Source organism: Sinohyriopsis cumingii, chromosome 2 (genome assembly GCF_028554795.1).
Source record: "Sinohyriopsis cumingii isolate HCF-2022 chromosome 2, ASM2855479v2, whole genome shotgun sequence".
In the NCBI taxonomy this organism is placed as follows: domain Eukaryota; kingdom Metazoa; phylum Mollusca; class Bivalvia; order Unionida; family Unionidae; genus Sinohyriopsis; species Sinohyriopsis cumingii.
The window spans coordinates 10657825-10729913 of record NC_142962.1 but is presented as its reverse complement, the minus strand read 5'-3'; the positions used below and the strand labels follow the sequence as shown (position 1 = coordinate 10729913).

General features: G+C 37.0%; 2 protein-coding genes across 4 annotated transcripts; both read left to right on the top strand.

Moving 5' to 3' along the window:
* Positions 1–36: 36 nt before the first annotated feature.
* Positions 37–8353, top strand: LOC149804333 (uncharacterized). The gene is made up of 5 exons (XM_089932536.1): positions 37–104; positions 887–936; positions 3992–4134; positions 4428–4579; positions 7034–8353. The coding sequence occupies exons 4-5, from the start codon at positions 4516–4518 to the stop codon at positions 7426–7428; spliced, it is 459 nt and encodes a 152-aa protein (XP_089788662.1). The 5' UTR covers positions 37–104; positions 887–936; positions 3992–4134; positions 4428–4515; the 3' UTR covers positions 7429–8353.
* A 37599-nt stretch (positions 8354–45952) lies between these two features.
* LOC149804332 (uncharacterized) lies at positions 45953–71064 on the top strand. 3 transcript variants are annotated; one of them, XM_089938955.1, is made up of 7 exons: positions 45953–46217; positions 64394–64516; positions 66095–66163; positions 67698–67747; positions 68158–68303; positions 68641–68786; positions 69990–71064. In XM_089938955.1, exons 1-7 carry the CDS (start codon positions 46109–46111, stop codon positions 70403–70405), a joined length of 1059 nt encoding a protein of 352 aa, XP_089795081.1. In that variant the 5' UTR covers positions 45953–46108; the 3' UTR covers positions 70406–71064. The 3 variants fall into 3 exon arrangements, with proteins under 3 accessions (XP_089795081.1, XP_089795098.1, XP_089795090.1); XM_089938972.1 differs by lacking the exon at positions 45953–46217 and adding an exon at positions 47028–47610; XM_089938964.1 differs by lacking the exon at positions 45953–46217 and adding an exon at positions 63050–63143.
* The last annotated feature ends 1025 nt before the right edge of the window (positions 71065–72089 follow it).

Genomic DNA, 72089 nt, shown 5'->3' with positions numbered 1-72089 from the left:
GATAGTAATTTAAATTCACGAATCTTTACTTACAGCTGTGAAGAAGCCATACAGTTTCGGTTTAGAGCTATGTTGCAAAGAAGGCATCAGAAAGAACATACCAGGTAAGTTGCATGCTTTAGGACTATTTCACTTGAACATACTAGAGCAGATATGCAAATTAACTACAGCCGTTCGAGGCCATATTTTGTAGTTTATACATATTTTAGTTTAGAAATATTTTAGTTTAGAAATATTATAAACTCTCCAGTTTTACGATTGAGACTCGAACAAACGTGCACAATCATATATGGGCAAATTGGGTACAGTATAGTTCTCAGGGCAATGAATAAACGAAACTAAAAGTAATAATAAATTGCCGGTCCTAACAGCAAAATTAGTTTTTCCTCAAAAGAGCATAGTTTGTATGCTTTCACTCATTTTAACATTCATCAAAAAAAAATATACTGTCCGGACAAAGTTAACATGGGGAAATTAGTGTTGGCCATGTGTTAAAGAAACTGTCCGGACTGTTAAAGATATTGTCCGGACAAAGTTAACATGGGGAAATTAGTGTTGGCCATGTGTTAAAGAAACTGTCCGGACAAAGTTAACATGGGGAAATTAGTGCTGGCCATGTGTTAAAGATACTGTCCGAACAAAGTTAACATGGGGAAATTAGTTTTGGCCATGTGTTAAAGAAACTCCTCCAACTCAAATTCAGACTGTGATTCATTAGATAACATCACACATTCTTTTTTTTCATCAAATTGCTTGTGATACTTAAAAACATTCTTTAGCTTACTAAAATAATTTACAAATCTAATGCATTTTAATGAGTTTGTTATTAATAGAGTGTCAAATTATTATTACTATTATTATTGTTATTATTATTATTATTATTCAGGTATCCATTCCGATGCAGTATGCAATGGATACACAGATGACATTTCCGGGGTAAATATTATTACATCGCATTAAATAAATCAAATAATCTTCCTTAATCCAATTTTCCTGCCAATTTGTTTTACGTTATGTTAAATTATTCAGTGTACATGACAACTTCTCGATATTGTTGAAATGATATTCAACATTAATATTGTTATTGAAATCTAAATGAAACGTAATTAATTGACTGACAACGAAAATATTGGACACAGATCTATTGCAGTTGTTTTAGCATTCACGTAATGTTCAACTAACATTTTATAAAAACAACAAATGACAAAATTTCAATACATAATTCAATATAGCGGCCAGGAAGATGCCGCCTGTCAGAAGAAACATGGTGAAATTTTCCTGTTTTGCGAATCACCCATTCCATCATTATTTCCTCCTCTGTGAGGTTAATAACATAAAGAATTGGTACAGACACGAGAATGACAAGGACTAGTCCTACATGTCAAGGACGAGTTCAGATAGTCACGTGATATCAGTAATAAACCATTTCTAATGTTGCTGCAGGAAAACAAATCGAACACATAATTGAAAGTCACGTAATATTTATCGAAAAATGAAAGAACACAAACTTCTACAAATATTTATTCTGAAAACAACGACCATAAATCTGTAAATGTTGCAGCAATTTAGAAACAAACGAATTCATAACTTTGTAGCGATATCGACAGGTGTCTGTTATATATGTTGAGAATTAAGTGTGCATTATATTTATGTACAAACATTACGTGACTTTGAATTAATATTTTAGCGTTCTATGTACAACGACTTTGGAAATGATTTATTTTTTGTTGATATCACGTGACTATTGGACCTCTGATGTCATTAACATGTTCATTGCGAGATTTGTGTAGTCATGTTACTCGGAATGCAAATGACGAGTTTCAGAGCAAATTTCATAACGCTGTAGTTTCATCTCGTCTGTCAGCGGATTATAGACATAAAGAATGCTCTACTCGCAATTTCTGAGAAAATAAATCATATTCCCATAAATTTCATGCAGGTATATCTCGATTAAAGGTTATTAAAGTTTGCTAGGCTGGCTAGTAATCAGCTATCCTATGCCGACACCAAATGGTGTCGGCGAATTCCAACTTTTCGATAAGCAGTGGACTCGGACCCCACACCTCAACATAAATGTCCAAATATCAAACATAGGGTGGCAAGGGTCAGACGAAACTCGGACAAGACGTACTCTTACATATATTAATCACAAACGTGTACATATAATCATGCAATCACACATAGAATGTACATAATCATACATCTACAAATAGGAATATATTTTGCATGCGGAATTCTGATATAGTTTTCTACCAATAAAATGGATCATTTTTATATTCTCTGACTCAGCATAATATATTAGGTACACAATACAATTATGAAATTTGAGAACTAGCAGAGATGTTACATCAACGTGTGTGAGCAGTTATATACCGACGTAATCAAAGCTGTGCAGTCAAGTTATCCGTGAGGTATCCCAGCGGGATAATTTTGAGTTAATTCATCCATTTGTCGTTGTTTTGTTAGTTAGCCATAAAAACTAACAAGCAAACAAACATTGCTATTAGTTAAAAAATTATTGTACGCTTCCTGCAGAAAATATAGCAGCTGACACAAAAATAATTTCTCTCGAGTTCGGGGTCATTATGTCCACGGGTGAATGTGAATTCCCTTCCAAGTAAGTGCTGAACAAATTCTTTGTCAGTTATACTACAAAGCTTGATATTATGCGACCGAAATAGATCCCTCATTCTTTGAGTTTTTAAACACGAGATAAACATATGAGTAATACCTTCAGTGTACGCAGTATTGCAGTGTTATCAGTGTACGCAGTATTGCAGTGTTATCAGTGTACGCAGTATTGAAGTGTTATCAGTGTACGCAGTATTGCAGTGTTATCAGTGTACGCAGTATTGCAGTGTTGGCAATTTTGAAGTGTCATACTGTATGGAGTTACCAGAAACCTGGCCAAAACTTTTGACCAGTTTAAGCTCCTTTTTTAACCTGAGTATTTGTCACAAAATGGCGGGTTTAATGGAATGCTGTATATTAAAGCGATTATTCTCATAGTTATTTATGGTGTTCCATACAATATACTTGCATTCCTTCTGTGCCGGAAATGTCTTATTTTGTACACGTCTTTAACGTCTTTCGATCCAATCTTTGACCAAACCTCACAATCATAAAGCGCTGTTGGAATAACAATTTTATAATAAAGACTTGCAGTGGTTAAGGGGCTTTCCCAATCCCAATAAGGAAATGTAGTTATTTTCTTCTGTTTGTAAATACTTTTTCCACTTTTGCTATGCAGCTCATGTCAGTGCTCATAGGGATACCTACTTGGTCGGTAGTTTGGGAAATCAGAATAAAGTTTGGGCCAATTTTGCACTTAAAATTGCCATCTCCCTTCTGTCTGTTTCGCTTGAAGATGGCAATTGTTTTCATTTATTTTAAAATTCCAGTTTACCGAGTACAAGTGAGCGATATCAAACATTGCTTACGAATGAACAAGGGTTGTCGTTATAAGGGTGATATTATTAGCTAACGCAAGGTTTCCAAACCAAATTAATCTTACGGTTATTCCTAATTTGGAGTCTTCTAATAACTTTAACAAATCATTGACATATGCCAGATATAGAAGCGTAGAAAGAACTCCACCTTGGCGGACACCTTGTCTTCTTGTTATTGGTTCAGATTTAATACCATTTATAGTTACATTGCTATATATATTAGAGTATGATTCCTTAATTGCATTGAGGAGTTTGTCAGACATTCCCAAAAGGGCAAGCTTTTTGAAAAGATCCTCGTGCCATAGAGTGTAAAACACCTTCTTTAATTCCAAAAATGCGGCATATACGTTTGATCCTAATTCCAGGTTAGCGGAGATAGCTTCATGTAAGTTCCGTCATGCAGCTCAATCCCTTCTGGTAGCCCTGCTGTTGAGTATTAGGAAAATTTAGCATTGTTTAGCAATTTTGTTTTGTCATGTCTAACGAACATTTTGAACTATAAAAAAACACAAATGACAGAATTTCAATAAATAATTCAACAGACTGACGAAGAGGACGCTCACTGTCAGAAGAAATATGGTCAGCATTTCCTGTTTTGCGAATCAACCGGAATTTGTTATGATCCAAAGGAGAACACATGTTGTCCACAGTCTCGGCTGCATGGCACACCTTCCAGTAAAGGGATGTATGTGCGAATATCTCTCTCTCTCTCTCTCTCTCTCTCTCTCTCTCGTAGGGTTGTGAGAGCTTGACTCATCCTTCAAACACCATAGATACTTTATCAAAACTATTTTGTATCATTATTTGAGCATTTTTTCTTCTACTTCTTTTCATTCTTGTTCTGGTTCTTGTTCTACTTCTTGTTTTCGTTGTTGTTGTTCTCCTTCTACTTAATTCTTCTTCGTATTATTATTATAATTATTATTATTATTATTATTATTATTATTATTATTATTATTATTATTACTACTACTACAGATGTTGCGGACAAAAAATATTCAACTTGAAAGATGATTTTCCTTGCCGCTCTCCAAAACAGAACTACATATTTTGCCGACCCAAACTCATGATACAACATAATAACAAAAAAAGGAGAAAGCAGTTAGACAAAATCTGCAAAAGTACTCACTGTAAGCGGAGTTTTAAAAATACTTTTATCTACTGTTTGCGTGAAACTCTAGTACATAAGATACTTCGGGAAGTGTCAGTTGTTTGATTCTCATGCAGAAATATTTAAAAGAATAAACGTCTTAATGCTATCTATAATTTTATTGGTATTTATTGAATTCGTCCAATCATATCTTGTATTTATTGAATTCGTCTACTCATATCTTGCATTTATTGAATTCGTCCAATCATATCTTGTATTTATTAAATTCGTCGAATCATATGTTGTATTTATTTAATTCGTCCTATCATATATTGTATTTATTGAACTTGTCCAATCATATATTGTCGATTTACTACGTCGTATCATACATCTGATTACAACATGCCATACGTTTAGACAAAGAAAGAAAACCATAGAAGGGCTATATTTGATTTCGAGTGGATGCTGGTAGCGTATGTCATCGTGTATATGTAGAAAGGAGCTTAGACAAGAACATTTTTCATTTATGATCACTGCACAGTTTTATGACCAAAGAGACCGTAGAGACTCGGCGATCGAGAGACCGTCATGGCTCGGCTTGGTGATCGAAACAAACGTTAATACATCATCAGTATTCCGATTTTATTTTCTTCTGTCCATTGACAAGCTTTGTATATCCCTGCCCACCAATCCCACCCCCCACCCCCCGACTAACATCACACCATCGGAGATTTGTGGGGGAACATTCACAATGGCCCATTTTAATCATCTTTGGTGTGTTTAAAAATGAAAAAATAGTAAAAATCTATCATTGCAAAACATATTTCCCTGCGATTACGTATTTTGAGCCTCTTGGTCAAATTCTAGAATGAAGGAGGGACCTAGGATCCAATGTAAGCAGGGACCTAGGATCCTATGTAAGCAGGGACCTAGAATCCAATGTAAGCAGGGACCTAGGATCCAATGTAAGCTGGGACCTAGGATCCAATGTAAGCTGGGACCTAGGATCCAATGTAAGCAGGGACCTAGGATGCAATGTAAGCAGGGACCTAGGATGCAATGTAAGCAGGGACCTAGGATCCTACGTAAGCAGGGACCTAGGATCCTATGTAAGCAGGGACCTAGGATCCAATGTAAGCAGGGACCTAGGATCCAATGTAAGCAGGGACCTAGGATCCAATGTAAGCAGGGACCTAGGATCCAATGTAAGCAGGGACCTAGAATCCAATGTTGCATTTCCACATTAGTCTTATCATGCCTACTAACCATATCTAAGTAGATTCCAGTCCCAGGGCCAGTGTCAGTTATATATATATATATATATATATATATATATATATATATATATATATATATATATATATATATATATATATATATATATATATAAGTCAGGGGTTTCATTCTGAATTTTGGGTCATGGATGACACATGTCAGTTCTCTAATATTTGGGATAAACAACTCAAGGATTTTCTTGGTTCTCCCACTACTCCACCCCACGTTCAATTCAAAATCCCTATAAGGTTGTCACAATCTGCACCCATATGACTATAACTGACTTAAGTTTCAAGTGTCCAAATTTTAACGGTGTAGGGAGAGTTTAAGGTATATGCCCACGTATGGAGGAACATACTATTTCGCAATTTCGCCCGTGTTTTCAAGGCGGCCTACTTAATAAAACAAAATGTTTTTTTTTTATTAAAAAAAACAACTATATAGTCATTATCCTTCAACGTATCTCGCATCCATTTTCGACTTAACATTTAGTTTTGTTATGACCATCCTATGAGGATAAAACAGGTTTCCTAATTTAACTGGGATACCGCTACAATGACTATGTGGCCATCTTGATGAAATTTCATGGAATACGTTTAAAATTGACTTCATGGTGGATACGCTGAGATTTCTAATAGCTTTGATGATCTTGACCAAATAGCTATCTTAAAGTGTGGTCTTAACTTGCACACAGAATATGTAGCTATCTTAAAGTGTGGTCTTAACTTGCACACAGAATATGTAGCTATCTTAACGTGTGGTCTTAACTTGCACACAGAATATGTAGCTATCTTAAAGTGTGGTCTTAACTTGCACACAGACTATGTAGCTATCTTAAAGTGTGGTCTTAACTTGCACACAGAATATATAGCTATCTTAAAGTGTGGTCTTAACTTGCACACAGACTATGTAGCTATCTTAAAGTGTGGTCTTAACTTGCACACAGAATATGTAGCTATCTTAAAGTGTGGTCTTAACTTGCACACAGAATATGTAGCTATCTTAAAGTGTGGTCTTAACTTGCACATAGAATATGTAGCTAAACGTTTTGGGAAAAGCGTCGATATTTGGAATCCCTTCAAAACATACTCTTTTGTAATGAGAGAGAGAGAGAGAGGGGGGTGGGGTGGGGGTGGAGGATGAGGACGTTTTTTATTCGAAAAACATGTCACTTATACGGATTCTCTCCACAGTTGTATTTTATCTTCTATAATTCCAGCCTACATGATAGAGATTGACAAAATGGAATTCAAGAGGAAAAGAAATCTGCACTATACGGCCAGTGTGAGTCAACTGGTTGACCAAGGATTCCAACAGAGCATAGGAAATACCACGAGGCACTCCATTGTCTTTGACATTTGGATGCCTTCTAAATGCAAATCTATGCTCGAACGTTCCACTTTCCTTGTACTCTCCATGACACCCCCAGAAAGATTTCTACAGGATGTCTTGTACATATACGAGAAAACAGATACTATTTACAAGAAATACACAACCAGTCAATGCAGTCTAGACATGATCTTCCATGACTTGCGAGAGATAAAAGAAAGATGCATAGTGCAAAGAAGAAAAAGTGCTCATTCGGAAAGAAGAATGGGAGGAGATAGCTCATGAGAAACAAAAGATGACATATTCTAAGGACGACAGTATGAATTAGGAAAAGGTGTATGATCGTAATTTAAAACTCTCATTGTTGGTGTTGGTTCTTTTCCTTTCCAGTGGAATGGTCAAGATTGTCATGAAATGACATTGTATATATAATATTTCATATTTAATCTAGTGTGGTATTTAAGAAAAAACTCTTGGGGAACCTGTTTGCAATCAGCGTCTCTTTAGATGTTAGTCATTCTGTCCCATTAGGATAGTGTGGTAAAGCTTACAGTTCCATGTTAAACATGGTTTTGTTTAGGAATGTAGACAAGGCCAGTATTTACAAAAGTCAACGATGATCCTTATATATTTCCATGTTAAACATGGTTTTGTTTGGGAATGTAGACAAGGCCTGTATTTACAAAGGTCAACGATAATCCTTATATATTTCAGTGTTAAACATGGTTTTGTTTGGGAATGTAGACAAGGCCTCTGTTTACAAAGGTCAACGATGTTCCTTATTCAGCAGTATTAGCATGTAATGCAAGGTTGATAGATAAAAGATGATATTATATTTCATATTTGCATCTAAATGAGTCATTTGTGTTGATTGACATGCATCAAAATACACCATTTAATTTATTATAGTAATAATATTGTGTTAAATGTATTGTACTTCTGTGTGTTTGTGTTTTCAATTTTATGAGTTGTGTCCTGTAATGATGAATGTAATATTTGATTAATGTCCACAAAATGTCATATGTTTTTGTACTGTATGTGTTTTTGTATTGTATGTGTCTTTTTCACTGCATGTGTTTTTGTACTGTATTGGTGCAATATCAACTGCTACTTTTTTTATAATTCTGCACGAGAGAGAGAGAGAGAGAGAGAGAGAGACAGAGACAGAGGGAGAGGGAGAGAATACTCTCTTGAAAACCACGAGCGAATAAAATGTTGTAAAACAAATAATTGCTATATCATTTTCTTTCATATTTTTGTTGTCTCCAGTGGCTATTGCATGATGTGCGGAGTTTATTCTGATTTTACACACACACACGCACACACACATGCATACATACATACATGCATACATACATACATACATACATACATACATACAGTCATACATACATACATACATACATACATACATACATACATACATGCATGTACACAAACCTATATATATATATACACGTGGAACAACATGAAACCATCCCCATATGAACAAAGAGAACAAGAGATGACAATCTGTGGTAATAATTATACTGCATGAGCCAGAGAGCTTTTACATCTCTGTGAGCTGTTGTCATACAACACAATTTGCGGACTTTTACAACAAGACGTTGGCATATTTCTTTTCATTTGAAGATAATTTGCTGCTTATTATGGATGTTATGTTAGGACACGTTGATTGATAGTTGGGTATGTATTGTATTGTAGAATGAAGCTATACTGATTGTCGTCACCACCATGTTGATTGGTAGTAGGGTATGTATTGTATTGTAGAATGAAGCTATACTGATTGTCGTCACCACCATGTTGATTGTATGCAGAGTATGGATTGTATTGTAGAATGAAGCTATACTGATTGTCGTCACCACCATGTTGATTGGTAGTAGAGTATGGATTGTATTGTAGAATGAAGCTATACCGATTGTCGTCACCACCATGTTGATTGGTAGTAGGGTATGCATTGTATTGTAGAATGAAGCTATACTGATTGTCGTCACCACCATGAGTCTATCCCATACATCATCATCTATAGAAGACATGCAGTCTACCCTGCTTCCAAGAAGTGTCTTCTTGACTGAATAAGTTAATCCCGTCTCTAAAGTGTCAACTCACTCTCTCAATGAAAAGGTTTCGTTCTACAAGTAGCATTTCGCAACCTAAAATAAGATGTTTAGCTCTGTCGTCTTTTCCAGAGTTTGCATATCATAACTTTACCAACAGGAATGATATATAGTTTCACTATTTCAGAGATAGGTCATAACATCGATGGACATTTACGTTCAAGAAACCATGTACTACTTGGTTTAAGTCCAAATGAATGTTTCTGAAGTGAATTAAATCACCCCATAGTTCCATATTTGCTCTCCATGTAGTTTCTCTATGATTTTAAATAATATCAAAAATATGCCGATTCCAAACAATTTTGCCTTCTGCTTGTACTCTTACTGCGTAGTCTAAAAAAGCGCTTCTCAGACCATATTTCTTAGTTATTCTGCCAGTTTCTCGTTTAAACCCCGTCTGTTTTAACGGCTTTAACAGATACTGACATAAACACATAATGAAAATCTTCAGATAAACGTCCACTCGCCCCTACACAGCCGGTTGAAAAAGAGCAATTTCATCCTATCTATGTATGCTTCCACTGACCAGAGTCCTAAGGTACAACGCGTTGTCTCTAGGCGAATATTTATCGAAAGCTTGCATATGCCGAGCGGCATATCTCTGACAAAACTCAAGTTCTTCTATATTGGAGTTTGTGGTACATGACCATAGTTCACATCCATATAGTTCTTTTCCAATGATTGGACTTGTTAAAGGGTTAATTCATCCGTCACTGATACCAATAACATAAAAAGAGTTTAACAATGTTTGCCTTTATCGCATACTTCTTTTATCGCGTCGTTTGGTTTTAAGTTGTATGTTAGAAGTAAGCCGGCATACTTCTTACTTTTGACTACTGGAATTGGAGATTTGCCAAACAGGAAAGAAGAGATAACAGTCGTACTTTGTTAGTAAACAAGATAGTGCAACTTTTATATGTGTTATAACCTAGTCTCCATCTTTTCGCATAGTCAGAATTTGTATCAAGGAGAGGTTGCATTGATCGATGCGAATTATACATTGCAGTTGTGTCATCTACTAATAAGACACAAGGCAGGTGGAGATCGGCAAGTTTTAGACCACGCAAAGTGTGATTCAATCAAGTGATCAAATCATCTATCATTACAAGAAAGAAACAATTTGACAAGATAGGGCCCTGACCTATGCCCTGATTAATATCGAAGCGTTTGCCCGCAAACAGAACAGAACTTGTCACGATTTCAAACGATTCTTTCGTGATGCGCCAGGTCTTCATTTGTCTGTACAACTTGTAGAATAACCCATTGTGCCAAACTGTGTTGAAGGCTTTAGCATTATCAAGAAATGTAGCATAGACAGGAGTATCTTTATCCAAATAGTAGCATATAGATTCTTTAATACAGAACGCTGCAGTGATACTACCGAAATTATTTCTAAAACCCTGTTGTAAAGGAACTGGAAGCATACTCATGCTTGACTTTTGTCTCGACGCAAGGCTTTTCACTTCAGATATGTTGTTATACCCTGCTAAGAAATGGCATAGAATAAATATATCCTCAGCCAATCTTTCCTATAGAGGCGCACTATCACATCTTACTGTCTTCTCAACTATACAAGTCACAGGATAATTGGCATTTTCCAGTTTAGCCAGGTCGTGTAGTGATAGTCTTATATCTTTTAAATTCTGCACATCCAATTCCAAACACATCTTCTTTTTAAATTCCTCTCTGTCCAGAGTTCCAAATTTAGAATCGATTTGAAGGTATATATTTTTCACATTCTGAGCTGCTATCAAGTTTTATTCTCAGTCAAACTTTTCATCACCTCTGTACCACTCATCTGTCTCAAGCTCGTCATCCGTGTCAATCATCACCACTGTACCACTCATCTGTTTCAAGCTCGTCATCCATGTCAATCATCACCACTGTACCACTCATCTGTTTCAAGCTCGTCATCCATGTCAATCATCACCACTGTACCACTCATCTGTTTAAAGCTCGTCATCCATGTCAATCATCACCACTGTACCACTCATCTGTTTAAAGCTCGTCATCCATGTCAATCATCACCACTGTACCACTCATCTGTTTCAAGCTCGTCATCCATGTCAATCATCACCACTGTACCACTCATCTGTTTAAAGCTCGTCATCCATGTCAATCATCACCACTGTACCACTCATCTGTTTAAAGCTCGTCATCCATGTCAATCATCACCACTGTACCACTCATCTGTTTCAAGCTCGTCATCCATGTCAGCGGTTAACAGCAATGTCCGTTTAAAGTTACTAAATTAGTTAAAAGCCTGTTATAGATCGCTCGCACTTGCACTAACGAATGGGAGTCCTCTTCTGCTGGAACAGATGTGTAACCGTTGTTTGCTCTGTTACCTCTCGTGGCATCACCAAGCTGTAACCGTTCTGACCGTTTTAACAAGACATGCTACCTGGTGTAACTCAGAATTACCGCACTGTAACGGAACCATGTCTAACGCGTCTACATATATAATTTTGTCAACTCATAAATATGCGATTTGTTCACTATCTACTCACTCAACACATAATACATAATAAATTAAATCATAAAACTACTGACACTAAGACTGAGTAGACCTTAACAAGGATGTGATGTAACGTGATCAACAGCTTACAAAAACAGCTCACAAAATACATATGATTTGTAACTATTTAACCACGACACTTAATGTGACTGACATATCTGCTCATCACGTTTTTCACATCTTGATCCGAATACTCAAATGTGAATTCAGTTCTTAACTCGAACCTGACTGTAAATCGCATGCCTACATATTTAGTACATATGAACACAAAATCAGATAAGGTACGTTCACGCAGCTCCATTCATTGTAATAACAATCACATATCACATATCATGTATTGTTGTTGTTGGGTTTAACGCCATTTTCAGCACAAGATAGGCTATACATGGCAGCCAGTATAACTGGTGGAGGAGTAACCCTGGAAAACCCCGGGATGAACCACCGACCCACAAAAAGCTACTGGCAAGCTTTCTCATATACCCACATTAGCCGAGCCTTATATATATATATATATATATATATATATATATATATATATATATATATATATATATATATATATATATATATATATATATATATATATCAGTGTTTTATAACGTCATATATTTCACATGAAAACTATAATAGTTTCATCCTTTTGCACATTGCTGACGACCGAAATAGGTGTGTATTTATTTAGGAGGAGCAGAAAAGAGGCGGATGTTGTTCAAGTACACTCTGTGGGACGTAATCTGGATCACCTGCTTTGTACACTCGTCAACGATAAAAAGTTGGAATAGAAAAATAGCATTTTCTACTTGACGATTTTAATAGCGCTTAAGCGGCATAATCCTGTTGAAGGATCTGTTCTGCGCGTTTCCTCGCATAAGCTGATCAAACCCTACACCAACTGGTCAGGATGTTCGTGTCGACGGTCAGGATGTTCGTCTCGACGGTCAGGATGTTCGTGTCGACTGTCAGGATGTTCGTGTCGACGGTCAGGATGTTCGTGTCGACGGTCAGGATGCTTGCGTCGACGGTTAGGATGTTCGTGTCGACGGTCAGGATGCTCGTGTCGACGGTTAGGATGTTCGTGTCGACGGTTAGGATGTTCGTGTCGACGGTTAGGATGTTCGTGTCGACGGTCAGGATGCTCGTGTCGACGGTTAGGATGTTCGTGTCGACGGTTAGGATGTTCGTGTCGACGGTTAGGATGTTCGTGTCGACGGTTAGGATGTTCGTGTCGACGGTTAGGATGTTCGTGTCGACTGTCAGGATGTTCGTGTCGACTGTCAGGAAGTTCGTGTCGACGGTCAGGATGTTCTCCACGGTCAGGATGTTCGTGTCGACGGTCAGGATGTTCGTACAGCTGTCGCAATGCTATGCTATTCGATTCGTCGTGCATAACCGTGCTTGTTCTGCAGGTGCTATGAATAGTATTTACCTTGCTAGTCTTATTTATAAATTTATTTATAAATGGATGCTACACTGCTGCTGTTATCTCGAAATGAATACTCCAGTCTAACAGGTATATACGCTACGGGTCGTATCTCTAAACGAATCACCGAATGTAATAAGTTTGTACCTCTCTAGTCTTATCTCTAAATTAGTACTCCAGTCTAATAGATATGTACCTTACTAGTCTTATCTCTAAATGAATACTTCAGTCTAACAGGTATATACGCTAGGAGTCTTATCTTTAAATGAATACTCCAATCTAACAGGTATATACGCTACGAGTCTTTTCTCTAAATGACTACTCCAGTCTAACAGGTATATACGCTACGATTCTTATCTCTAAATGAATACTCCAGTCTAACAGGTGTATACGCTACGAGTCTTATCTTTAAATGAATACTCCAGTCTAACAGGTATATACGCTATGATTCTTATCTCAAAATGAATACTCCAGTATAACAGGTATATAGGCTACGAGTCTTATCTTTAAATGAATACTCCAGGTATATACGCTACGAGTCTTATCTCTAAATGAATACTCAGTCTAACAGGTATATACGCTACGAGTCTTATCTCTAAATGAATACTCAGTCTAACAGGTATATACGCTACGAGTCTTATCTCTAAATGAATAATCGAATGTAATACGTTTGTACCTCTCTAGTCTTATCTCTAAATGAATAATCCAGTCTAACAGGTATATACGCTCCGATTCTTATCTCTAAATGAATACTCCAGTCTAACAGGTATATACGCCATGAGTCTTATCTATAAATGAATACTTCAGTCTCATATGTACTGTAAGGGTCCAAAACTTTGTAGAATATTTAACAATAAATTTTTTCGTGGTCCACGTGACACGTAAACATTAAAAATGACATATGGGCTGGCCTGCCGATAAACTTGGTAGCGAGGGACAATTTACATCTTATGCTTGGGACATGAATTTTAATTAGAGCTCACTTGGGACATGGATTTTAATTAGGGCTCACTTGGCTAACGGTTAGAGCCTGACAAGAGTAATTAGGGCTCACTTGGCTAACGGTTAGAGCCAGACAAGAGTAATTAGGGCTCACTTGGCTAACGGTTAGAGCCTGACAAGAGTAATTAGGGCTCACTTGGCTAACGGTTAGAGCCTGACAAGAGTAATTAGGGCTCACTTGGCTAACGGTTAGAGCCAGATAAGGGTGCAATGTTAACTCGAGGTCATAGCAGTAAAATATCCAGAGATGATATGAACCAGGGAAAATTGTTGCAAGTTGTGGCTCATTTTATAAGGCGTCATTAAATGATATTTTCCAGAATAGTTACTAGGATAGGCGGACTGGATATAACTTTTCTGACTTCTAGGGGAGGGTTAAAAATGTTGGTGGCTAAAATAATGATCCTGATTGGCTAAGCTAAAAAAAGAGGGTGCTTGTTCTTAGACGGAATCAGGGTTTTACAAATGCTCCCCTCGTAAAATTGGTTTGTCTAAGTTTCTGTGGGACGCTTAGAAGTTGACTCCGAGGAATAAAAGCAAGTACTTTAGGTTTTTGTTCAAGTATTATCCAAAGGACGGATAGCGAGGGATACGGGGGGGGGGGGGGAGAGAGAGAAAGTAAAAAAGAAAAGAAAGAGAGATTCAGCTGCATGGGGGAAGGAGGGTGCGAATCTTTATTAGAACACAAGGTTAGTCTCAACTGCAGACAGTGTATGCTAATTTATGTAGGTCTGTAGAGTTACTGTTGAATTTATTCGTTCTAAAATTCTTACATTAATTTGTCCTTGAGTTCAGAACATAATCGTGCATGTTATATGATTCATGTATGACAATAATATGATACAATATTTCGTTGAAATGAATGAGTTTTGGTTTTTATACGTATGTAACAGAAATAATGTATTGTAAGTTTTCATTAATTTCTTATAACACAAATTGTGTAAATGTGTAAGTTATTTGTCTTAAATTATTTCTATCATTTTTGCTGATGATTGCATTTTCTGTGTCTGAAAATGTACGTCAATGAATCGCTAATTAGCACAAGTATCGTAGTTAGGACAGTGATTGAAGTCCATTAATTCGTGTGCAATTAGTTAAGTTGTGAATTCTTTCCAACTGAAAATTGACCGCTCCGGTGGCCTAGTGGTTAGAGCGTCCGCCTCGGATGCGGGAGGTCGTGGGTTCGATCCCCGGCCGAGTCATACCAGAGACTTAAAAAATGGTACTAACAGCTGCCTCGCTTGGCATTCAGCATTAAGAGGTTAGTGTTAGGACTGGTCGGCCTGGTGTCAGGATAATGTGACTGGGTGGAACATCATGCTACATGTCTGCGGCATGATGCCCCAGTGCTAGACATCACTATAAACTGCAACATTGCAGACATCGTAGCGATATGACTGAAAAATTGTTAAAGCTACGTTAAAAATCAAAATCACATCACATCACATCACATCACTGAAAATTGATTGCGTAGCATTTAGAACGTGTTGCGCCTGATAGGTCAGCTGGTACATTTATGGCCACAGCGGGGAATAAATATATCAGAGAGTTAGGGTTAGTTATTTCATGGATCTCAGTTAAGAATGCAGTTGCCTCTAACAAGACATGTGTATCAATATTAGGCTGCGAATAGCCATAGCTAGTTCTGTTGAACGATATCTGACGCAAGAGAGTTAGAAACCTGACATGTGATTAGGCTGGGTACTATATTGTTAGTTTTGAAGGAAATACAATAGCGCTACACACACACACCCTTACAGTGTGCAGTGGTGAAAAAGAAAGAGTAGTCTGCAACCAAAAGGTTGATGACCTGAAGAGAAGAGATAGAAAGCGAGGCCGACCGATCATTAGCAGTGATTTAGGAAAGACCGGAAGCACCACGGGATTCTGTCATGTCGCCAATCTGAATACGAACAGTCACTTGAACATATGATCAAATTTGTTCCATCAGTATAACAGAACGACTAATTGAATCTCGCATAAATTTTTTTAACTCTATTTCTGAGAGAAAATTAATCATTTACATGTCATGTTCGATTTCATATTGTTTATGTAATTGATTAAATTGTTGTATTTTGCATATGGGGCTCATGTTACTCTGTTATATACATCTGTTCAGATCTCTGTTATTCCATCCATCAATTTCATATTTTATGTTATTAAATACTCGATCCGCGGCAATAACACCGTGGTCGATCATTTCCTCCATAACGATAACCAAAACCCATAATGAGTGGGGGAGATCACACATCTTCACCACCTCCTGACAGGTACGCACTTTTTGAACTTTATCTCTAAATGAACACTCCGGTCTAATTAGTATGTACCTTGCTAGTCGTATCTCTGTATGAACACTCCAGTCCGATAGGTATGACCATTATGAGTTGTGTCTTTAAACGAATACTCCAGTCCGATAGGTATGACCAGTATGAGTGGTATCTTTAAACGAATACTCCAGTCCGATAGGTATGACCATTATGAGTTGTGTCTTTAAACGAATACTCCAGTCCGATAGGTATGACCATTATGAGTGGTGTCTTTAAACGAATACACCAGTCCGATAGGTATGACCATTATGAGTTGTGTCTTTAAACGAATACTCCAGTCCGATAGGTATGACCATTATGACTTGTCTCTTTAAACGAATACTCCAGTCCGATAGGTATGACAAGTATGAGTGGTATCTTTAAACGAATGCTCCAGTCCGATAGGTATGACCATTATGACTTGTGTCTTTAAACGAATACTCCAGTCCGATAGGTATGACCATTATGAGTGGTGTCTTTAAACGAATACTCCAGTCTGATAGGTATGACAAGCATGAGTGGTATCTTTAAACGAATGCTCCAGTCCGATAGGTATGACCATTATGACTTGTGTCTTTAAACGAATACTCCAGTCCGATAGGTATGATCATTATGAGTTGTGTCTTTAAACGAATACTCCAGTCCGATAGGTATGATCATTATGAGTTGTGTCTTTAAACGAATATTCCAGTCCGATAGGTATGACCATTATTGGTTGTGTCTTTAAACGAATATTCCAGTCTAATAAGTGTATACATTATGAGTCTTATCTTTAAATGAATACTCATACTTCCATCAGTTATCGTCATGCAAACCCAAACTACCGTCTGGCTCATATTTTCTGCATACACTAGCTTATGCCTCTAACTGTCAGCGCCACATAGACAACAGCGCGTGATTCCGGAGTTATTACCCTTTCCACACAAACGATATGGTGTAGGCAAGCCTCCCCATTCTTTGTTTTTGTAGATAAATTTTACATTGACCACTGTAACTTAATTTTGTCCAAGCAGCCATCAACAATTTGCAGCCAGTATTACTTTTCATTTTGATTAAGCAAGTCTATGGCTAAACCTTTCTTAAAGTAAAACATAAAAGTATGGACACTATAGAGAATCGGGCCAGCGATGGTTGGCAGGTCGTCCCTTTGGTCTCTCCAAAGATAAGCGCTTTTTAAGGCATGCCCAACTTTTATTTTTCTTCGGAGAGCCGCGGATGGGCGGTTTAAAAACCGGAGACTCACTGTTCTTGGTTCTATTTTATAGAGCCGGGAAAGGTAGGCTGGCTTGTCCCCAACTATCTGATCTGTTCGATTTACCTGCTGCTGCGTCTCCTGAATGGATAGTCATGTTGGTTTTCACCAGAAATCGTCTAATGATGGCTCGTTGATCGTAAATGAAGACTTGTGCCGCCCGGACATCCAGTAATGCCGTCATGGCGGCAATCTGCAACATTTTATTATCCCTACACCTAAATGGATGGTCATATCAACGTGTAGTTTTCATGAAAAGACTTTTTCTAATGCTTATTTGGTTTTAGATGAAAATGGCATCGGTCTGGTCAAAAATAGATATCTTGAAAATCTTCATATCGTTATTTCTCTTGCACGAAAAGTCATATCCAGATGGGATTTTCTCCAGATGACTTCTTATGATTTCTGATTGATCCTGTACCACTCCGGTGGCCTAGTGGTTAGAGCGTCCGCCACTAATGCGGGAGGTCGTGGGTTCGATCCCCGGCCGAGTCATACCAAAGACTTACAAAAATGGTACTAACAGCTGCCTCGCTTGGCGCTCAGCATTAAGAGGTCAGTATTAGGACTGGTCGGCCTGGTGTCAGGATAATGTGACTGGGTGGGACATCATGCTACATGTCTGCGGCATGATGCCCCAGTGCTAGAAATCACTATAAACTGCTACACTGCAGACATCTTAGCGATATGACTGAAAAATTGTTACGTTAAAAATCCAAATCACACTGATTGATCCTGTATTTGAACGGTGCTATTTGAGCATCCAACTTGACTTCAATCTTGGAAATATTGTTATTGCTACTTCTTCTGAACGGACAAGGGGTTTCAGCTAAAGACCTCATATGATGTCTATTTGTCTAAACTAAAAATGATGCCGATATCTCGCCACAGTGGTCAGCTTGTTGTCGCTATTACACCAGGATGGATGGTATGTCGGAATTATGTTTCATCAAAAAACTTCTTTTTTTGTGATGTCTGCTTGGCCTGAAATGAAACTAATGAGGATTTAACGTCTATAAAAGGCTATCGTAGCTGAGGTCTTGAAAATCTTGTGAGGCTACTATTCCAAAGGAAAGTCATATCGACATGGGATTTTTATGAGAAGGTATCTTATAACGTCTATCTGATTTTACAAAAACGGTGCCGATCTGATGCCCAATATGAAAATGGAATGTCCTATCCATATGGGGTTTTCACTAGGAATATTTTTGTACTGTCATGTTGGGGGTGAGGGAAATGGTATAGACTTGACAGTTAATTTGGTTACCATGATAGCCATCCCGAAAATCTAGTTATTGCTACTCTTCCTGTGCTACTTTCAATATGGTCTTGACAGCGGTTAATATTAAAAAATCTTGTTATTGTTCAAAATTATAAAAGATGGTTTCAACACTCAGCATCTAAAAAGAAGAAATGGTCTTATATTGTATTTCAGGAAATTACTGTGAAAGTTTTTTTACGCAAATGATGAATGTACCAACAATCTTTGCTGTGCAAATGATGAATGTACCAACAATCTTTGCTGTGCAAATGCATGCTGTATTCTCATGAGGATATGAAGATAAAACAAATTATTTTGATTGGGTTAAGAAGGAATTTCCTGAATTGTAATACAATAGGTACAATAGGTACAATACCCACATATTGATAGGAACATTAGCAAAATATCTTCTCTCAAATAAATAATAACCGAAACTCCACGTTCATATTATATTCAATACTTTTGTTCTAACACATTATCGGTAAGACAAAAACGTAATATTAGCAATTTAATTTGTAGGACATATCAGCCAAAGCATTCTTAAAATTGTGCAAAACAAAGTTACATGTCCTGTTCACAAGCCCATCCTTTACAGTAATATAATGCTAGTTTATGTAAAGAATAAGATAATGAAAACCTTGAACTTACACCAGGTAACCTATAATACTTTGAGAGACGATCACAGACTTGGGTCTCTTCAATATTACCCAAATTAAGAAGGCCAAAGTATTTGCACACCTTTTATGTCATTTTTTAATACATTGCTAACCCTTAAAAATGAAATAAAGTTGCCTAAGCATGGCGAGACAAGGGTCATGCTGAGTACCGTAAGCTCCTTGGCTAGATATGTAGTGTTTTGGTATATAGTAAGCCTATCACAAAGGGCAATAAGTTCGTTCTTTTTTCGATCTGGCAATCGTTAGTACAATTAGGTCCACAGTTTTTGATGGCTTCCCACGAAACTTGGTGAATATTAAAGTCATCACCCGAAGATGCGCATATCGACAAATAACTTTGTCCCGCAATTTGTATCGGATTGTTCGCCATTGTTTGTATTGTAGTTTAATACAGTGTTTGACACAACTTGTCATTGCAGCTAGCAAGCTATGATGGATTGCAATGTTTCAATGCGTATATCAACAAATCACTCTGCTCCCACAATTAATTTTAGTTATTGCCCGTTTGTCGTGTAACTTAATGCGGTATATGGCGTAACAACGCAGCAAATGTCATAGGTTTTTTGTTGCTGGTATCGATATCTGTGGAACCTAGTACATACTATGGTCATTATAGCTAGATGCACGTACTTGAAAAATATTTGTGCTTCCATTATTTGGTTTTAAGAAAAGAGTTACTGCTCTTTGTGATATATAGCTAGATGCGAGTTATAACCGAATTGTGTGAATGCGGCTTCTACATCCGTATGTATTGGATTGCTGTGAAACTGAGTACATAATAATGTGATCATCAGAATACATGCATGTTGACGAATCACTATTTCAGAAGAGTTGTGCCTTTTTAATAAAAAAAAACCTAACGACTCATCTGTATGGGATGGGAAGATCCAAACTCAGATGTATATTTACTAGAGCAAATTGCTCACGACTTCACTTGTTTGATTTGCTTTTGTTTAGTTGCTTTTTTCGTCGTTTTATTGTTTTTCTACCATTTATAACATTAAAATGCTAACCCTAACCCGAAACCGTTCTCTGTTTTATTGTTTCTCTCCTAGTCTATTTGGATAAAACAACCAACGAGAGAGAGAGAGAGAGAGAGAGAGAGAGAGAGAGAGAGAGGGAGAGAGAGAGAGAGAGATGTATTAACGCTGTTAGTATTCAATCTTACAATTATACCAGACATATTCATCAATACATTTTCTGTTGTTATTCACCCCTCTTGGTAGCAAACACGGTGTACACTAGTTTCTCTAAGGCTAGGCCTTGACATATTCAAAAGGTCTTCTTAACAGTTTTTAAGATCAAAATAAAAATAAGAAAACCAAAGAATAATTAAATCGTACGTTTTTCATTTCATTATTATCGGAAACTCTGACATTATTGTGATCTGTCTGTTACTAATAAAAGTTCGTGTCCAGGTGATCTTTGGAATTTTCGATCCATTTATTTTCAATAACCTATTAGACATAGCGTTGTAAAAAAAAGTATAGCATTGATTCATCGGCAGTAACGTTACGTCCCTGCATTACCTTTATCACATGTAGAAAAAATGTTAACTCTGATATTTCATTGGCGAATCAAGAGGTCAGCATCACACTCCCATCAAATTTACGCATTATAAGCAGACTTTGATTTTAAGATTGTAGATATCCTTTCTAGATATGAAATAATGTGCTTATCATTAAAGACACCTTTGTGGTCGGTCAGTAAAAAAAGAGAAAAAGGTCGTGAGAATGATTTATCTTGTAGATGAACTACTGTAATCAACCATATCTCTTAAATAAATCTCGATTTAAGTATATTTTGTCTAGTAAATCAGCATTCATTAAGTAATCCTGATACCACATCAAATGATGGACTAATTAGCCCTGACACCACATCAAATGATGGACTAATTAGTCCTGATACCACATTAGACTAATTAGTCCTGATACCACATCAAATGATGGACTAATTAGTCCTGATACCACATCAGATGATGGAATAATTAGTCCTGATACCACATCAAAATGATGGACCAATTAGTCCTGATACCACATCAAATGATGGACTAATTAGTTATGATACCACATCAGATGATGGACAAATTAGTCCTGATACCACATCAAATGATGGACTAATTAGTCCTGATACCACATCAAATGATGAACTAATTAGTCCTGATACCACATCAGATGATGGAATAATTAGTCCTGATACCACATCTAAATGATGAACTAATTAGTCCTGATACCACATCAGATGATGGACTAATTAGTCCTGATACCCCATCAAAATGATGGACTAATTAGTCCTGATACCACATCAGATGATGGACTAATTAGTCCTGATGCCACATCAAATGATGGACTAATTAGTTATGATACCACATCAGATGATGGACAAATTAGTCCTGATACCACATTAAATGATGGACTAATTAGTTCTGAGAACTTATTAGTCGGCATTTATTAACCCCGAGACTGCATCTTTTGAAGATTCATTTGATGGCTACTTGGACAGGGCTGATTTGTAATGCATACTGACACGTGATCAAGACAACAGTCAAGTCATCTTTTCCAATAATTGCATCGGATAATTTAACGTTCATGGTTTTAACAGTGTAACCCATTTTTTCTCGACTAAGTCAACTATCACCCTGCAAGACCATAAGCTTTATGATGTGAAATCAATTAAAAGGTTTTTGATGATGTGCCGTCAGATAAAATATTGGACTTTAAAAAGAATACGGTCTATATACAATGCTTTACCTTATATTTAATTTTGTGTGCATTTAAAAATTGTAACATTCTGATATCTTATCTCGAATTTTGTAGAAGAACATGTTTCCATTCTTCGGTGGTGGGAGAGACAATAGTTCTATCTTTACATTTTTATATCATATATTTTAATCAATTCATACAGCCCACTATAAAGCCTAAATTGTGCTGGTGTGCCGTTTATATCTATACATATATGTACACACACACACACACACACACACACACGCTTGTACGTAATGACACTATTGATATGAACAGGTTTATTACAATATTGGCGAAACGAGAGACGAATACCTTTCTACTGCATGTGGAAAGTTAGAATTTTTAAACTTAAGAATTTTTCAAAGTGTACAGGTGAAAGCTGTCTTTTCTATTCAGCAAAAATGGTTAGAAAATAGCTATTTTCGTAAAATTATGTTACAAAATTCTTTCCTCGTTTATTTAATATCTTAATTTTTTTTAACAATATCGTATTTCTTTCCAATGTCAGTTTCGTTGCATCTAAAACAAAGGTAGCGTAATATGTTGGTCGATTTAGGATTTTGTTCCTGTTCAACGATTCTGCTGCAATTTGTATGGGAGATAAGCATAACTGCATAATCATACTTTTGCGGAAAAGCTATCAAATTTCATTAGTATATCTCCTTTGCAGGTTGGCAAAATGCTTGGATTGTTTTGTCATTGCACACATACACATGTCATTTTAGCATGGAATTGTCATGCTCATATTTTAAATAATAAACAGAGCCACCACCAAGTTCTCTTGGCCCCAATTGTACATCCAAATAACATAAAAGTCTGAATGTACACGATTTTAATTTTTCTTTTCTTTTTTAATAACTCACAATTTCAATTAGATATCCGTCCGTCAGTCTTTCAAACAAGCAGTCAATGAAATACACACAAACACACTCTCTCTCCCTCCATCCCTCCACACAAACACACTCTCTCTCCCTCCCTCCCTCCCCCCCCCCCCTCTCTCTCTCTCTCTTCACATTACACTATCTGTGTTTTTTCTTTCAAAAGTCAGTCATGTATGTTTTCAAAGAGATAATAATATCTTGGCAGGCGAAAAGCGCCGAAACAACCTCTCCTTGCTGAATCATAAAATCTCGAGCCTTCAACACTAACTGGAACAGTGTGTATGGTATCTGTCTGTCTGTCTCTTTCTCTGTCTGTCTGTATGTCTGTCTCTCTAGGCACTCAGCTTTACCTCAAAAATTCAAATCAGACACACACACACACACACATACACGCCTCATCCCCACTCACAAAAACTGGCTTTAAGTCTAGAAATGAAATACAGTGTACACTGAATAACTTGCAGAAAGATACGATGGGAGTGTTCCGAGTGAAAAAATGGATAGAGTGAAAAAAAAAAATTGTGACCACTCATATGCATGTACACCCAAACCACATTCACGCAGTCCTGTTATAATGTTAATGTGCTTTCTGACCAATAAATGTCATCTTTATTGTTTTTTTTTTTTACATATAAACATGGTTTCCTCATGGGTATACATAATGTAGCTTTAAAAAAATCTCTGAGCAAGCAAGGTATTGTATGACGCTGGTAATTTCCAGTATTTTTATTTTTAGATTAATTTATTTATTTGTATACTCCTAATGACACTATTATTAATCGATTGCGGTCTCTATTTGGACAGGCGTGAACATAAAATTCCCTGTACTAAAACTAAATTCTGGAAATTACCGGTGTCATATTTCTATATATAGTTCCTTGCTTGCTCAGAGATTTTTTTAAAAGCCTGCAGTTATAAATATAAAAGAACCGCGTAACTGCGGTCGTTGTGTACGTGATATGAATGTTCTTGAGTTTTCACCTTTATCCATCACTGTGCCGGAATAGTCCACAAGTGTATTCAGTGTATTTTGCATTTCATTTCAAGGCTCAAAGCCAGTTTTTCTTTTCCTAGTGGGGGAGGGGAGCTTTGGGTGTGCGTGTGTGAGGTGTCTGGGTGTGAAACACAAAACGACCGATTGGCATTTAGAACAAAAAATCTAAATTAGACTTAGTAGATAAATAAACCTCAAGCCGTATGCTCTGGATTTTTTTCCACCTCACATTTACGCATATCTATAAATACACACATTTACGCATATCTATAAATACACACATTTACGCATATCTATAAATACACACATTCATACACATACCGATGAACTTGTAAGTATGAAGACTTGACGTCAAACGTTTTGGGATTGTCTGTTTTTGGATTTTACTAGCGGCAACGGGTACATTGCTCATTTCTTACCCTAAATATATATATTTCAATGGGTACTGCCATATATTGCACGTATCTCAGCACATCGTAGTTTCCAATTCCAAGGCGGTCATATATAAGAATGACATTAAAGAAAACCATACCAATATATATATATATATATATATATATATATATATATATATATATATATATATATATATATATATATGTGAGAGAGAGAGAGAGAGAATGTGTTTGTTTCATTGCCTGGTTATTTAACAGACAGTCGGATATGGTGAATTGTTAGAAAGAAAAGTAAACTTAAAATCATGTACATTCGAGACTTTAATGTTATTTGGATATACCATTGGGGGCCAAGGGAACTAGATGCTGGTTCTGTTTGTTATTTTAAATATGAGTGTGACAATTCCATGCTAAAATGACATGCTTGTGTGTACGAGGACAAAACAATCCTAGCATGCTGCCAACCTGCAAAAAATATGCTCGTGGAATTTGTTAGCTTTCTTGATGGTTCACCTTTGATCCAAAAGGACAGCAGTGTCATGGAGCAAAAACCGAAATCGGACCAAACCTTTATGCCACCCTAGTTTTAGATGCAAAGAAGCTGACATTGGAAAGAAATCCAATATTGTTAAAAAATATACATGGCGTATTAAAAAATAAAAAACTTTTCGGATCAATGCTACGAAAAAACTATTGTCGAGACATTTTTATTAACTTTATAGATAAAATAGACTTGATCTGTGGACTTGGAAATGATTCTGAAATCTAAACATTTAAACATTTCTAACACAGAAGAAAAGGACATTATTATCTCAAATCTTGTACATATTTCATGCATGTATATATGTGTGTGTGTATGTATGTATGTCTGTATGTCTGTCTGTATGTATGTATGTATGTGCGTGTATGTGTGTGTATGTATGTATGTATGTATGTATGCATGTGTGTGTGTGTGTGTATGTATGTATGTATGTATGTATGTATGTGTGGGTGTGTGTACGTATGTATGTGTGTATGTATGTATGTGTGTGTGTGTGTGTGTGTGTGTGTGGATAAACGGCACGCGAGAACAATATTGACTATAGAGTGTAGATTAAATGATATGGTTTAAGAGATAAAACTATTGCTCCTGCCTCAAAAAAAATGGATGATCAATCCTTCCAAATAAATGAAAACGTATTATTCCAGGAAATAAAAGATAAAACATAAAGATGACACAATTTTTAAAGGTATATACAATAAACTGGAGAACGCATTTAAAAACCTTAAATAAATAGTCAAAATCTGGTACATAAATAGCATTTTTTTAAAAAAAATTCCAATATTTTATCTGACGGCACATCATCAAAAACCCTTTAAATGAGTTCACATCATAAAACTTATGGTCTTGCAGGGTGATAGTTGACTTAGTCGAAAATTGTTACACTGTCCAAACCATGCACGGTTAATCATCCGATACAGTTGTTGTAAAAGTTGACTTGAGTGTTGTTTTGATCACGTGTCAATATGCATTATTAACCAGCCCTGTCCATGCCATTATCCATCAAACCAATCATCAAAATATCCAGTCTCAGGGCTAATTGGAACTAATGAGGTCTCAGGACTAAGTAGTCCATCAATTGGTGTGGTATCAGGGTTAAATAATGCAGGATGACTTACTAGACAAAATATACTTAAAACGTACGGTCTTTGTGATTAACATAGGCTCGGAGAGTGGAGGAAAGATAGAGAGAAACAGTAAAACAGGGGAGGGAGAGAGATACTTTCATGCATTTTAATGTTATAACTGGTCTGTTTTAGAACTTTGTTATAGGTAAATAAAGGGAACAACTAAAAATAAAAGACACAAAATAAAACCGAAACAAATCAAACAAGAGGAATGGTGAGCAATTTGCTCTAGTTAATAAACATCTACATCTGGACCATCCCCCCACCCCATGCAGATGAGTCCTTAGTTTTAAAACAAATCGCACAACCCTTCTGAAAATAGCGTGAGTACAATGATTAGTCAACATGCATATTTTATGATGATCACCATATTATGTTTCATAGCAATCCAGTAAATACTGCTGCTATAGCTGCATTCACAAAATTTTATTCTAGCTTGTATCTAGCTGTAAAGGTCTCGTAGACTACCTTAGGTTTGGGTGGGGTGCTCCCATTATTATCTTTGATTATTACAGAAGACCCACCCTGGCTCGTTTTTGAAGTAGTGATAGAGATGCAAAGCTCCGAGCCTCCAGTCAGCGATGCCGACAGTTAAATTACTGAATACACAAAAGGTGAAATTCAAATAAACAACAAATTTAATGCCATTCAATAACAGATAGTCCTTCCTCAAATGAAATTCAATATTCATAACCCTATCACTCGTATTTCACTCGACCAAGTGACGGCCTATTTCATCATCTGACTTAGTGTGATAGATTTTCCTCCTGTCCTGTGTTTCTACTCATCTGTAGTATTTCTTGACTGGTACCCAGTACCCCTTCAGTCCAACAACCACGTCCTTCACCCTTCCACTTCCTCCACTTCCGTTCTCTCCTTTTCTTGACTCCCAGAGACTCGGGACCAACTGTACCAGGGTATTTCCCTTCTCTGTCTCCTACAGCTCATCCGGTCCCTAAAAGCTTCCTGTCCGAAGCTCCTTTGTAATTCCCAGAATAACAATGTTTGCCGCCAATTTCGAATGACGTCGGAGTAGTTTATAATTTCCTTATGTAATTCCCGCAAGATGGTTTAGCGACTACTGATGTTTAGTTTCAAGACACTAGATTTAAACTTGCGATTCCAATGGTGGCCACGCTTTGCCCAATTCCGAGTGGATGTCGATTCACCCATGGTCTACACAATTAGCAGACATTACCCCCTTACCGGCAGTCTGTCAAGGGTGGATTTACGACCCCCACTTGATGTTCCTTTGTGCTCAACACCGGCAATTCATGCCACTTACATGTGAATCGCACGCAGCCAAATAAGGCGCCAGTAACAATTTTCTATGGCCATGTTATACACAACTGGCTTCCCACCCGTCCTTTTGATGTCGGCTTACACTATTGTAACATAAACCGGCCGGCCAGCTGTGTAAACATCGCTTTGCCACTCAGTGTTCGCAAGGCTGACACACGCAACATTTATGAAGCGAATGATTAGCCTCAGGGTCTAGCATATACATGTTGCAATATGGCTATTGTTCCTTACTTATAACGTGACAACCAGTTGTAAATCACAAAGGGCAATAACTCTTTTAAAAAATAACGGAAGCACAAATATTTACCAGTTTGTGCATGTTATTGCAAGTATTAAGTTTCACAGAGATGCATAATAAAGCAAAACAAACTGTGATATTAGTTGACGAGATTATGTCATATTCTGAATTAAGTTACGAGACAAACGGGCAATAACTCTCAAATTAATTGCTGGAGCAGGGGGATTTGTTGACATGCGCACTGAGATATACTGACCATAATAGTTATCAAGTTTCATAGTAAGCCACAGTATGTACTAAATTTCACAGAGATCCATAAAAATCAACAACAAAGAACCCCTGTGATATTTGTTGCGTTGATGAGGTTATGTCATATAGGCCTACTGAATGAAGTTACAAGACAAACGGACAATAACTCTAAAATAAATTGCGGGAGCAGGGTGATTTGTTGACATGCGCATTGAGACATAAGGGCCATACTATTTACCAAGTTTCATAGTAATCCATCAAGGTTGTGTCAAACACTATTAAACTTCAACACTAGCAATGGCAAAATTTCTTCAATAAATTGAGGGACAAAGTGATTTGTCGACATCATTAGGTTATGACCATAGCTTGTTACCAAGTTCGTGGGAACCTGCAGACCTAATTGTGCTTACGATTGCCGGACGGAAAGACGAACGGACGGACAGTAGGCTTCCTCTATACCCAAAACATTTACATAGCTAGCCAAGGAGTTCACAGTACTCAGCAAGACCCTAGTCTCGCCAGGCTTTGGCAACTTTATTGCATTGCTATGGGTTAGCAATTTATTTAAAAAATGACATAAAAGGTGTGCAAGTACCCTGGCCTTCTTAAGTTTGGAGAAACTGTTGAGACCTTCTCAGCCTTACTATGTGATCGTCGCTCAATGTATTGTAGGTTACTTGGTGTAAGTTCAAGTTCAAGGTTTTCGTTATCTTATTCTTTACATAAACTAGCATTATATTACTGTAAAGGATGGGCCTGTGAACAGGACGTGTAACTACTTGTGCACTTTTAAGAATCCTTTGACGAACGAAATAAATTGTTATATGACATTTTTGTTTTAAAGATAATCTGCTAGGACAAAAGTATTGAATACGATATGCACGTGGAGGTCGGTCATTATTTGTTTGAGAAAAGTAATACGCCAATCTTCCTATAAATATGTACGTATTGTGGCTATTATATACAGTTTAGAGAATTCCTTCTAAACTCAATAAAAATAAGTTGTTTTATTGTTAGATCCTCAAGAGAATATAGCGTGCATCAGTCGGTGCATTCATCAGCTACGAATACTATTTTTTCTTTAACTGTTGAGTGTTGAAAACATCTCTAATATTTGTTTTAGCAACATCAAGATGTCATATCAGCATTTTTGTCATTTAGGACCAAATAGACCTTACTAGAAATAATCTAATGAAAACCCCATGTGAATACGTGGATCCATTCAACAGAAGTAGCGATAATAAGATTTTCGGGATGGCTACCCTGGTGGCCATATTGGATGTGAAGTCGACATTGATAGGACATTCCTTTAAGGATTAATAGCGGTAACAAGACTTCAAGATGGCCATAACAGATAGACATCAGATATACGCCATTTGTTAAGATCAGCTAGACACGATAAGATGTCCTTCCGTCAAAATCACATGTCGATGTGTCTTTCTCTTTTAGGATAGTAGCCATAACAATATTTTCAAGATAGCGGCCATTATGGCAGCCAGTTATATACAATAGGTCTTCACCATTTTAATTTCAGGCCAACTAGACATCATAAAAATCTTTTTTGCTGACAATCAATTGTGCCATCCATCCAAGCCGACAATCAATTGTGCCATCCATCCAAGCTGACAATCAATTGTGCCATCCATCCAAGCCGACAATCAATTGTGCCATCCATCCAAGCCGACAATCAATTGTGCCATCCATCCAAGCTGACAATCAATTGTGCCATCCATCCAAACTGACAATCAATTGTGCCATCCATCCAAGCTGACAATCAATTGTGCCATCCATCCAAGCTGACAATCAATTGTGCCATCCATCCAAGCCGACAATCAATTGTGCCATCCATCCAAGCTGACAATCAATTGTGCCATCCATCCAAGCCGACAATCAATTGTGCCATCCATCCAAGCCGACAATCAATTGTGCCATCCATCCAAACTGACAATCAATTGTGCCATCCAGCCAACCTGACAATCAATTGTGCCATCCATCCAAGCCGACAATCAATTGTGCCATCCCTCCAAGCTGGCCACTGTTCGGCTATGTTGGAAAACAGATCGGCATCCATTTAATTTTATACAAAACAGACATCATACGAAGTCTTTCGCTAAAACCCCATGCGAATATGACTTTCCGTTCAGGAGAAGGAGCAATAACACGATTTTCAAGATAGACGCTGTATCAGTCAAGTTGGAAATCCAAGCAGCAATTTTTTGGTTTAGGAACAATTATACACCATAAGTCAACACATATGATGACAATTATTCCGTGTTATCTAATCAATGAACATGACATTCCGTTCCCACAGAATCCGCCAAATACTTAATGAAATATTTCGTGAGGTCCGCAATTCCCAGCCTGGGGAGGGTTCCGTCATGAACTTCCCTATTCTGCAGACCCCTTCATCCTGAATCTTTGGCTACTCACTTTGAGGAGACCAGTATCATCGTCCAACCAAAGTCACTATTGACTGCATTATATTGATACACAACCCCACCGAGTTTGACAACTTCCGGTAACTGCGAATGATTGCTTTGGTAAAGTGGATAGCTTCCTTACAAGACACAGCTGCACTGATACGGTACAGAGATAATTTAGACTATAAAGCACTATGCTGGTAGTCATATCGACGACAAGTGATACTGAAGTAAAACGGCTTTACCACTCTGGCGCTTTGTGTGTGCAGTGGTCAGTGAATAGAGATCAATGTTTCTAATTCGCCCGTTTGGTGGTTCTTGTAATTTCGATAGCGGTCGCACTCTGCGCTGCCCCACCCTCACAGTAACACGCGTAAACGTCAAAGCGAACGTGTTCATGTTTCTAATTCGCCCGTGTTAAAACTAATACACCCTAAACCTGCACGCAACATGGAAACCCATCAACATATTGATATTATTGTGTCATTCAGTATATCATTCACACTGAAATCAGCTGGCAATGCCATTGGCTGGCTGGCCGGAAGTTTGGTGGTTCTTGTAATTTCGATAGTGGTTGCACTCTGCGCAGTTCCCCACTCTCACAGTAACACGCGTAAACGTCAAAGCAAACGTGTTCATCGCTCAAGACCGGAGAAACCAGATTGCTGAATTTCCCACTACAATACAACCCACGGCTAATACTGTTTGCATCGTGGTCTATGGCTTGTTTTGATGCCTTCACCTTTTGTACTGCTGACACGCCTTGCTCGGGCAGTCAAAGCCGATTATTAAGGCATCCTTGGCTGCTCTTGTAGTACTCTTGTCGCTGTGCTAGCACTGCTACCATCACTACTGGTGATCGGCATCCTTAACATCGACGTTAGTGCCTATGATCTTCTTGTCATCCGCCATAAGAAGTTTGTCGTCATATACCTCATAGGCACTGAATTTAAGCTGCATGTCGGTTGGGATAATTCAGCTTTCGCCCCCATGGACCTAATCTAGCTTGCTTCTGACGTATCTGCACAATGCCTGGTGATAATTTAATAGGTCAGTTTTCTTCGCGAGCGCTCTTTCCGCACTTGTATACTTAAAAAAGCCCTCGACATTTTACTTTGCGTCACTATTAAACTGAAGTACGTATGGCAATACCACCGCTCACTCACTAGTGCTAGATATGACAAAAAATGAATCTACAGGATGGCTTTTGAAATAATGATGTTAGCAAAATGGAATCTCCAAATATGCTTCTAAAATACAACCGGTATCGGATATTTGGAACAATACACTGGCTCATCGTGTAAGCATGGCTCGTGGGCTAATCATAGAGGCTGTTTAAAATTAACTGCGTTCTGAATGACCTTTAACCTTAATATTGATCCGGGTCTAGTTTGCTAGTTTTCACATAGACGTTATGAAAATGATAAAATGTCACATACACGTAAAGCATCTTTCAGCACATGATAGTGGCATAGGTCTCCAAGATTTTGAAGGTTAAAATGTTCCATGATATATTGACCATACTTGTAATCTTCCTTTGATACGCTGGAACAATTAATTAAGGAGTAAAGGGCGTTTGTTTTGCATACCCATTTCGTTAATATTTTTAAGCCGAGCATGTATTCATAATGGTAAATGTATTTACTCAAATATTTCCATTTTGTGTCCACAAGTGTTTCAATGTTTCTGTAAATTTGCCATCGCTTTAACATTTTGATATATTTTTTATTATTTGACCGATGAATCCAGAGCTTTCTTAGAACACTACTAATCTTCTAGCTTTGAGTTTGACCCTTTCCCGAATTTATCAACAATGGAATCCTTGAGAATACATGATATAGGTCATTACAAAAGTTTAAGGTGAAATTTATATATTGGAATATGAATTATTGGAAGGAGATAGCGGAATGGAGAGAAACTACGTCAAAAAGGTTACAGTACCTGAGACAGAAAGTCACGCTAATTAACATGTTATTCTGATTCGCTCCATGCTATGTTTCGTAATTTGAATACAGTGGCCGATTACAGCGATAAGTACGATTACAATGGAATAAAAGACTTATAAAAACTGGTGTCATCACAAATAAATTGATATCACAGACAAAATAAAAGTTAAAATAGGTTTGAATTTTTTCAGTATACAAGAAATGCACGGAACACAAAAGACTACATTACAATGAAGACAATCAAGTTTATACAATGCAGTAAGAGTCTCCAGCGGTCAAATTTAGGATTTATCAGCATCAGTTAAAAGTTTTTATTTTGCTTTTTTTTAATTTTAAAAATATCATCGTTCCATATGCAAACAATTGTAATAGTTATGTTCTTCAATCACATTCATTATGGAGAATTCAAACAGATAAACACATTCCATTAATTTGAAGTAACGAGGCCAGTCACTTACTGTCACCACCCAACACTCACCCCTTTACATAAAAAATCAGAGGAAAGCAATACAGAGAATAGGTAATAGTCGCTGACAATATGTCTATCGATTATCATAATACAGACCGTCTAACAATTCAACAATAAAATATCATACCACAAGGGGATGGTTGATTAGGAAGAATACAATCCATCATACATACTACTATGTCATCACGCAGCAATACCATACCACATACTTCAAGGTGTAGAAAGGGAAAAGGCTACTAACATTCACACATACACACAACTATGTCATCATACATATACTATCACACACACACACACACACACACACACACACACACACACACACAAATGGCTTCATCTATATATCATAGATTTAAATATAAGGCATTATATTTACCGCATATTGCGTTGGCGCCTCAGATAAATTTACTTATGTTAAAAAGCTGTAATAATTGAACGCAATCAGTGGAATAAACTCATGACACTAAAATTCTGAAACTAAAAGAAATTTGTCATAGATTTTAAAAAAATCAGTAACAATAAAAAATATGGCTTCGAATAAAAATTCAAATAAAATTTCGAAACTAATACGGAATTTAGCTGAGACTAAATACAATTTCAAAACATGTGAAAATATGACCGCGTGTGTTTGCGTAATAGCATATGTGCGTTTTTGGTTGTGTTTATGTGTGAGGGGTAGTATCCTGTCCCCTTTCATTCCCTTGGTGCATGTGTGATAATATGGTTGTGTCATGATATAGTTACATGTATGTAGAATTGTACATTACCCATCAACTCTTCCTTTGGTGTGTGTGTGAAAGTGTGGTGCGGTAGGATTATGAAATGGTCTGTATGATGATAATTCATAGGTATGTGTCAGTCACGATTGACAAATTTCTGTCTTCTCTTCTTCTTTTTGGTTTGCGAAAGGGTGAGTGTTGTATAGTGATAGTGAGTTAGTATCTGTCTAAAGTTAGATCTTAGTCATCCGTACTTTGTATCTTACAGTGCTTCCTCAGCTTATACATCTGTTTGTAGGTGTAGGTGTTGGTCAGTAGGTGTGGGTGCTGATCAGTTTGTTGTCGGTGAAGGTCAGTAGGTATTAATGATGGTGCATTAGTCAGTAGGAGTGGGTGTTCGTCATTAGTATGGGTGCTAATCAATAATTCTGGATCTTGGTAAATATGTGCGGATTCTCTTCAGTTAGAGAACGTGTAGGGCATTAGGTGTGACTTATTGTCAGTGGCTGAGGGTTTTTGTCAGCATGACTGTTGGTTTTAGAAGTATAAAATGCTGTATGGATTGAAAACCCTAGGAATATATATGTAAAGTGTCGAATTTTGAATCGTACTGAACCTTAAAGTTGAATGCATTGAGCATTAAAATTTTATCACATTTAAGCCACAAAGGTCTTTGTGAAGGGTCATTTCGACCTATCTTATTTAATCCCCCCATGTCAGTGTTAACATTTGAGCTACCAACCATAACCGCTTGACAAAAACCCATGTCAAATTATCATTTTCAAAATTAAATTGTTATGCACCGTAGTTCACGGATTCTATGCTGTCTAAATCTGACAAAAGAAATGATTATCTTGGGATAATTTAGGAACTGTTGCTTACGATTGGGCAGAGTAAATTAAGGCATACACTTTGAAAGTAATGCGAATTTAAAGTGACGACCTGGATCGAAATTCTATAGTCTTAAAATTTCTGAGAGAGAGTAGTTTTACTTCGAGGAAGCCTAAAAAGATTAGTACTTTTCTCGTTAGACAAGAAAAAGGGATACCAGGTGGCTCTCTTGTAAGAAAAGACAGGATTTTAGTGCTAGGACGCACAATTTCTGAAAGAGAACATCATTAAGGTACGCAATTTTAATTTTCCAGATAATTCTCTATTTTTGATTGTTTGTTTTATGCACATGTGTTTGATATGACTAGGATCCATATTATGCATCGTTTATTCAATTTCATTGAAATCTGCTGATGCTAGAGTTGTTATGCAATTTAAGTCTTAATTTTACAGTTACTAGTTCATTGATAGTACTGACGACTGCATGCTATTCAAGTTTCATATATGTAGGAGTTCAAAGGGTTTTATTAAATAATTTTCTTTGTCTGCTAGGACGATACTGATTACCTTGAGTTAACGATAATCACATATTTATATCGGATTTTGTAATGTTTAAATAATCATGTAAGTTAGGGATTGCTGTGAGCTAAAAAAAAATAATTTTATGCAATAGTAATCGAGCATGTGGTAGTACAGGTAAAGAGATACGGTAACGTTAGATGTACCGCTAACGTGTTAATTATGGCTGGTCGCTGTGAAGCGAGGGTGATGTTCTATCTGAATAGTTCAGAATTTATGCAGTGTGGATAGCTTTTATGCCCCTGAGCTTCGTAAGTGACTGAACTTTATGTACGCGTAGAAAGTGGTACACAAAGAGATTTAGGGGTAATTTTGTCCTTTAAGGAACAGTTTTCCGACAATCCGAAGCCGGAAGTCCAAAAAGAAGTGACGAGATCAGAATAAAGGACTAGGAAGTCCAGAAAGGGATGAAGCGTTAGGAATAGGAAGGCTTGAGGAAATAGGAAGACGTTGATATACGGTCAAGGGAGGAAGGTGATGCAATCAGTAGCTCTTTCATCCCTCGTTATTATGATGAAATAAATCCAAATTTTACACTGCTATTCAATTCTGCAGACATAACTTACACTGAATTAGAGTTGTCGCTATTAAATATTATTGATTTTAAAAAAAATATTTTTTCTTGTTTAAGGGAGCTCTTATTGCATTATTTCTTCCAAAGAGTCTTGTTCAGTTCTCTGTTGAATTTCTATCTTTCCACTCCCACCGGGCTATACTATCGATGGAAGTCATCCTCTAGATAACGCCAGCCAAATCCAATTAGCCACCTCTCTTACTAAGAGGGCGACGTTACAATATCATATTTGAAGACCTTCTAAAGTCACTTACATTTTTATATTGCTGAGTTGTAGTACATACTTTCTCCACATTTTGGCACAGTAGGCTATCAAAATACAGTTCTAGCTCACTTTTGGAGAATCAGCCGCGAGACAAGTTAATGTTGCACAGGCTTCTATATCAATATTTCTTACTTCTGGGATTTAGTCGCAACAGAAAGCATATCTATGTCTGTTCTTATTAAGAACTAATTATGTAACTGATTCGGAGTTAATCATATCATACTGGAGGCCAGCTTTTATGATAAATCTGAAATTTCGAGGATAAGCGCAAGGATACAGTAGGCAATGTTCTATGTTAGCATCACTTTTATAACACAGGGTCATGATTATCGGAGGAAACATAAGTTTATATTGTGCAAAAGATCTGGAGGTTTTCTTCTACCGAAGCCATTTGAAATTATTCCAATTTAGTATGAATTAATAGTCAAGCATATTGACCAAGAAAACTGAATTTATTTCAAATTAAACGTATTTGACGAGCAAAAGAGTCAAGTTTTTCGACTTTTAAAAATAAATTTAATTTCAAATGAACACAATTGTAAGATTGTAATTATCATATGACGAAAAATATTGATTTTATTTAACTGAACCTCTGAGTATTATTGTTCAAGTACTGTGAAATGCATTCGACTGCCTCGGTCATAGTGCCTTTGTTTTAAAAGACATCAACACGCTTTATGAAGTCACGATATGTTATTATCGGGTTTAGATATAGAAAATGAACGCGTGCCGCCTTCATCTAGATGCAGCATTCGCGATCTACAACATGATTTGAGACTAATACTGCTTTTTAACTTTGGACCCCCAATCGTGATGACACATTGGATCCAACTACTATTATATATAAGCCTTATTTTGTATTTAAGCTATGTGGTCTTTATGGAATCTGAAGGATATATTCAGAATAGTGAAACTTCTAGGCATAGTTGCAAGTTTGGATACCAACAAAAATAGTGTTGGATTCAAAGTAAATTCGACCCCAAATTCGCAAGAACCACATTCATCTTCAGCACACATCGACGGACGCACAACCTGGAGGATATCGAAAAGGAACTTGTCATCACAACTTTTCGTGCTAACTGTGGTGTCCGTCAATAAGTACAAAAGTCGATAATTATATACAGGTAATCCCTGTGGTAAAATGCCAGTATGCTATTGTTTTCTTTTAATTTATTTGTACTTATGTTAAGAGCGAGTCTCGCGTCACCTGTCTGATACAATTTTATCAATGTGAGCTTGAAATTAATACTCTGTGTAGGTATTTTAAAAATTTAGCTTCCAGTGGGGTTATTCGTAAAACAATACTGACCGAGGTTTATTATTTTTTTTAAAGTACGAACGGTAGTCACCTCAGTCCAAGTTTTCTCAATGTACTTTTGAAACTGTGGTAATTGATTGTTCGTATTCTCGTCAAATCGTGCTACACAGTGAAAGGGCTAGCTGTGTTTGTAAACGATTCTTAAACGTAATTTTAATAAAAAACAAACAGTTCTCCAAAACGTATCTGCATCCAGAAGGTAGGTACGTTTTGAGAGTAACTAGTTTTTTTTCTGTGAAAGTATCGTTGTTACGGCTATCTGTAGCACTTGCCAGTAATTACTACTCGTCAAATCTTCAGGGGCTGGCGGGAAGGAGGGGTGGGGGAGTGGGTGGTTCATCTTGCCTTTTCATTATTCAACAAATAGTTTGCTGAAGTTTTTTTATTCATATAGACAATTCATTTCCGAAATTAGCAGTGATACTTTATAAGCGACGAAACCTTTGCTGATAACAGAGGATACCATTGACGAATACGTACTGATAAAGATTTTCACATACCGACGTAATGAATGGGTTACCTTCGAAAAATGGATAGTTGGACACATTCTAGCTGTACTCTCACTTTATATATCTATACACATCACAATAATAGTTTTACTCAAAACCGACTCACCAATTTGAATGTATGTATCTATCATATACAGCACAATCGTTCACCTATCGCTGCTGATGAATTAACCTAACACAAAAGCCGGTGTTCCAGGGATCTTTATCATAAATTATACGGTATATTTATGTATAGTCCTAGTTCAATCTCTTGATTAGAGTGCTTGTCATGGGTGTGTATAGTTTTAACTGTATGACTGGTTTAAACATACATCGTGTCTTCGAAAGCAAATAGGAACCAAAGATAAATGTAAAAACAGGTAGAGTGCATGTTTCCGCGTTTTTTTTTTTTAAATTTTGTTTTGGTTTGTGGGGGGATGGGAGGAGTCTAATCCCGTTCATCCGTGCTTGCGTGCAAGTACGCATGCGTATGTCATTTCCAATGATAATATCCGTATGCTCCATATTGAATCTGCACTGGATAGAATTTGCTTATTTATACCAAACGTCAAATGAACTGTGGAATATTGTCGCAGATTATAACAAATGAAATGGTGTTTATCTTAAACAATGCACCTATTCAGTCTTCTTGAGTCTTGTATTTTAGACATGGATAAATTATCGAGTTTAGATTCGCTTACCTCTCGCTAATTTGCTGCATTTAACAATCTCTTAGCATATACCGTCTAGGATTTTGCACATGCTCCATTGAAATTATTGAACAAATTAAATATGCAAAACGTTTTCCAGTATTAAATTTTCACTTTGTATTCACGGAAATGAATTATTTGCTGAATTTTGACAAACGTGTTAATTTTAGCTCCCTTATGTTACTTAGTTTAAGACCATATAGTGTTTAAAGTGAGTAAATACAATAGCTCAGTTCTACTCGTGGATTATCGGCATGTTATTCATGTGTTTTTTTTTTTAATGCAATTCACGCCGAACTACTTCTCTCTTACTTAGTGGAAATCAACACACTCAACAAAACTATGATCCACTTTTCTTTGAATATTGTCATGGTATGCAGTCTCATTGGGGTTCAACCATGAGGCGGTTGGCACTAGTCAGGTATGTGTCCCATACCCGATCGGCACAACACCACCTTCATCTCTGCATTGTTTTCTATACGAGGGGTGCCACTATCCAGCAGAAGATTTGACGTTCTGAAGTTTGTATGTGGAATTTTCATTCCACATATTTCTCCAAGTCTGACGGACTTGCTGATTTATACAATATTTTGACGTCAATATATTGAATCTTTCACTCGGAAACAGGTGATTGCAGGTCGGATTTTATGAAGCGCCGTAACGGACAAAAGCTGGTCCAATGAGAAAGTTGCAGTTGAAATTTCGATTTCGTATATCGAGAAATCGAATATCACGTGTTGGATCAAGTTGCATCTCCTTAAATTTCCATTTTCGAGATCGAGATTTTAGATTTTATATGTTAAATGATGGCGTGGTGGTTTAAAGTTATATTTCCTATGTGGACTTTTTACAGTGTATATTTTGAATTACGTATCGGTAGTTGAAATTTCAATAACATATGTCGATAATCCCCAATTCACACGTTGTATGCAACTGTTTGTGATGAAAGTTCCATTTCATATGACAAGTATTTAGATTTCATCTCTTGAATTTCACAGCAACGAGACGCTGCCTCCTTGTTTAAAATAACGAGGTCCGTTCACTAGAGTGACCTCTAGCGAAGAAATTCATAGTAATTCTCGACCTGTGAATGGTAACTTTCAAACTGTAAATGCATGAAATGTAATATGCCTCATAATTGAATACACGAATGATGCCTCTTAACACTCTATATTATCATGAATTGTTAGAGCGGACATTGTGTAATGTTACTTTTAACACCAACACATCATTTCACCATATAAATATAATAATTCTGACTAGCACAATAAAATGTCAAATCACCTCTGTGTAATTCAACAGATACAATCTCAAAACTCAACATACAAAATGGAGCTTTCAGCACAATCAATGTGATTCAACATATAAAATTAAAACTCTCGACATATGACATTAAAAGTTCAACAACCGCCGCGTTATTCAGAAGATACAATCTAAAAACTCGACATTGGACATCGAATTTTCAACTGCATAGTTCAACAGATGAAATCTAAATGCTGAACATATGAAATGGATCTTTTAACATAAACTCTTTGAACCAATTCGTAAATTAGGAATTCTCGACGTATGACATCGAACTTTCAACATCCGCCGTGTAAAAAATTCAAACGCCACAATCTAAACCCTCGACATAGAAAATATAACTTTCAACCACTACTCTTTAATTCAACAGATACGATCTAAAATCTCGACCTAGAAAATGGAATTATAACGACAAGATTTAAAAAAAATGCAACACATGAAATTGGAATTCTGGACATATGACATTAAAATTTCAAAGGTAACGTCCTGATTGGACCAACCTTTGTCCGCAAGGCGCCTCATAGGCTCTGGTTATTTTATCTCCCCTTTCATTGCCCTTATATCAAATACGACTAGGTAGCGAACGGTACAGAATACGTGCCGCTGATTGTATGAGCACATTATGTTTCTATAATATCTCCATTTACCGGTTGAAATGTTAACACCCCTTTTTGTTCCTTTACTGAGATAGAAAGCACCTGGCAATTTTTAATGTTCTTTCCCAATCATAGTCAGCAAATTATAGAATTTATTAGGAACTTACTCTCAGTGCCGTAAGCAGCTGTGAGCTTAGAGCTGCAGCTTTGGGGATGCATGTGAAAAATATAGAATTCTACAACATGTATAAAACTGATACCAGATGATTTAAAAATTGCTCATGCTATCAATGTGCCTCCCTTGTCCCCCATCCCAGTCATTTTGTTTTTTGCTGTTGTTGTTATTAGTCACTGTTGTCATGATAAAATGCTGCAATAATTGTATCAAATAGAGAGGGGGCTAATTTTAGTTGTTACAACTTAATGCCAAATCCAGTTGTATTATATTATGATAATACAAAATGTTTAAACCATTTAACCTGTTCATGTATTTAGGGTTTTGCAAGGCTTTCAGTGTGGAAAGGGACTCCAGAAAGATCAAACTTGTTGTCTTTCGTTAGATTTGTTTTATTGAATAGGTTCAGTGTAGCTTTTAGTGTGTGCTATTTATGCAGTAGAACTTAACGCGTAACCCATTAACCTACTCGACATGATGATTGATTGGGATCAAGCAAACACAGCTCTACTTTTGTCTCCATCTTTCGAACCATCTGTATACAGGGACGCATGGATGCGATAGGAGTTGCTGATTTCATTTAATTTACTCAGAAAATGGACAGGATTTGTTGAAGATGTTTTGAAGTCGCAATGGTCAAATATTATTTTGCGAGGTTTTGATAACCACAGTTCTGACTGGGGAATACATAATATTGCAATATTTCCAACAGTGATTTGGGATGCTGATAGGTGAAAACGAATTCATACGCCCAGGTGGAATGAAATTTGGTTTCTGCGTGTACAATGTTGGCATTTAGTATCATCTAGGGGATTAGATAGGGTCTAAGATGGCTTGATAGCATAACGTTTTGTTTGTCAGAGATGGTTCGTTTATCTCAAAACAGGGTTTCTGAAGAGGAAGCTCTAAGTTCATCCAAAGTCAAAGTTCTTCATTATATATCCCATCAAGCATCTGAAGTATGATTTGCAAGCCGATTCGTACACAATCGAGTCACGGCCAAGTAAAGATCATATTATGACCTGTATAACCATAGCAAGACCGCACGATATGCTCCCCAATGTGTTTTTGTCACGACTCGTTCTAAATCCAGGACTTTTGGACATTTGCCCTTGAGGTATCTAAAATGAAGAAGAAAAGTTAGTTTAAAGTTGAAAATAACCCTTGATCTGTAGTTGACCCCAAGTACTATAAATCACTTTCATCTATAGAAGGTCAAAATGTCCTCGGTATATAATGAACAGTCAGTTCCTGGTTTAAGGCATTTCACAATGTTGTTAATTTTGATGCTGATTAGGGTGACTTCAGAAAAAGGGATGCCTGCCTTATCCCTAATCTGTTTACTATTTAAAAATTTGGAAATGAAGTTAGGTAGATCTAGGTTGAATATGTCTTTCATTATGCCATTCTTCCATGTTTTGTCGTGAGCTTACTCTAAGTCGAAAAAGACGGCAACAGTGTGTTTTCTTTACAAGAAATTTCCTCCAAAAAATGCTTCGGTCTGACAAGATGGTATGTTGGGCTCTAGTATATGAGTTATAATTAGTCGTTAGTTGTGTTCAAGATACAAGACGAGTCTATCATTTGTCATCCGCTTGATGGTTTTGCAAGCAGAAAGACAAAGGCAAATTAAAAAATATGAAAATGTATAGAGTATTGTTCCTTGAAATGTTGCACACAATTTTAGCTGCTACCATAAAAAATTATGAAAATTTATACAAATCTGTTTTGAGTGTCTAATGTATCTGCATATACACTATACAATTCAGTGACTGGAGCAAATACGATATATATGTACTCGGTCACAATTATTACTTCCGGTTCAGGAACCAAAAATTTAGCATCGGTCTATTTTTAGAGCATTGTTTCCTTTCTTATTTTAGTTATGATACAAGAGTTAGATTTAGGCATTATTGGTATTGGTTTCAAGGTAATTGTTTATTCTTTAGAATTTTAATATTTAATTGTGGTTGTCCCTGTATGTTTCAGTGACAGTGCACAGTGAGTAACGACACTTTGATGCTAACCCGGAAGTGAAATCTGTGACCATTGAATGGTATGTTGCTCACACTCCAGCCTTTTAGAATAATGCCGGATAACATATGACTAGAATTTCACTGTGATTTCATCTTCGACGGTATTTTAGATTAATGATTATTAGGATTTGGACACAGTGAAAAGTTCAGTACTAAAGAAACAGACATAGAGACCATTTAGGATAAATAATTTTGACCTGAGTCAATACTGATAAGACTCAGGTCACAATTATTATTTCCGTTTCAGTACCCACGATTCCGGTCTATATTTAGACCTTTATTTCCCCTCTCGTTTTGGTGGAAATACGAGAATAGTTGTGGGCATTCTTGGTATTGATTAAAGGTAATTGTTTATTCTTTAGAATTTGAATATTATGGTGTGGTTGTCCCTGTGCATTTCGGCGACAGTGCACATTGAGGAATGATGCTGATCCGGAAATGAAATCGTGACGGTTTTTTTGTTTACAGTCGAGCCTCTCAAAAAATCCGGATAACATATGACAAAAACTTTCTTTGAAGATATTTTAGATTATCATTTGCTTTGTTAGGATTTGGAGACATAGGAAATTTCAGTACTAAGAAACAAATGCAAGGAAAATATAGGAAAAATAATTTGGATCTGAATTCCTCTATAGAAAATTATTGTTGGCTTCCTTTCGAAGCATAGGTGTTGATTTTACTGTGCTGCTTTCTAGGTTTCCGCTAATACACTCATACTCCCCACTCCGGAAGCGGCAAGAGGATATGTTACACTGGACAACAAATTTTTACAAAAGTCATGTTACTGAAATAAAATTAGTCAATTCTTATCAATTTTTATGTGCTGAACACGAATATGACAGTCAAATTGCAAAATTGGCTCTAGTTTTTTTGTAATCTGCAAGAAATTAATGTTTACGTAACGAAATGCATTCCAATAGTAAAAGGTCAACTGTAATAGCCTACCTATAAAAAATCAAGTCATTGACTACATCTTAGATTTCTTCGCCTGTCTCTTGTACAGCTGTTCGGGAGCATCTCTGAGGAGTGTCCAGCAATAGTCAGCCAGCATTGTAGTGGACCATTTTCCCTGGTATCTTTGTTCCATTGTTGCGATATCTTGATGAAAACGTTCGCCGTGTTCATCACTAACAATACCACAGTTGCTAGGAAAGAAATCCAAATGGGAATGAAGGAAGTGAATCTTTAGAGACATATTGCAGCCAAGTTTCTTATACTTCATCAACATGTCTTCTACTAGTTCCTTATAGTTTTCTGCCCTAACATTTCCGAGGAAGTTTGTAGAAACTAGGCGAAAAGCATTCCATGCTTGTTTCGCGTCACCTTCCAGCAAGTTGTTGAACCGGTCATCTTTGAAAAGCTCTCGAATCTGAGGACCCACAAAAACTCCCTCTTTAATCTTTGCTTCGCTGAGTCGAGGGAATTTTTCATGCAGGTATCGGAATGCTGGCAAAGTCCGGTCAATGGCTTTCACGAAGTTCTTCATCAAACCTAGTTTGATGTGAAGGGGTGGTAGCAAGATTTTCTGAGCCTCAACCAGAGCTGGGTGTTGGATATTCTTCTCTCCAATGGCTACATTCTGCCTGTGAGTCCATTCCTTCCTCATGTAGTGCATTTCCCTTGCTCGGCTATCCCACTCGCATAAGAAACACATGTATTTTGTATATCCTTGCTGCAGTCCCATTAAAAGGGCAACTACCTTCAAATCACCACAGAGGTGCCAGCTGTACTTGTTATACTCAATGGAATTCAGTAGCTGCCTTACGTTATCGTATGTCTCTTTCATGTGGACAGCATACGCTACTGGAATAGATGGAAGAATGTTTCCATTGTGCAAAAGCACAGCCTTGAGACTCAGTTTCGAAGAGTCCACAAATAGTCTCCATTCTTGTGGGTCATGAGTGATTTTTAAAGCATTCATGAGGCCCTCAATATCGGAACAGAATATCAGATTACTTTCCTTTCTGAAGAAAGGCTCCAATTGCTGGTGGCGCTTTCGATATGCAGTAATTGTGACATCTTCTTCTAGAAGATTCCATTGTTGGAGTCTTGATCCTAGCAATTCTGCCTTGTTCTTTGATAAGTCCAAATCACGAATCAGGTCATTTAGTTCTTCCTGTGTTATTCTGTGTGGGGTTGATGATGCACCACAGTGAAAATCTGGATCACTGCATGCTGATGGACCAGGAGAAGAACAGGTCGACTCACCTTTGTCTTCGTCAGATGAATCAAGAGAATATTCTGCTGGAGGTTCTGGAATAGGAAGTCCCTCACCATGTGGAACTGGTCTCAATGCAGACGGAATGTTTGGGTAGACTATTCTCGACTTCTTTCGCTTCGTTATTCCGCCGGAAAGAGGAGGAACCAAGCAGAAGTAACAGTCATTTAGGTGGTTGCTTGGCTCTCTCCACACCATTGGGGCTGCAAACGGCATTGATGACCTTTTGCAATTCAACCACTGTGAAAGCTGTGTTGTACATGTAGCACAGCATATATGCGGAGCCCAAGGCTTGTCTTGGTCACCAACCTTGCATCCGAAGTAAAGATGATATGCCTTCTTCACTTGAGAATTGATACTTTTATTCTGGTTGGCAAATGTCACTTCCCCACAAATATAGCAAAAATTGTCCGCGGTATTAACACACTTTCGAGGCATTACTGTTCTTTATTGTACGTAAATGGATAAAATAATAAGTTTTATGTAACAGTAGCTTGAACTGTCTCGCACAACGTCTAAAATATTTTAAATGCTGAACCTATCTGATTGGGCTTTATATAGTACACTGCTTACGTCAGCTTCAGCAGCCGCCTGGCATTAGTATAATAGGCCTACACATGTATAGTACACTGCTGACGTCAACTTACTTCAGCAGCCGCATGGCATTAGTATTGCATTGCATCAGAAAATGATGCAATCAACTGTGGATGATGTGAGCATGATGGTATTATGCAATGTTACATCATTATTCCGGATGTTGCTGCAGTCCTACTGGAGAAATTTACACAGTGAAACATAGAAAATGAGGTATATGAATATCTTCAAAACGAGAGCCAATACAAATTTTTCACGGTTATATTCGTGTTCGGCACACCAAAATACTACAGATTAGGGCCTTTTCAAGTCAGTAATGATTTCACTGTTGACCAGTGTTATCATCATGAACAGATAGCCTTGTCGTCTACACAGCTCTTTTACTTTTCGTGAAGGCCGGGTACACTATTTTCCTGTTACAACAGTCCAGTTTTGTCGGGGCCTACCAATATATTTGTATCGTACTTGCCCTCTACACCGTTTTGCTATTATTATACGCCTACAAGAAAGACTGTCCAACAAGGAAGTAATATTTTACTTCAAGAAAATGAGAACAGCCCCATGATACCAGTATGGGAAGCGCAAATGTAATAACGAGTCCTCTTATAACAGGGTGCCAAAAATAGGTTCACACGCGTTCTCCATACATTCTGCAGGAGCCTAAAGCTTTGAGACAAAGTGAAAACGTCTGATGATGAAACATGCAAGAAAGTTCTAAAACTTGGATCACCTTCGTGTACACTGTTACTTGTCTATTTTTTCCTTGTGCATTCAGAGGTTCCGGCGCTGATGTATCCGACACGTGGCTAGGTAAGTTCATATATTTATCGATTTATTTTTAATACAAGTTGATTTTCTATTGGGAAAGTATTTTTCGTAATTTTTTTTCTTCGAACGTCCCATTTGGGTGAGATTTCGAAATGTGCTTAAATATATTTGAGCATAAAATAAAATCTTTGGTTTGAAATAATTCACATTGAATGAATTATCCTTAAATGATCACCCAATAATATTCACAGTGTGGCATATATAGCCAGTTACTCTTTTGTTCTCTTTTCCTTTATTTTCTTCCTTTATTCTACTCGCATCAGATTTTTAAACATTAAATTTTATAAAACTGAGACTTGATGGTAATTTTGGTTTTTAAAAGGTCTTTGTCTTGCACAAGAATTTGTTGCAAATTTTAATGTGAAATTGTGGAAAATGTCTCCGGCGAACAGTCAGCGTTGTTAGCCAATATTCTACATAGGGCTAACACATCATAACCAGGTGAAGATGGCGAACAGTACACTAACCATATTTCCTCAGCTAGTGTGCAAAGATGATACATGATGGATTAGGAAGGAAGATAACAAAATAATTGCAAAATTCTAAGATCTGTTTTCTTGCGAACAGGTGGGGAAAATCGATACGTATGATCTAGTATTAATGAAAATTTTCCAGTTTGAAGCAATGTTCATCTAATAAGGATATGCATTCAGACGTTTGTACAGTAACAAGACTGCTCAGTTTTGCATGACGGTTATGTGTGTCAGTAACAAAAAATACAGCTTTCGTGTATGTAAGCGTGGTCATGTATGCTCATACCCTCGTATTAAATTATTCTTCCAAAATATAATGCTAACATAGTTTAAACAAAGTCTATTGAATCCTAATTGTGGAATGATCTAGGGACAGCCCTAGAATGAGCGGGGCCCAAGGCTGCATGCGATGCCAAAGGCACCAAGCGATGAGCGCTGGGACCGAAGCAAAAAAAAAAAAAAAAAAAAAAACTGCATTGCGAAGAAGCGCTGGGCCCCAGGCGGTTGCCTCGTTCTCTTTGCCCTAGGGCTGGGCCTGGATGTTCTGCACCTTAAATGTCTTCAAAAAAAGTCCAGTCCGAAATTATTGATCGCTATGGACCTTTACATTGCTGTCTAGGACCTTAACTTGGTACAGAAACGAGGACATTGGGTCTATCATGATAGTTAACAGCCTAACAGGGTAATGCGACTATTTTTCCACACGTGCAGCTTTCATTCCACTTGCACAGCGCATGACATTCAATCCAGTACGCTCTGGATCGCACCTTTAAGTTGACCTATCAAGAAATGTTCAAGTCCTTAAAACAATGATTGTGCCGTATAGGGGCGGGTATATAATGACTTTCCTATGAATGTGGAAGAATGAGGACCGAAATAAAGTGAATAATTGCCATTTAAAGGTATGTGTAATCATATTTTAAAACATGATATCCATTACTGAAATACATGTAGTCAATACCCAAGGCTTACATGACCTGTATGACTTTCACGTCAGTAGAAGTAGTAATAGTGTCGATTATAAATCAATGGAGAGACAAGACCTATTTCCAATTTCACAAGTTATCCGACTCACTGAAATGCGTGCGTGGTATGCGTATGTATATCAGTGTTAAAATACGCGTACGTCAGTTTTGTTGTGTGTGCTAGCGTGCTTATTCCTTCTCAAACTCGGGGATGTGGAATAGGCCCGATGTGCTCACCCCCACCCTACCCCCGCATATCGAAGGCGGCCAATAATAGAAACAAAAGCTTTTGTAGATCAGTGGTTGCTAGCGTGTGGGTTCGTACCCTACCAATAAACCAACCTCGGTCGACTACTATGGTGTACTCTTAGGCAAGGTAGTTAACTACATTGTGTTGCTGTGCCATAAAACTCCAAATCCATCCAAACTGTGACCACACAAATCCATCCAAACTGTCCACACAATAAAAATTGTTATACGACTGATTGGTGAAATTGTCTATGTAAAAAATCACGACTATTTAAATATCCAAACATTCAAGACTTTTTTAAAGTTTCTTTTATATATAAAAAAATATATTAATTCAAAGCTGCCACATTGCGCACGAGGTTAACAGTATGTCAAAAGAAAATAGTAACATTTGTTATGCATTTCACAAAATATTCATGTATATCATTGAGAGAAAAATGATATGTCAAAAATGGCGAGATCACTTTTTCCCCATTTAGAACATATATCTGCCCTTACGTATGCTATTCAAAGTTGTATGTCCATATTCTGATATTTCTTCACACCCCACCCCCTTTCTCTTTCTCTTTAATTTTAAAATATACAACGACCATAGGCCCTCTAATACGCATTTCTTGATAGGGAGGCGCCACAAAGATATGCCTGAAAACGAATTCCCTTTTGCTATTGGACATTATGTTACCATTACAGTACAACATTGTATACCTTTTATGCTCTACGACAAACTGACACACTTTATTAAAAACTCTTGATTAAATAAAGTAATAAAATTGTTTAAGTAGAGATTTTTTAACTCTTAGCACAATCGTTCTCAGGTTTGAAAATGGTGAAAAATTCGGGCATTGATGAGTGTTGATTACAAACCGAAATTAAGTCACAATCGAAACTCGGGTTCATCAGTCTACTACCGAATTGAAATGCAAGCTTGGCAATGTGCCAGAGATTCATGTTTGAATGCAGAAATAAGCAAACTAAATAAATAAAATCCATGCGAATAAACTGGCAATCATTAAAATTGTTAATAAAAATATTTCGCTCTAAAAATCTGCACGATGAGATCACTCACCTGACACTCTTCTTCACTACATCAACCTGCGCATAAATGTAAAAAAAAAAAAAAAAAAAAAAAAAAAAAAAATCTCGCCCTCGCTTAAAATAGTCATTCATTTCACAATATGCAAAAACAAAAGCATTATCTTTTGCAAACCAAATCTGCAATAGGTAGCTATCCTAAACTATTTGTAAAAATTTGAACTTTTTTTAGCGATGTAGTAATGTAGTCGTTAATCGAACTGGCACAGAATGAAAAAAAAAAAGGATCGATGTAAATGGGCGGTTTTTCCTTAAAACATATACTTAAAAGAAAATCTGCGATTTGTGTAGACATAAGGAAATATTTCGCTCGCGAAGTGGTAACATTTGTACAGATGCTTCCCTCTATTCTGCCTGTTTTACCTGGACGATGGACAGCTTGGCAGTTTCACCTATATGGGATCACGAAAACTATCTATTTTGAACTTATAAATTAAAAATATAGATATTAACAGAAAACCTGATTTGCGTTCTGTTTAGGCATGTATTGTTTGTAACAGTATCTTGTGATTCAATTAATTTATTTCAACTTCCAATCATCATATTAACTCAACGGTAAATCTGTCAGCATACCACACATAGCAGCTGATGACGTCATTCGGGAACTATCTATTGTCACTCACATAAATTAAAAACTTGGTTGAGACAAAGGTAGGAAAGGTAGTGGAGACAATAAAAAATGTATGCACTATCCAACCTAAGGGGCAGGGGTTAGTTTTTACACATAAATGTAATGTCGCATGCACCTGCCTAATATAAACATTCATTAAAAAAATAATACATGAGCGAGGCTAAAAAGGTCCATATTTTTGGATAGATATTATGAAGCACAACACAATCATATCGCACACTTGACCTTACAAATCTAATGAAGTTCTTAGAATAAAATGTTTATACACCCCAACCCCTATTGTATACATGCATTTTTCACATCCAAAGGCCATGTTTGACAGCATGTGGTGCTCACTGTGCAATTGCAAGCCCTTTCCCTTGGTGATACTTTTGAAAAAACATCGTCTCCTAAATAGCTTGATGCAATTCATAATATTTATCATTCAAGCCGTTTTTTAGATATTCTACTTGTCTTGAATCCATGTGTCTACTGGTATGGGTGGCTAGCTCTGCTTCCTAGCCAACTATTGGTATTTCAGTGGCTACATAGTAATCTTTACATTGCAATTTGACCCCTGTGGAAGGGCATTGAAGGCATAAAACAAAAAGAACATTCGATTTATGATATCAAAACAGAGGTAATATATTGAGTTAGTAACCAGAGATATAAAAAAATTCTTCTGTTAAAATGACTGTACTAACATCTGCTTCAAAAGTATTATCATTACTGGGTAAAACACGGTTGCCTTGAGTAACCTTGGAGTGACACTCAGTATGACCACTATTAGAAGAATTGTTCATGCATCAGTACTTACCTTGATTAACCACTACATCACAGGAATGCACGGGTTAAAGTTACAGGCTTTGAGTAACCTTGGAGTGACACTTACTGCGACCATTATTGGAAGTATATTTCATGTGTCAGTAATTACATTGTTTAACCATTCCAGTAATTACATTGGTTAACCATTCCAGTAATTACATTGGTTAACCATTCCAGTCGAGGCAGCGTCTAAAAAGCATGCAATCTATTAATTTAATTTATGCAGCAGAGAGGGCGAACAGCCTCTAATTGACTCACTCTCGAATCGTAAAAATAAGCCTGCCTGAAAATCGCAACAAAAAAAAATCGCAAAAAAGGGGATCGTGGCGGTGATTGGGGGTGCCGAGACGACACCCTCGCTGCTGCTATCAATTCAAATAAAATTATAACAAATAATGCCACTAGCGCAGGAATCTTACACAGCTAAAATAGTTCGAGAGCGACTAGAAGCAATTAAGAAATATATTCCGTTGACAGATGCTGTTAAGCGAAAACTGCAAGCGCGTCAAGAATCACAAGTTGAATTCGCAGAAGGTACTGAACAATTATTTAAGCCTATCACAACAGTTACTGAAAGAGTCACAACGGCTACTGAAGGTCTTCTTCCGGCAATAAAACAAACTGCTGCGCAAATTGAAAAAGTAACGGCGAGGACTAAGAAAACAAAGATTTTTACGAGAACTTGCAGCTGGAATAGTGCAGCTCAACCTCCACTCGTCGGTGAAGAAATACAACAAAATATTTGATAGTATTGATAAAGTCCGAAAGGAGGTCAGTGGTGTAAAGACACTTGTTACGCCAGAATCAAAACCACTTTCAAAACCACCAACTCCATTTACCCAAGAGGGTTATAGACAACTTCAGGAGAATCCTAGGAGGATTGCCGTATACGGATATAAAGTTCGTGATAAATTATTAGATCCAAACACCGCTGATGTTTCAGAAGAAAAATGGATTCCTTTTGTATTTCGAGAATTTGAAAATATACAAAGAATCACTGGTAAACACAAGGATAAATTCACACAATTTGAGAACGAAGTTGAAGAGATCAAAAAACATCCGTGACCAGAAGATATTTTATCACAACAAAACAAACTGAAAACTTCATTCGCTCCACCTCGTATTGAGGAGGAAGAATTTTACGATTCACCTGGCACCGGTGCTACTCGTAGCGGTTTTACTGCAGGAAGTGGTCTTGTTACTTGTTCCAGCAATATTATCTCCGACGTAGAACGACTAGAAGTCCTCATAGGAGGCAAACGAGCCGGTAATAATTCTCCGGAAATAATCAATGAAGCAGCTGATATTTGTCGGCGATTATTTCAAGGTGGTATCATCGATATTTCTATTTACCGGGAACTTATTGACGAACTCGTTGATGGTTACCACAGTGACTAGTTGTCACAGTGATTAGATAAATGAATAACAAATAAGATGATCATACACGATTATCAACAACATAGACCCGTATTGGTTAGGGTAGTAGGTTCACGATTACCCGTTTACAGCGCGTATTACGGTGATGGATTCGGTGATGTTGTTCAGGGATTATTTACAAGAATGGCTCCAAAAGCCGTGCCAATTGCAAAACAATTGTCAGTGAAAGCCATCGACGTTATTCGTGAAAAAGCTCCTGGTGCAATCAGCGACGTTGCTGGTAAAGCGTTCTCGGCTGGCAAAGACAGAATAGCACTACTAATACGTAAACGTCAAAGCGGTTCGCCGCAACCAGTAAAATTACCATCCACTGAAACCATGCATGTAGATGTCAGTAAAATAATAAATCAAGCCGCTAATCAAACACTAGCAGCGCTGATAGATCGGCAGACAGGTGAAGCAGAAAAAAAACATTGCCTCAAGTCATGATTTAGATCAACAAGGTTATAATAAAATGTTTAAACGTATATCCAGCACCATATTTGACATGGACGCACCAGTTTTCAGGGATGTGTCAGTACGCGATTATCAATTTAGTTCTTATCACACACGACTGCCAAATCAGCGTGGAAAGATTGATTTGCAAGTTCATGATACAAGTGTGTACTTTTTACCATCTGAGGCTTTTATTCAGATAGAAGGTGAGATTATAAAAACAGACGATACTGCTTACGTGGATGGTGTTATAGTTGGTTTCGTTAACAACGGCATTATTGCATTGTTCGACAGCGCTACATACTCGATTGATGGAAAAAGCATCGAGACAATTCAGAAAGACGTCGACGTTGCCACAACAATAATAAGTTTGGCAATGTACTCTGATGACCACAAGATCAGCCGGTCCTTCGATGATGTTCGCCAAGGGCACTACTAATCACCCAGACGACATACCGTATAATATAAGACTACGAAGAAACTTTGCAGGGAATGTTGACGCTGATGTGACACTGGTGGTTCATGGTGCTAATCCAGAATACCACATAGGATTTTTAACGGGTCGAGCAATGTTGGAGGGAGATCGTAGAGCTTTTTCATGCGCGATTTCACTATCACATATCTTTTGATGTTGGAGAAGTATCAAAAAGTTATCTTTGGAGCTAAACACACAGTTACTCTTGTGAGAAAAGCTACCGACGACGACGCTATCTGGAGACCTATGGATGATGCTGGTAAGGTAGTACTGACAAAACGTACACTATGGATGCCGGTAATAACTCCAACGATCACCGCAGAAGAACAACTACTGACTTTTATGAATCAAGGCGGTAAATCACTGCTGTCATGGCATACAAAAACCACCGATAGCATGCAAACTAACGTTAACGGACAATTTATGTGGCATATAGCATGACAGCAAGGTGTTTCTGCACCGTGACATATCTTTATTGCGTTTCAGGAGACTGCACGATTGAACTCTCAAACTCATAGCCATATGATATTTGACAGACTTGATGTTACAGAGGTTTCTTTCCGGGTAAACGGACAAGAAGAACCGGCGGAAAATTTACTACTAAACTATGAACAACATCATATAGCCCGTGTGTATCAACGATTGATGTCATTTTTGGGACGTGATCAAAACATGGACACTGGTTTGCAAATATCAGTTTGATTTTGGAACTCTATATCCCATCTATTATTTTTCGCTGGAGCATCTTGATTTATTCAGACAATTTATTGTTGATATCCACTTTAGAGCCAACGTAAATACAGGTGGTGCTGTTGATTACAGAGCAATCGCGGTTATACTTAGCGACAAGGCAATGTTGCTTGAAGGTGTTGGTGGTCGAATGAGAGTCATTAATGCACCAGTGGAAAACAAGTAACCGGGCGGTGATTTAAAAATACGAGTATTTTATAAATGTCATCACACCATCATGTTAATGTCAGTCTGGATCCTGGTCGGATTAAAAAGCTACAATCCGCATTAGTAAAAAAAAAAAATTCCAGGAACCACAATAACGCTAAAGCACAGTCAGATTACAGGAGGTGAAAACAAGCTGCCGTTGACAGAACGTCAGCTTAAAAACCTTAATATAAAACCAAACAATCCAAAACTGGAATACGACTTGTGAACTTTCCGCCATTGCCATCAAAGATACTGCTGAGACAGGTGGCATATTTCCACTCCTCGCGGCAATACCAGCGCTGATGGTTGCTGCAGCCCCAGCCGTTCCAAAAACGGCCGCGTTAGGTGCTGTTGGAACAGCTGCTGCAATGGCATTAAAAACAGCAACGGGAAAGGGCTTAACAATTCCGGGAACTCCTCGAGGAAAGGGTCTGAGACTTCCAGGAACACTGCGTTGAGCAACGATATTGTTTTGTACCTATGTCAAATTTTGACTTACTTGATGCTGCTAAGCAACTAAAAATAATTTTAAAAAATTTAGAGGTGTTTTTATGCGCTATCAATTACCACAGCCGGCAAACAACACTGAAACTGGTATTATTAATCTCGATACTTCCACCGGGGTTGGAACTCATTGGTATTATCAGCGTTAACACCATTAACGGCAGCTGCAGCTGTGACAATATGTGTTTCACCATCGGCATCCATCGATGAGGTTTTGAATATTATCGCGAAAAAGATATCCACGTGCACGAGCACAAAATTGCACGATTATGTTTAAAATTGCACGCGGTAACAACGGCGCATTCTAAATTGTCGTCGCTGATATCATTAAGTCTTAACGATACGACTATATCAGATTCTGAATTTCATGTGATGCTTAAGATGTACAATGAAGTCATCTATTTGGAAAATGAAAATTTAAATAATGACAGAACTACTGTAGCAAATAGTCGCAAATACAACCCCGTTGAAACCCACGATGATAACAGTAAACTCCACTAACCCTAAATTTAGTATTAATTTTCCAACCGCGATTCCAGTAGCGGAGATAGTCTGGCGCAGTTAAGAGTATACTACAGTTGGCCCAATATCCGGTCAAGATCATTCAGTGGACTACAATCAAATAATTCGCGGGTATTTGCAAAAAAAAAAAAATAAAGATGATGGAACACCCGATTGGCACATTGTTGGAATATCCACAGGCATTTTATTAAATCGAACAGATCAGTGATGAATTTCAAGGTAGAATAAAAACTATTACTGGGAAAGAATCCAAGATAGCCATAAAAGTACACGAACCAACGATATCGTCCGCAATTGTAATAAATACACCGGGTTTTGTCGTTGATATGTATATTAGTCATCGATCAGACCTGTGCTAGGATGACCTGAAGTTGCTCCTGAATACCAAGGACCGCCAGAACCAAACGAGTCTGATTTTTTCACCAAAGAAATGAAATATATAAAGAAACCAGAATACAAGAAAGATTTTCGGAAAACGAAGATAATGGATGTCTACTATCCTGGTAATTTTCTCCCAAATCCTGAAGAAACAGTTAAAATATTTATACAAAACCCAGACGGCTTTGACGTAATTATAAACGAAGAATATATCAATGAAATGCCAGAAAAAATTAAACCTGAACTTACACGCGCATTTGGTAATTTGAATAATTTATTTGTTAGTAGTACACAATATTATTCTGAAGAATTAAAAAATAAAATCCTCGAAACAATACAACATTTAAATCACATCATGGACGATATTAGGTCTATTAATTAGCGAATTCGTGATGAAGTATTAAAAATTAAAAAAGAGTATTACATCGTCATTGATTTTCGAAAAATATTTATTGATCATTACAAAATAATCGAACAACAATTACCGACATTTGTGATACCATCACTTGCAACCAACGAGCTACAAAAATCAATTTACGATTTAATCAACGAATTTTTTCCAAAAATACTCGAGTCATGGAGAAAAATAACGCCGCCACCAAGTATTCTTCGATACAACAATAATCAACACGGTGAAGGCCGTCATATTTCTCTGTTAATTGTAAAAATAACCTCAACGATCGCGGTCAATCTTATTTGTGATGCAACTGATGGTCTTTATCAGACAAATAATGATATATTAAATCAGGCGCAGCAGGGATATATCTTATATACTTTTACACCACAAGTCCCACCCGGATATCTGATAGTGCAAGAACCGATCAATCTGGTCTATCTACGATGTCATAATCCGCTATTATCAAGAATACATTTCAAACTAACTGACCAGTCCGGCAACTTGCTTGACCTTCGTGAAGAGACCGAGTCTGAATTTGTATGTAAAATCCTAAAAATCTACGATTTTCAAAATTTCCAATCTTAATGATATTTAATCATAGAGTGTTGTCTCCCCTTGATAACAGTACATACTTTAAATATGCCATTGACTTTTGAGACACATTAAAAACAGTATAAAAAAATAATCCCGTCCTTTGATTTTGTCCTTGATAAAATCATTGGGGTGGTTTATTTTTTTTTACTGACAAATCGACTAAAAATCAGTGAGAAAGAAAGACTAAAATCGGACATACTTTCACGTTTATTTCTATGAATGACTCTAACTTTCATTTTCATTACCACTGACAGTTTCTGACATAATTTTTTTCTTAATTGTCTTATGCGTGTAATGATTGTCTTTTTTTTTTGGCCTCATATTCACGAGACAGTTCTAATCTAATTTTATTTCTATTTCGAGAGAGAGAGAGCGATGAATTCCCTCACTTCACTTTCTTTTACTGTGGCCAACGATTGAAACATTCCCTTTGAATTCGTTTTACAAATATTTTAAAAGCAGAAATAATATCATTGTTATTTTCGTAATCATTATATACTAAGCACAATATTGTACACATCTAAATTGCCATATGACATTCTAGCAAGTCCAGAAGGGTGTCTTTTTTTACACTAAGTACGACACAACCCCATGTGAGGCCCTAGATTGCCATATGCCAGTCTAGCAGGCTCAGGGGCACAAAACACAACCCCCATTTGAGGCCCTAGATTGTCAAACAACAGTCTAGCAGGCTCAGGAGGGTGTGTTTAGTAGAGGACGACACAATACATATAGCATATTTCAGGTATATAGACGGCACAATCTCCATGAGAAGCCCTAGATTGCTATATGACATTCTAGCAGTATCAAGAAGATATATTTACAGCAAGGACGGCACAGTACATATAGTATTTACATTATTTACAGTAAGGACGGCACAATATCCATGTGAATCAGTAGATTGAGATATGACATTCTAGCAAGATCAGGAAGATATACTGACAGTAAGGAACGTACAATACATGTAGTATTTACAGTGTCTACAGTAAGGACGGCACAGTACATATAGTATTTACAGTATCTACAGTAAGGACGGCACAACATACACGGGAGCCATTCTCTACGCTCAACAGAGTTTTGCACACGCTCCCTTAAAATCAACTCCGGGAGAGTGCAGAAGGGCAACCACCACGTGATGACATGGTGGGAATGTGTTTGTCTGTTGCGTTTCGATCACGATAAAGTACAGTATGTCCTCGTCGTATTTTAACGCGTTGTTGCTTCATCAGCGATGATACTACGCCCTAAAATTATTTGCCAGGATCAACCTGTAATAGTTGTGGTCATCGTAGGGGTCCTCGTTGATAAATTCGTTCAAACGCAGAAGCTACTTCAGTTGCTGTCTTTGTTAATAGTGGCTCTGCTTCTTTATATCTACTTGCAACATCACCGACAGTTAACGCGTTTTTAATACGTTAATCGACGTCTTCCAATTTTGATACTATCGTGTGCTAAAAATAAAATATCAGCCTGATGAACTTCATTAGGAACGCTAACATCAAAATGTTCATAATGAATTGCTTTAGGTTGTGGTAGGTAACTTGCCATATTGCCTGTCGTGTTAACCATTTTTCAGCAGTAGAACGTTCGATACCTGCTGCTTCAGAGAGTTTACTAATCGCTGCTCTACCTTTCCAGTATCCCCTTCCTTATGCTATAATAAATCGACTCCATTATAATACTAATCGGTTGATTTATTACCAGTTCCTAATACAAGCTTACCCTTCATAGTAGATCTCACCAACCAATTAGCTAATGATTCTTTGAAAGATTTTTTTTTTAAATGGAATTTAGCGCATGAATTAGTTTTGCATCTACGATATGTCGCTGTTGAAGATCTTTACTTTTATAAGCTACATCATGAGCGTGACACGCTTTATCAATAGCGTTTACTGGATACTCACCAGGCCTTGGCTGATCGTGGTTATCAAGCCGGATATCAAGTCGAGTACCAGGACCGCAGTAGTTATATTCTGGAAGGTGTTTTTCTCCTGGGTACTTAGCCCATGGTATTCCTGGTAACTTTGCTAACTGCGCGGCAATATCACAATATCACCCCCTTTTTAAAAAAATACTGTTTGGATTAGGAATAAATTTTTAAAAAATTGTACCACGTCGTTCACACTTACCTGTAACTGCTTGTCTTTTTTTGTTGTTGTTGTTATAGTTGTTAGTCCACTTGTGGGGTTACGCGCCCTGCATTTCACACAATATAAATCCATATTATTTATTATATTTCTACAACATGGATGTAATTGATTTCTCAGCGACACGAAAGCAAGAGCCGGTCAAGCATCATGCTACCAAATTCTGTCCGAATTATCATTATAGGTCCATCTGGGTCTGGTAAAACACAACTGTTACTTAATTTGATAATGAGATGGTTGAAATAGGATAAGTTGTACTTAGTTGCACCATCAGTTGATGATCAACGATGTTACGATGTACTTAAAGACTTTAATGAAAACGCAAAGTTGTTGGATGAAAACGATGATGATGTTATTGAATTTATTACTGATATTAATGAAGCGCCATCCCTAGAATATATTGATGGATTTATTAATAATTTAGTTGTATGCGACGATGTAATGCTGGATAAACAGTCAAATCCTGCCAGAATATTTTCACGCGGTATACACAAATACCAAAAGTCATCAGAGATAACTGCAGTATTCTTGCTGTGTTTAATGGTGTTGATACACATAGTCTGCGAAATATTCATCAGACTTGGTGTAGCGGAGATATGGATATAATTAAGTTTAGAAATTTTTTTAGTCAGGCTCAGTCAACCACGCATGGATTTATAACAGTAAACTTACATGATCCGCGGTCGAGATAACGAGTCGGTCTTTATAAAAAAAAAAAAATTGGATATTAGGAGCAGCGAGGGTGTTGTCTCGGCACCCCCAGTCACCGACGCAATCCCTTTTTTTTGTGGCAATTTTCAGGAAGGCTTATTTTTACGATTCGAGAGTGAGTCAATTAGAGGTTGTTCACCCTCTCTGCTGCTATTTATGTAATCGTTCATATGCTCAATACAGAGTTAACCTGTTATGGTTAATCCAGATGCTCAATACACAGTTAACATGTTATGGTTAATCCAGATGCTCAATACACAGCTAACCTGTTATGGTTAATCCAGATGCTCAACACACAGCTAACCTGTTATGGTCAATCCAGATGCTCAACAAACAGCTAACCTGTTATGGTCAATCCAGATGCTCAACACACAGCTAACCTTTTATGGTTAATCCAGATGCTCAATACACAGTTAACCTTTATGGTTAATCCAGATGCTCAATACACAGTTAACCTTTATGGTTAATCCAGATGCCCAATACACAGTTAACCTGTTATGGTTAATCCAGATGCCCAATACACAGTTAACCTTTATGGTTAATCCAGATGCCCAATACACAGTTAACCTTTATGGTTAATCCAGATGCCCAATACACAGTTAACCTTTATGGTTAATCCAGATGCCCAATACACAGTTAACCTTTATGGTTAATCCAGATGCCCAATACACAAATCCAACACAAAATAAAGTGTTTAGTCATTAATATTAAAGTTTACCACTGAATAAACGCGTTGATCCATTCTTCCAATTTCACTGGTCGGAAAGGGTCTACTGTGCAGGCTGGGAAGTATATAACATGCAAAGAATGTATGTGCTCTGAGTTAAATAAAAATACTTTATTTATATTAATAAAGCATAAAATGTAGGTCACAATGACCTTCTATTGTTACATAGGTGTAATATGAAGAGAGATTATCAAATTTTCCGTTATACTGATTGAAGCATAAACGACACAAAAAATCATTTCTGAACCCACGAATTCACTGAAGTCGATGAAATAATAATAATAATAATAATAATGAGGACTTTGTATAGCGCCTAATCTTTAGAAGCTCTAAGCGCTTTAAAACATTAGACAACACATATAAGATATAAAAAACATATATAATGAAATGATTACAAGAACAAACACCATGAAATTAGAAACATAAACAGCATGCTGAGAATATTTAAGGTAGCAAACATTAGTAGGTCTATAAGTTTGTTCTTGCAGTCGAAATAAGTTAGTTTTGAGAGCACTCTTGAATGGGATCACTGTGTCTTTGTGTCTAAGTTCAATGGGCAATTCATTCCACGTTGTTGGGCCCTGGTATGCAAAAGAACGCTGTCCATATGACTTTGTTTTCATAGTGGGAATAATGAGTATACGATTGTCAGAAGAGGTGCGTAACATGAGCCATGAAACATTAACTTTATGCCACAGAGAGAAATATAATTTAAATACGGGTGTCGTATTTATCCCCAAGTGTCCTGATTCTGTCTAGGATAGCACCAGACCCCATTTGGTCCAGATATACATAAAAAAATGTTAACCAAAGCTAGTAAAAAGAAAATATAGGTAAAGACGAGCTCATTTTACTGTAAGAGTGTGGTATTGACAGAGATATCTTGAGAAATTAACTTACATTACAAACTATAGCCAGAGTCCGTTAAACGCAAATTATGCGTCTCAGTAACCTACTTTTGTGATGAGTGTGTCGTGCTTATTAAGGCAAGTCCGTTCATGACTCTAGGTTTTGCACTATTTTTAAAGAATACCCCCCCCCCAAAAAATAAAAAAAACAAAAAACAAAAAAAAAAAACAACGACATGAATTCACGGAAAAACGTAACCAGGAATGTACTAATAATGTACATGAATGTGCCTTATCAGACGGGTAGGTGCATTAAAGCCGTTCCAAACTAGTCCTATCACACTGTAAAAAATGAATGATTGAGAAGCAGACGAATCTACATATCTATATGCATTTTTATGTGCGTGCCCGACGCCTAAACCAGAAACAACGTTCCGGTATTATCATCCAGAGGCTCGTAAATATAAACAAAAGTCAAATATGCCTTTTTCATATCGTTCCACTCGATGTATTTGCCTTGCAAGAAATATCCCTAATTTTTATATATAAACGGAACATACAAACACTTGCGAGCTTGTAGATAAATGACTATATCAGTATCCAGTAGCCAAACATTTGTTACGATGAATCACATCTAAAAGTGTTTATAAGACATTATACAAATCTATATATGAAAATGGAATAAATACAAGAATAGTAATGTCCTTGTAAAAACCGGGTTCGATTTTGGCAAGTAACCAACAGGAAAACAGGCCACACAGCGCAATTTACATAATGGAAAATAAATATTGTCGTTACAGTTGATTGACACACAAACTACTTGTTGTGGTGGTGGTTGTGGTGGGTATAACGCCATGTTTCAGCACATGATAGGCTACACATGGTAGAAGAACAACCAGGGAAAACCCTGGTAAAATCTACCTACCCACGCGAAGCTACTGGCAAGCTTTCTCATATTCCCACGTTGGCAGAGCTTGAGACAGAGTCCAACCAACCCTGACCACAAAAACTAGTTAAAATGAAAGTAAAATAAACTGGGTGTTAACATTTCACCATTCGTTGTCTCGAATGAAAGATTTCATTTTAAGTTTTCCTCAGTAAGATCTGATCTCGTGCTCATCATTCTAGTACTGGATAGAAATAATAATAATAATAATAATAATAATAATAATAATAATTTAAAAAATAAATTGATAATAATAATAATAATAATTATTATTATTATTATTATTATTAGTAGTAGTAGTAGTAGTAGTAGTAGTAGTATACATACCCGAACATTCTTGACAGTATTAGATGATATTTGTTCTAAAAATATCGCTGCCTTTCAGTATATGTATGCTGTTTTAATTATTGGAATATATATCGTTATTATTCTGTATTGATAAACTTGGAAGGTTCATTTACATACACTATTCCACTTAACAATTTTACCAGCGACTATTTTGGATCAGTCTCCATAAACAAATGCAGAGCAGTACTCGTATGTGTTTTACGTCAGTCAAAATGTACACCAGAGACTTGCAAATGAAAATATCAGTTTCTTAGATCCTACATATTTCTACATTGATTCAAATATAGTATAGTGTCCATTGATCATGTTGGCACACAAGAAGGTCTTTATTCTGCTGTATTATGATATACATTTGCTAATTATTTTGAAGTAGATACACGTATCTTTAACAAAGACGCATGCAGCCTAGCCATATTTCGTTGATTTCTTCTATCCATCCAGCCGCCTCATCCACCCACCCCCTTCCATCTTTCTATCTTAAATGAATGGATCAAATTCCACGTCTGTTGAGCACATTTAAAACTAAATTCAACTGTATTCCTTAATACAAAATTTTACTTCAAACGACTTTGAAGGAGTCCGACACACCCACACAGACAGACAGACACATATGAGAGTACTGTAATGTATTATTAAATCTGAAATGTGAATTAACATACCTAAGTAAGAATGGACAATGGATGCATTTGATAAGTTATTTGGCGAATTTTCCTGAGAAATTTCCTAAATAACATGAGTGTGCGTGTGTGTTTGTGTGTATGTGTGATTAGAATTTTTAACGTAGCTTTAAGAATTTTTCAGTCATATCGCTACGATGTCTGCAGTGTGGCAGTTTATTGTGATGTCTAGCACAAGGGGCATCATGCCGCAGACTAGTAGCATGATGTCCCACCCAGTTACATTATCCTGACACCAGGCCGACCAGTCCTAACTCTAACCTCTTAATGTTGAGCGCCATGCAAGGCAGATGCTAGTACCATTTTTGTAAGTCTTTGGTATGACTCGGCCGGGGTTCAAACCCCCGACCTCCCTCATCCCAGGAGGAGACTCTAACCACAATGCCACCGGAGCGGTCTTCTAAATAACATGAACATGATCAAATATCTAATCATATATTCAGTGTAACCCGACGTGCAAAATATACCCTGGAATACCCAAGATATTGCCTGTATTAAAAGTCGTCACCTACAACTGCCTACACAAAGGAAGCCGACCTATGTACAGCTAAGTGTCTATTATAGGAATGTTAGCCTTAACTCTACTGACTGGCGTTACGCTTGCGACAGGTATATTGTATATTTCTTCTAGTGTTACTTTGTCTGTGGTGTACAGAAGTAGCAGTATAAGTAATGGTTGTAGTGATGATGTAGTACTCTAGTAGTTATTGTCATCGTCGTCAACGTCGCCATCGTAGTAGTAGTGGTGGTGATGGTTGTGGTATTAATTGATACGAATACGCAGATAAGTACTATTATTTCAGCAGCGGCGAGAGTGGTGTAAGAGATGGTAAGAGAGTGTTGATGAGGTAAACGTTGCTACTGCTGACGTGTTAAAATCGCAAATAGATTTTCTCTGAAGACAGCAACAAAACTAGTAGTCGTCAGGTGTGCTACATTATTTACTACTGTTGATTTATTTTGTCGTCTATTATATTCTTGCTCGAGCGTATTTTCTATTGGATCTATCTCCCTCCTTCTCCTCATCTTCCTTTAAACAATGATATTATTATACTAGTTATTGTCTACTTCCAAATAGTTTGGTCATCGTCTCAAGCCTTCCGCCTTTTTACATACAGTTTGCTGAGGTATGCCTTTATTGGTCTACAGCAAGCTTCCCGCTCTTGCAAGACAGTTAAGTACTCTAAGTTACTCTTTGCCTTTTGAATCAGAAACTAACGTGATTAAAGCAAAACAAACTAAATGTTGGGGATTGGTGAGATTATGTTTGTGCAGCTCACATGAGTTGGGACTGGCAGTTAGGATATGCCCTTCTTTCTCTTTAAGTTAAAAAAAGTGTATACAATTGCTGGATAAAAAAGTGTAAAAAACTGTTGGATAAAAAAAGTGTATAAAATTGTTGGATAAAGGAATTATTAGAAAGAAATTGAAGTTCAGATACAACTTTAAATGAAAAGTAGAAACTCTGCCAACATTTTGACATTTGTTTAATGCTATCTTCTGCAGTCTGCAAGACCATGTGTTGACTCAATGGGCGCACAAGTTTAGTAAATAAAGTGTATGCACGTACAAGGTGGCAGTACTGACGTAACTGCAGTACATAAAGCTAATAGCATCCTTGAATGTCACGCCCTAGGGTTTATAACGCATCGATAAGGATTAGAGGGCATATAATCAAACTGAAAAAGCGAATAAATATCCTGTGTATTTGCAGCTGTTTTACGTAATACTGCTGTTGTTAGTGATGACGACCATGGTGTTTGTTTAAACCTTCTTCTTCTTCTTCTTGGTGCTGCCGTTGTTGTTATTGCTGCTGCCACCACTATCATTGAAGACTTTTGTATGTTCGTCTCTTTCAGGGAATATGTATTTTTGTAAAAATGGATCTGGATTACTTTCTATATACAGCAATAATGAAGAAATCTGTTGCAACGGGACCTACCCCAAGTATAAGGATATATGGGAACAGAAGTGTTGTGAAGGTAAAACCTTGTTCACTGTGTTCTTAGCTGTTTTGTTGTCGTTTACTAGTTGACCTTGTCAATCAAGCTAATCAATTAACTAGTCAGCTAGCGTAAATTAGACACACCTCCAGGCATTGCTTGCATCCGCCATTTTCCTCCGACAAGCTGATTGTGGCAATAATGTATTGATTATGATATGTATTTACAAATTTCGCAATGATTTGTTGATTTCTCGAAACGATATGGGTTAGAAGTAGTCAGTGGGAGTCTTGTAATTCTGACACTCGATATTCAGATCGTCCACATGACGTGTATACGATCAGCTGAATAGACACCATTGATGCCAATTACAAAATAATTGGTTGCATAAAGTTACGTACAAAGGCATGTCCCGTCGATGGCTTGATACCTCGAACGTGTGCCAATTTTTGCAGTAGAACCACTTCAACTATTTAAGAATTGAACAAAAGTTGCAAAAGCCTCTATTGTTTTTATTCGTAACTTCTCTGTCAGCCTTACTATTAGTCCAGTCGTAGTAATTGCAGAAGCAGTTCAAATAGATTGATTTATTCTTGCTTGGAAAAATATTCGCTAACAAAATGTATCATTTGTCTGTAAATTACTACGACGATATACATTCCAAGCATATTCTAGTCTCGCTGAAGTAGCCGTTGATGTTCCGTTTGGGCCACAATGGCAAGAAAAGTTTACTTGCTCTCGCAATGATTGGTTAAGCAGGCTTATGCATATTTATGTGAAACGAGGAAATCTCGGCACAAGCATCCACATCTTCGCTATCCATGGTTTCGATATGTTAACCCTATCTACACCTTGGCGGATCGAGCAGATATTTTAGTGCATTGTCCTAGCGACATCTATTGGATTTCAGGAATTGCCTCCCTTAGTATGTAATAGCAACTATCCAATAGCGTGTAAAAGCGGTGCATTGTACATTGGCCGAAAATGGTGGAGGCAACTGACTTGAAAAGAATACTTTGCAATTTTAAAATCGAAAGTATGATTACGTACCAAAGAGAAGCTATTATTGGTGCATTTGAGTGAAAATGTATTTGCACAAATTCTGACCACCAGTGGATAATTGCTTTTTTATGAGTCCATTCGTGTAGTGTTCTCCCATGTCTCGATCATATAGTAACATTGTTCAAATTTGAACAACTCAGTTTTGATTGGATGCGTTGGTTTGTCGCTGCATCCAGTGAAATTCACAGGCCAGAAGTACAAAAGTATCTGCTCGATCCGCCAAGGTGTAGATTAGGCTAACATGTCGAAACCTTGGCTAGTGAAGATGAGGCATCCACGGGTGATAATTAGCATGCGTGGATTGTAGCCCCTGGCTTGCAACCATGGACTAGATAGGGGCGCAATGTTTGTCCATTAGCTTCTCGGAGGTGTCAAAAGTGTACGTAATTACATGATTAGTGGGTTGGGTTTTTCGTTATTTTGCTGCTGGTCTAATTCATTCCTAAGAGATATAAATTATTCAACGCATGTCATTCATATTTTAAATAAGCCATCGAGTACGATACTTTGTTTACATGTCGATATCAATTTAAATTCAAGAATCTCTACTTACAGATGTGCAGAAGCCATTTAGTTTCGGCTTAGAACTGTGTTGCAAAGACGGCATCAAAAAGAACATACCAGGTAAGTTGCATGCATTAGGACTATTTCACTTGAACATACTAGAGCAGATATGCAAATTAACCACAGCCCTTTGAGGCCATATTTTGTAGTTTACGCATATTTTAGTTTTAAAATATTTTAGTTTAGAAATATTATAAACTCTCCAATTTGATGGTTGTGACTCAAACAAGTTTGTATAGCCATATGTGGATCGAACTGGGTAAAATATAATTCTCAGGGCAATTACAAAGTAAATTAAAATCGGATAAATCATCATGTCCATCCTAACAATATCAGAGTTTTTTTTTTCTTCCTCGAAGGAACATAAGTTGTGTTCTTTATAAACAAATGATAAATCACCTTGGATGCGAGAGGTCGCGGGTTCGAATACCAGTCGAGTCATACCAAAGACTGATAAAATGACACTAGCAACTACCTCGCTTGGAGCCTAACATGAAGAGGTTAGTGTTAGGACTGGTCGGCCTGGTGTCAGGATAACGTGACTGGTGGGACATCATGCTACCTCTCTGCGGCATGATGCCCCAGCGTTAGACATCACTATAAACTGTCACGCTGCAGACATCGTAGCGATATGACTGAACGTGTTTTAAAGATATGTTAATGATCCAAATTACACACATACACACACAGTCACACACAGTCACACACAGTCACACACAGAGAGGCAAAAATCAACATCAGGAAAATAGTATTGGCCCCGTAGTGAGGAAACATTTAAGTTAGACCTCACTCTCAGACTCGGAGCGGGATTCATCGATAACATGATGCATGCTTTATTTTCATCGATCGCATGATGCATGCTTTATTTTCATCGATCGCATGATGCATGCTTTATTTTCATCGATCACATGATGCATGCTTTATTTTCATCGATCGCATGATGCATGCTTTATTTTCATCGATCACATGATGCATGCTTTATTTTCATCGATCACATGATGCATGCTTTATTTTCATCGATCACATGATGCGTGCTTTATTTTCATCGATCACATGATGCATGCTTTATTTTCATCGATCACATGATGCATGCTTTATTTTCATCGATCACATGATGCATGCTTTATTTATTTTTTTATATAAAACTACTTGTCTTCTTTCACACAGTTATTATTAACAGCATTCTTCAACTGAATAAATAACTTGTCGATCTTTCTTATTTAAGCTTTCTTATTTAAGTTAATAATTATTCTTTACCTGAATAAAGATCGTATCTATCTTTAATATTTAAGTTAATAATTTTTTATAGCTTAACATTCTTTAACCGAATAAATAACAAAATAACAACTTCATAATCTTTCGTATTTAATCAGTTTGTACACAACTGAGTATCAAAAGTAAAAGTGTGTGTGTGTGTGTGTGTGTGTGTGTGTGTGTGTTGATACTCAGGTTTTGAAGTTTAGTGAATACCTGGCCTTTTGGCAAGAATAAACTTATGCAAGGTTGTAATTTTTTCCACCACTATTACAACCTTTACCACTGCCATGGCTGCTACTACCATGTTATTGTTATTATTATTATTATTATTATTCAGGTATCGAGTCCAACGTAGTATGCAATGGAAACACAGCAAACCTTTCCATGGTAATATTATTACATCAGAGTCAATAAATCAAATAATATTATTACATCAGAATCAATAAATCAAAAAATATTATTACATCAGAGTCAATAAATCAAATAATATTCCGTAATCCAATTTTCCTGCCATTTTGTCGTATATTATGTGTATGTTAAATTATTCGGTGTACATGACAACCATATTTTCTGGAATTTGTTGATATGATATTCAACATTAATATTGTTATTATTGTAAGAAGTGCATCATCGATAGTCATATCTTAACTGAAATCTATATGAAAACGTAATTAATTGTATTAAAAAAGTGTTGGGCACAGACCTATTCTTATATAAGTATGATCGTCATGTCTAACGAAATAATTTAAGCTATAAAAAAATAACAAATGATAAAATTTCAATACATAATTCAACAGAGCGACCAGAAGGATTATTACTGCCAGCAGAAACACGCTGAACATTTCCTGTTTTGCGAATCGACCAGAAATTGTTACAATCCAAAGAAAAGAACATGTTGTCCGTTTTCACAACAGCTGTATGACACACCTTCCAGTGAAGGGATGTATGTACGAATCTCTCTCTCTCTCTCTCTCTCTCTCTCTCTCTCTCTCTCTTTTGTAGGGTCCTGAGAGTATAACTCGTTCTTTCGACACCACAGATACTTTATCAAAAATATGTTTTATCATTACAGGCGTCAATTCTTCTTCTACTTTTTTTTATTCTTGTTCTTCTTCTTGTTCTAGTTTTCTTTGCTGTTTTTCTTTTACTTCTTCTTCGTATTATTATCATCATTATTATTATTATTATTATTATCATTATTATTATTATTATTATTATTATCATTATTATTATTATTATTATTATTATTATTATTATTATTATTATTATTATCATCACAGCTGTTGCGAACAGAAAATATTCCACTTGAAAGATAATGTTCCATGCCGCTCTCCAAAACAAAACTACGGGTTTTGCCAACCCGGGAGACGACATAGCAAAAAGGAAAGAAACCTGCAGTTAGACAAAATCTGCAACAGACCTCACGGTAAGCGAATTTTAATATTTTTTAAATCAGTTTTAACATGTGTTTGCGTGAAGCAAATGAAAATTGCTCTCTCAGACACACACACACACACACACACACACACACACACAAATATATATATATAAGTAGCATACATAAATTTGCCTTTTCATGCCCAGTACAGGCTTATGGTTATAGGGTGGGGATCTTAAATTATGATACGGAGCCTTAAGTCTCTGTGGGTAAGGAAAGACCACAGGGCACAAAATCAGGGGTTTCATTCTGACATTGGGGTTATCGATGACACATGACAGTTCCTGTGAGATAAACAACTCAAGGATTTTCCCCCGCCCCCTCCCCCTACTTATTCTAAATTCCTGAAAGTTTGGCACAATCTACATCCATACTATAATTGACTCAAGTTTCAAGTGTCCAAACTTTAACGGTGTAGGGAGAGTTTAAGGTCTTTGTACACCTATGGACGAACATAACATATCACGATTTCGCCCTTACTTTCAATATGGCATACTTAAAAACCCCACAAAAAATCCCCCCACCCCCCACCCCACCCCCCAAAAAAACCCAACACTATAGTCATTACCTCTCACCGGATCTCCTATCCATTTTCGACTTAACTTTTAGTTTTGTTATGACCATCCTATGAGGATAAAACAGGTTTCGTAATTTAATTGGGATACCGCTACAATGGCTATGTGGCCATCTTGATGAAATTTCATGGAATACGTTTAAAATTGACTTCATGGTGGATACGCTGAGATTTCTAATAGCTTTGATGATCTTGACCAAATAGCTATCTTAAAGTGTGGTCTTAACTTGCACACAGAATATGTAGCTATCTTAAAGTGTGGTCTTAACCTGCACACAGAATATGTAGCTATCTTAAAGTGTGGTCTTAACTTGCACACAGAATATGTAGCGATCTTAAAGTGTGGTCTTAACTTGCACACAGAATATGTAGCTATCTTAAAGTGTGGTCTTAACATGCACACATAATATGTAGCTATCTTAAAGTGTGGTCTTAACTTGCACACAGAATATGTAACTAAACGTTTTGGGAAAAGCGTCGATATTTGGAATTCCTTCAAAACATACTCTTTTGTAATGAGAGAGAGAGAGAGAGAGAGAGAGAGAGTCTTTTATTCGCAACTCGTGTCACTTGTACGGATTCTCTCTATAGATGTATTTTATCTTCTATAATTCCAGCCTACATGATAGAGATTGACAAAATGGAATTCAAGAGGAAAAGAAATCTGTACTATACGGCCAGTGTGAGTCAACTGGTTGACCAAGGATTCCAACAGAGCATAGGAAATACCACGAGGCACTCCATTGTCTTTGACATTTGGATGCCTTCTAAATGCAAATCTATGCTCGAACGTTCCACTTTCCTTGTACTCTCCATGACACCCCCAGAAATATTTCTACAGGATTTACTATACATATATGAGAAAACAGATACTATTTACAAGAAATACAAAACCAGTCAATGCAGCTTACAAAAGATTTTCCGAGACCTTCGACAAATAAAAACAAGATGCATCGTGAAAAGAAGAGAAAATACTCATTCGAAAAGAAAAAAAGTAAAAGATAACAAAAGAAAGACTGGAAAGAATTTTTAAAAAGTGTATGACTATGTAATTTAAAAGCTAAATGTATGTGGTAAATGTTTTCCTTTCCAGTGGTATGGTCAGAAAAACATTCTACACGTAACATTTCCTATTTCTTTAATTAATGGCATTTTTTAAAACAAAATATCGGTGAACCAATTCGCAGTTAGCGTCTTTTTGAATGTCTGTCATTCTGTCTCATTAGGACCGGGTGGTATAACTTGTAGCTTCATGTTAAACATGGTTTTGTTTGGGAATGTAGACAAGGCCTGTATTTACAAAGGTCAACGATAATCCTTATTGATTGGGATTAGCACATAATGCTACGATTAATGGATTAATAAAGATATTAAGTCTCATATTTTCATCTGAATAAGTCATTTGTGTTACTAGGTACATTTCATAATAGATAAATCAGCACAGAAGACACACATGAAATGTTTCTCATTTCATCCACTAGTAAAAGGTACTCACAATGTCAAATGGCTAAAGTGATTTGTAATGGTGTGCAGTTCAGACTGCTGTTTTAGAAATACTTCTGATCATCAATCTTCCTGGGAAGACTGCATTTCGGTTTATTTTTGATGTTTCATTGGAGAGAGAGAGAGAGAGAGAGAGAGAGACTCATTTTGTCTGAACAATCATCAGATAATAAAAGGTTTTACAGTTAATAGTGCCCATTTTATTTTCTTTCACATTCACTGAGTCAAGTGGCTGCGGAAACCAAATACACTGAGTCAAGTGGCTGTGGAAACCAAATACAGTTCGGGAAGAGATAAATGCTCTCTCTGTCTCTCCATCGCTCGTGCACACAAAACTAGATTATACAAACATATATACACACGCAATTATATAGAGATCAAACGACTGATATAAAATATGAAGTAAATTTATATTTTATCGGTATATCTGTGTTTCTTCCCCACCCATACTCCGCTTTAGCAAGACAATTCATACTTTTCAAGCTGCATTATTCGGTGTGACACTTATGATACCCCAATGGTCAAGGTAATTAAAATTTCTGATTGACGGATCTCAAAACAAAATTTGTAAGAATATAAGTCTGGAAAGAAACCTAGAAAACAGGGTCATTACTTTAGATAGCCAGTCACTGACTAAAATATATTTGTCTCTGTGTTTTTATTTTTTGTGTACACATTTAGAAGGACGTTTTATTGAGATCGCACCCTCTCTGCTGCTATAATTAAATCAATCATTAGTATATCAATAATGACACCGGGTGTTGAGTCTTACACAGCTAGATTAGCTAGAGAGAGATTAGAAACGATCAAAAGGCTTTTACCTGTTCGTGATGCTTTCAGACGAAAACTTCAAGAACGTCAAGAAGCACAAGTTGAATTTGCAGAAGATGCAGATAAGTTATTTAAACCTATTAAAAAGGTTCTGAAAGAACTGCAGAAGCTACTGAGGCTCTTCTTCCAGCAGTAAAACAAACTGCTGAGCAAACTGAAAAGATAGCAAGAAGAACTAAACAAACGAAAAACATTTTAAGAGATCTTCCAGCTGGAATAGCTGCTGCTCAACCTCAGCCTGAAGTAAATCTTGACGAAACATGAATTAATAATCTTGATAATAATTCTGGGCCTTGTACTCATATGGTGCATACGCATTTGATCCGCGTGGTTCTATTTATTTTGATTCATATGGTCTTCCTCAGCCAATAGAATTTTTAAAA

Coding starts and splice junctions, on each gene's coding strand:
- LOC149804333 (XM_089932536.1), top strand. CDS start 4,516: ATGATACAACATAATAACAAAAAAAGGAGAAAGCAGTTAGACAAAATC. Junction 4,580..7,033: donor AATCTGCAAAAGTACTCACT/GTAAGCGGAGTT, acceptor CTATAATTCCAG/CCTACATGATAGAGATTGAC.
- LOC149804332 (XM_089938955.1), top strand. CDS start 46,109: ATGCAAGAAAGTTCTAAAACTTGGATCACCTTCGTGTACACTGTTACT. Junction 46,218..64,393: donor TGTATCCGACACGTGGCTAG/GTAAGTTCATAT, acceptor CGTCTCTTTCAG/GGAATATGTATTTTTGTAAA. Junction 68,787..69,989: donor AATCTGCAACAGACCTCACG/GTAAGCGAATTT, acceptor CTATAATTCCAG/CCTACATGATAGAGATTGAC.